The 60,948-nt window shown below is 43.9% G+C and overlaps 1 protein-coding gene and 1 long non-coding RNA gene across 3 annotated transcripts; one reads left to right on the top strand and one right to left on the bottom strand.

Moving 5' to 3' along the window:
- Positions 1-4,447: 4,447 nt before the first annotated feature.
- Positions 4,448-11,822, top strand: LOC132395784 (arsenite methyltransferase-like). 2 transcript variants are annotated; one of them, XM_059972822.1, is made up of 2 exons: positions 4,448-4,936; positions 6,678-11,822. In XM_059972822.1, exons 1-2 carry the CDS (start codon positions 4,501-4,503, stop codon positions 6,875-6,877), a joined length of 636 nt encoding a protein of 211 aa, XP_059828805.1. In that variant the 5' UTR covers positions 4,448-4,500; the 3' UTR covers positions 6,878-11,822. The 2 variants fall into 2 exon arrangements, with proteins under 2 accessions (XP_059828805.1, XP_059828804.1); XM_059972821.1 differs by having other exon boundaries at positions 6,606-11,822.
- Positions 11,823-43,624: 31,802 nt separating this feature from the next.
- LOC132395067 (uncharacterized) lies at positions 43,625-53,721 on the bottom strand. The gene is made up of 3 exons (XR_009512511.1): positions 53,502-53,721; positions 49,881-49,999; positions 43,625-45,190 (listed from the first exon to the last, which is right to left on the bottom strand). It is a non-coding gene; the product is annotated as an uncharacterized LOC132395067 (long non-coding RNA).
- Positions 53,722-60,948: the final 7,227 nt, after the last annotated feature.

Below are 60,948 nucleotides of genomic sequence, written 5' to 3'. Positions count from 1 at the left end.
TCAGGTATCCAGGAAGCTATCTGTCCTTTTAAGCTGTAGAATGTACCAAAGAAATGCAATTTTACCTGAGTGTTAAATGGGCTTTTAAGAACCTATCCTGATTGACAGTAACTCCTTTATTGACCACTATTCTGAGATCTCTTATAGCTGGTTCAAACAAATTCCAAAGACACAATACACACAAAATGCTGGAGGAACAGCTGGTCATGCAGCATCTATGGAAATGAATAAACAATCAACACTTTGGACCTAGACCCTTCTTCAAGACTTCAGTTTAGTAGGTTAATTGCTGGAAGAGCCTGCTACCATACTCTATTTCTAAATAAATAAATACACCATTTCAGATAGAGATATTGAAGATGACTAAATGATCTGATCAACAGTATCTGAAGCTGTGTGTGAAAGGTGATAACATTTGAAAGGTTTTGAGCTCTATTTTCTCAGGAAAATTCCCCATTTTCTTCTCCCTCTTTTAAGAAAGATGGCTACAAGTATTCTGCTCCATTCTGCTGGGACTGTTCCAGCATCCGGGCAGTTGGAGCCATGAATAAACGTTGGAATTCCTCACCTCACACTGGGTCAGCTTCAGGTGAAGGTGATCCGGTTTGTCTTCCAGGGAATGAACATTGGGGAGCATGTTAAAGGGAGGGCCAGCTTGCAGGGACTCCAGTGTGCTCTCTCACACAGCTTCCAGCACCTCCCAGGGAGGCTGTAACAACAACACAATGGAAGGGAGCCTGGATTTGTTGAGGTTTAGTTAATTATTTGCCCAGGGATTGTGTAGGCCCTTGACCCACAGTGTGTTGCTTAACAAATTAAATTAATAATCAATTTCCAACTATACATGTTCTTGATCTTTTCAATGACTTGAAATTCCCTGGCCCAACCATCTCATTTTCACTGGATGTCCAGTCCCTACATACTTCCACCCCTCATCAGGAGAGTCTTAAAGCCATTCACTTCTTTCTGGACAATAGACCCAAGTCATTCCCTTCCACCACACTCTCCTCCAGATCCTCACCCTGAACAATTTCCTCTTCATCTCCCCACCCCTTCTGTCAAACCAAAGTCGAAGCTATGGGCACTCACGTGGGTCCCAGCTACACCTGCCTTTTTGTCGACTATGTGGAACAATCCATGATCCAAGCCTACACTGGCATTGCTGCCCAAATCTTCTGATGCAACATCAACAACTGCATTCCTGCACCCACGCTGAGCTTGTTAACTTTGCCTTGAACTTCTACTCAAAATTTACCTGGTCCATTTCTGACACCTCTCTCATTTCTTGTTCTCTTTGATTCCATCCCTGGAGACAGTGCATCCACTGATTTTTTTTATAAACCCACTGACTCACAGCGATCTGGGCTAGTCCTCTTCCTACCCTAACATTTGTAAATATGCCGCCCCCTTCTCTCAGTTCCTCTGCTTCTACCACATCTGCTCTCAGGATGAGGTTTCCCTTCTTCCACCATCAATGCTGCCCTCACCCACATCTCTTCCATTTTGCCCATCTCTGCCCTCACACCACCCTCCCACCACCACACCAGGGATAGGGTTCCTCTTGTCCTCACCTATCACCACATCAGCCTTCACATCCTGCAGATAATTCTCTATAACTTTCACCACCTCCAACAGTATCCCACCACCAAGCACACCCTTCCCTCCCTCCCCACTTGCTGCTTTCTGCAGGAATTACTCCCAATGTGACTCCCTTGTCCATTCGTCCCTCCCCACTGATCTCCCTCCTAGTACTTAACCTTGCAAGTGAAACAAGTGCTGCACCTGCCCCTACACCACCTCCCTTGCTACCATTCAGGGCCCCAACCAGTCCTTCCAAGTGTAGTGACACATCACCTGTGAGTCTGTTGGGTTCACCTGCTACATCCAGTGCTTGCAGTGTGGCCTCCTGCATATCAGTGAGAAGATGGGGAGACAGCCTCGTCGAGCACCATTGTTCCATTTGCCACAAAAAGCAGGATCTCCCAGTGGCCTCCCATTTTAATTCCACTTCCCGATTCCCATTCTGATATGTCTATCCATGGCCTCCTCTACTGTCACGATGAGGCCACACTCAGGTTGGAGGAGCAACACCTCATATCCTGTCTGGGTAGCCTCCAACCTGATGGCATGAACATCGATTTCTCAAACTTCTGGTAATGCTGCCCCCACTTCAGCACCATTCCCCATTCTTGTTTCCCTCTCTCATCTTGTTTCCTTGCCTGCCCATCACCTTCCTCTGGTTCTCGTCCTCCTTCCCTTTCTTCCATGGTCTTCTGCCCTCTCCTATCATATTCCCCCTTCTCCAGTCCTTTATCTCTTTCACTAATCAACTACCCAGCTCTCTATTTCACCCCTAACCCCTCCCAGTTTCACCTCCCCCCCCGCCCCACACCTTCTTACTCTGACTTCTTCACTCCTGCACCCACCGGGCAGCGCAGCCCAGCACAGTCAACGTGGATTAGGACAACCCGAACCGCCACAACTGAGTGGCTGCAGAAGAGGCTGAGCCGGCTCGCACTTGGATTAAGAGATTATCAGATGGATAAAGAAATTGGATAAGGTTGATTTGTTTAACCTGGACCATCAAAGGCCAATGGGCAAACTGATAAAAGTATGTCCATTTCTGAGAGACGTAACCAAGACAGCCTTTATCCCAATGTGGAAATGTCAAACACTCGCTTTTTAAGGTGACGTGGGGTGGGGAAGTCCAAAGGAGAGTTTTGAGACAAGTTTTCTTTTGCACAGGAGCTGCCTGGAATTCCCCCGTCAGGAGAGGTGGCGCATGCTGATCAAGTAGTGATGGCTAAGAAGCTTTTAGACAGCTGTCTAACTGAGGGATATAGACCCGGTGTAGACAGATGGGATGTTTAAACTGGCAATATTGGTCAGCACAGACAAACTGGCCTATTCGTGTTCTGTGCCCCTTCTGTGTTTTATCCGGTCTCTTCCTGCTCCTAACGCCTGCCCCGCTCCAGCACTCACGGTTGTTACTGTTTCCTGGGGGATACCGTCCTGCTAGATCGTCTTTTACCATTGTTACGTACCCCGTAACTGGGTGTCTAACCAGCAGAGAAAGAAGTATCCGTTGGAGTCTGGTGGTACTATTTTCAACGGTGTTTATGAGTAAAATATACAAATCAGTATCAATAATGCAAATATATAGATAATACACGTTAGCAATAATAAACCTAAAAGTGGGGGTATAATAATAAGTAATAATAAACAAGCTCTATCGATGTCCAGGGGATAATGAATTGTCATATGTAAGTATAAAGTTCAGTTCAGTTCATACGTGCTGAGGTAGATGTTGGTTGTTGTGTTGTAATCGTTGGAGAGAGAGAGAGTGAGCAGTAACAGCTACAGCCAGTCAGACCTTCCTTTACGTTCTTGATCCATCGATGTGTTGTGGCCATTCAGGTATGACCCCTCTGTCCTTCAGCTAGACCGTTCTTCTGTGGTGTACTTGTCACCCAGGCAAGGGCGGACACACACACAAGCCCCCACCGGCCCTGCTATAACACTGTGAGTTAAACTGACCGATCCTTTGTTCGGTCCCCAATGCCCCACACCTTCCCGTGTGTTCCAACACTCAATCAGTGCTCAATAGTGTGTCTCCTGGTGTGTCTGAGGGGTGTCTCCCCAGACCTCACTTTTATCCCCACTCACGGGGTCTCAGTAGTCAATCAATTTTGAATGGCTGTGTCCATCAAACTAGCCCACTCTGGCTGTCCACTGAGGAATTTTAATGAACAGAATGGTACAAGATAAACAACCCTCTCAGAAGCCATAAGTCTTTCAGAAGTCATAATATGGTGAATCAACAAGTCTCTCTCCGCTGCTTCTCTCTCTCTTATCTGTAGCAGATGTTCCAATTCCAGCATGTTTTCTCTTACATCTCTCTCTCTCATTAGCAGCATAGCAACAGTAACGGTTTGTGATTCTCCTGCGGGGCGGGGGGGGGGGGGACGGACATGGGCAACTCTGCACCCTTCTGCCCATCAGAGCAGTTCATCCTTCATAACACCATCCTTTCCACAGCATCCAGCCGGAATGAACTCACTATCCGTAACACATTTAAAAAGAGTACCGAGGGGTGGCTGACAGGAAACCCCACGTCCCTGTGGAACTCCCATGTTCTGCCGTGAATAACTGATCACAAACATTGGCATCTGCTCCACGTTAATGCAACCATGCACTTGGTATTTATATTCATTTGATAGTTTGTTTTCTTTAATCCAAAAAAAGGAAAAGAAAATCTTCAGATGCTGGAATCACAAGATGTGCAGGAACTCAGCAGGCCAGGCAGCATATGGGGAAGAGTACAGCCAACGTTTTGGGGCTGAGATTTCAGTAACACGAAATGTTGCCAGCTGATTGGCGAATGTAATCTGCGTATGGACGCGCCCTCGCTTCTGTATGGCTGATCGAGCTGTCAATCACACAGCAAGTGTCGGCGCTGCGATCTGAGATTGCAACAGCGGTTATTGCGGTGAAGTAGAAATGCTCGCTGATCGGATTACACGGCATCTCGGGAACCCCCGCCACGGCCTGTGGGGCTGGATACTAAAAATGTTTTTTGAGCGGAATAACAGATTTCTGGAGGCGGGTGCTGTGAAGTTGTGTAACATCCAGCCTGGGAATGTGGTGCTGGAACTAGGCTTCGGACCGGGTCTAGGCCTGCAGGAAGCTGCCCGCCGCCTTACGCACCCTCCGGGCAAACTGTACGGCTTGGATATCTCGGAGTACATGCATGATGTGGCCAGCGAGAGGATGCGGGCAGAGATACAGACGGGCAAGGTGAAACTGTTCGTGGGTAGCGTAGAGCAGATCCCTCTGGAGGACGGAGTGGTAGACAGGGTTTACCACTGCAACTGTTACTACTTCTGGCCTGACCTGCGAGTTGGGAGTAGGGAGATCCGGAGAGTGATGAAGCCAGGTAAAACACCGGACGTTTGATTCCCAGATCTCCCGGGAAACGAGAGGTTTTACCAGAAGGGGAGTGGGAAAGATGGAGATCGGATTAGGAATAATTTCTCTAACACTGATACATCCAGGTCAATGCTGATAAAGTTTCCATGTATTCACTCAATCAGAAACAGCGGACTCATGGGGGTGGGGGGGGGGCGGTTACAGATGTTGTGCGCTTCCACAATTACTTCAGTTCATTGAAGTACAGTAAAACTCTCTTCAAAAACCCAGCCGTGAATTCCACCCCAGAGTCTCGGTTCGTTATTCCCTGGCCGGGAGCTGGTGACTGCTCCTGTCGATCCAGTGTCGCGTTCAATCAGTAATGTACCGGGATACAGAGAAAATTTTCAAAATATCAGGGCAGGACAAAGGGAACATCAATAATATAAAGCAGAATATAGTGATACAGTTACAGAGAAAGTGCAGAGCGGGAAGGCAGTGAGGTGCAAGGCCACGACGAGGTCAATTGTGAGGCTCAGCTGTCTTCAGGAGTCCGATAACAGTGTCATAGATGCGGTCCTTGAGCCTGGGAGTGTGTTCTTTCAGAATTTATATTCCGAATGGGAGCTAGGCGCTTCAGACTCTGCTCTGGTGAACAGGTTAATGACCGCAGTTGCCCAGGGTTGTTGACGACAGGTCAGGTACGTTTCTGAAAAGGGGGAGCCTGTTTCAGCCCCACTCCCTGCCCTGTGTGCGGTGTGGGGCTCCTATCGCTTACCACGGGCCTCAGTTATGGGTTCGGGATTCCGTATGTATCGTTCTCCAGCTTTCTACACCACAACGGCTGGAAGGACTGTCACAATCAATTATTCGCAATATCCATTTACGTGTATTAGGAATTTACCTCGGTGTGTTTGTCAGCGCGCGATATGAAACAAAAAAACAGCATTCAACATAAAGGAGGAAGAACGATATAAAAGTAAAGGTAGCTGCTAAAGTGCAGGTGTGGGTGTTACGATGTGCAGAAGTATATAAATACCAGCATATATATTTATAATGTAAACGGCATTATAAACAGTGGCATAACTTGTTTCACTACAGTACAGTGACGGGGCTAATCTATAGAGAAGGGTGGAGGGTGTTAAATGGAATGGTTGATTAGATTAATTGCCTGGGGGAGTATTTTCTTTAAACGGTGTAGTTTCTGTTTTAATAGCCCGATAGCACTTTACAGCTTTCAAGGAAAAGGCAGCTTTCAAGGTGGGTCGTGTCTGCAGGGAAGTTTTCTGTCCCCTTCATTGTCCTGGGCAGACTGCGGCCAATGACCTTTTCTTCTCACCTGGCAGCAGATCTTCTCGGCACGATACCAAAGTCCTGTATTTAAAGACCCCGGTGACTGGAGGTAGTGGGTTGGCAATTAAGACATTGTGTGAAGTAATGCGAAGTAATAGGTAGATTGAATTGGAGACTTGGCCTGTCATGCTTCAGACTCTACTCTTCAGAGTTGATGAGAGTCCTGAGGAAGGATCTCAGGCTAAAACATTGAGAGTTTATTCCCCTCCACAGATGCTGCCTGAACTGCTGAGTTCCTCCAGCATTTTGTGTGTGTTGCTCCAGATTTCCAGCATCTGCAGAATCTCTTGTATCTAAGCCTCTATGTCAGACTTCCCCCTCAAGCATTCTTCTTCCCTTATTAGATGTTCTTGACAATGAACTTGCTTCAAAGGCACCCAACAAGCCCGACTATTTCCTCCTTTTGCACTGGGCAGGGGCGCTGATGGTCACAGCCTTGCATCTGGAGCTCGTGCAGAAGATGGTTGCCGCTGGACTACTGAAGGGGACAAAGTGGCAACCTGAGCCATACATGGAGGCTCTCCTCGAGTGCGGATTTGTTGACGTGCGGATGGAGGATCACCAGATCAATGGAGAAATGTTTCAGGCCATCTTCGCTGCAGCCAAGGAGGCATGAATGAGCTGACCACTGAGCCATTCTATCACAGTAGCCCGATGCTCTTGGCTGACTTTTTTTACCAGAGTGAGGCATTTTAATAAATTAAAGTTGATTAATATTTTATAATATTATTAAAAATTTAATATGTGCGGCAGAATTTTACTGGTTGTGCTGTGAAGAAGTCTCCCATTCTTTACCCCGAGCAGCTGGCAGAAAATAAGTAGTTTGCTTCCTCTCTCTGAACCCACTGAGGAGATTGCATGGTTATGCTGCACCAGGCATTCTTGAGCAACATTGTCACAAAAAAAACTTGTGGACCAAAGAGAATTAAGGTGTCCTGTATTTGTTTTTCATGGTGTCCACTTTGATCCCAGCAAACTGGGAACTCAAAAACAGACAAAACGCTGGAGGAACTTGGCAGGTTAGGCAGCGTCTATGGTGGGAATTGGACAGTCAAGGCTTTGGGTCATCTGAACTGGTCTGGAAGGATGCTGCCCTACCTGCAGAGTCCCACCAGCGTGTTCTGTGTTGCTGCAGATTTGTGAATCTGCAGTCTCTTGTGCCTCCAAATGGGATGTCAGACACATTAAGTTATCAATGGCTTTCTGAAAGCCAGAAACATTTTCCTCATGACAGAGAGAGAAATCTTCTAAAGAATCAGCAGAGCTAACATTAACACAAAGAAGGGCAGTACATAAGAACATAAGAGATAGGAGCAAGAGTAGGCCAATCGGCCCCTCAAGCCTGCTCCGCCATTCAACAAGATCGTGGCTGATCCAATCTTAACTCTAGTTTTCACCGAATCCCACAAGGCAACAGTGCCAACCAACAGGGCACCATGCCACCCATTTTATTTTATTATTCATCCCGCCCAAACCCATGTGATCACCCGGGGGAAAAAAAGTGATTTGCCAATTGAGGAGAAAAAATCTGGAAAATTCCTCTCAGACCCATCCAGGCTATCGAAAACTGGCCCAGGAGATCACATGGCTGATCTAAACCTGGCCTCATGTCCACTTACCTGCTCGCTCACCGTATCCCCAATGCCATTTTTATCCAGGAAAATGTCTATCTCCGTTTTGAATTTATTGAGTGTAGTAGCTTCCACAGCTCTCTGGGGCAGTAAATTCCACAGCCCCACTACCCTCTGAGTGAAGAAATTGCTCCTCATCTCAGTCCTGGAACAGCATCCCCTTATTTTAAGATTATGCCCCCTAGTCCTAGTTTCACCCATCATTGGGAACATTCTCCCCGCATCCACCCGATCAAGCCCCTTCACAGTCTTATATGTTTCAATAAGATCGCCTCTCATTCTTCGGAACTCCAATGAGTAGAGTCCCAATCTACTCAACCTCTCATCAACCCATCCATCCCCGGAATTAACCTAATGAACCTTCTCTGCACTGCCTCGAGAGCCAGTATGTCCTTTCTTAAATATGGACACCAGAACTGCATGCAGTACTCCAGGTGTGGTCTCACCAATACCCGATACAACTGCAGTAAGACCTCCCTGTTCTTATACTCCATCCCCCTAGCAATAAAAGCCAGCATTCCATTGGCCTTCTTGACCACCTGCTGCACTTGCATACTAACTTTTTGTGTTTCCTGCACCAGGACCCCCAGATCCCTTTGCACAGAAGCACTTTCCAGTTTCTCTCCATTTAGATAGTAACTTGCTCTATTATTTTTCCTGCCAAAGTGCAAGACCTCACACTTGTCAATATTATATTTCATCTGCCAAATGTCTGCCCAATCACTCAGCCTATCTATGTCCCCCTGCAGGGTTTCAATGTCCTCCGCACTCATTACACTCCCTCCCATCTTTGTGTCATCAGCAAACTTCGATACGTTGCACTTAGTCCCTTTCTCCAAATCATTAATATAGATTGTAAAGAGTTGGGGTCCCAACACCGACCCCTGCGGAACACCACTAGTCACCAACTGCCAGTCTGAGAATAAACCATTTATCCCAACTCTTTGTTTTCTGTTAGAAAGCCAATCCTCCACCCATGCCAGAATATTATCACCAATCCCATGATTTTTTACTTTAAGTAATAATCTTTGGTGTGGCACCTTGTCAAGTGCCTTTTTGAAGTCCAAATACACCACATCCATTGGTTCCCCTTTATCTACCCTATATGTTATGTCCTCAAAGAACTCCAACAAATTTGTCAAACATGACTTCCCTTTTGTAAAGCCATGCTGACTTTGTCCTATTAAGCTATGTTAATCCAAATGCCCTGTTACTGTTTCCTAAATTATCGATTCCAACATTTTGCCAACCACAGATGTTAGGCTAACTGGCCTATAATTCCCAGCCTTCTGTCTATTGCCCTTTTTAAATAAAGGAGTTACATTAGCATTTTTCCAATCTGCCGGGACCATTGCCGAGTCCAGCGAGTTTTGAAAAATTATCACTAATGCATCCACAATCCCGACTGCCACTTCCCTTAAGACCCTAGGATGCAAGCCACCCGGTCCAGGGGATTTATCCACCTTCAGTCCCATTAATTTATCAAGTACCATTTCCTTGGTGATTTGAATCGTAGTTAGCTTCTCTCCCCCTAGAGCCCCCTGTTTATCCAGTGTTGGGATATTTTGAGTGTCCTCTACTGTAAAAACTGATACAAAATATTTGTTCAGCGTTTCCGCCATCTCCATGTCCCCTACCATTAATTCCCCAGTCTCATCTTCTAGGGGACCAACATTTACTTTAGCCACCTTTTTTCTTTTTATGTAACTATAAAAACTCTTACTATCTGCTTTAATGTTTTTCGCCAATTTACTTTCATAATCTATCTTCCCCTTCTTAATCAATCTTTTTGTTATTTGCTGCTGATCTTTAAAAGATTCTTGATCTTCAATCTTCCCACTAGATTTAGCTACCTTATATAACTTTCTTTTTAGTCGTATACTTTGCTTTATTTCTTTACTTAGCCACGGATAACTATTTTTTCTTTTACACCTTTTTTCTTCAGTGGAATATATTTTTCTTGATAGTTGTAAAATAACTCCTTAAATATACACCACAGATCAAGTACCGATCTACCCTTTAATCTATTTTCCCAATCCATCTTAAGCAATTCCGCTCTCATACCATCATAGTCTCCTTTATTTAAGCTCAGTATGCTTGTTTGAGATCCAACCCTCTCATCCTCTAATTGAATATGGAATTCGACCATGTTATGGTCACTCATTCCAAGGGGATCCTTTACTAGGACATTTTTTATTAGTCCTGTCTTATTACACAGGACCAGATCTAAGACTGCTTGCCCCCTTGTCGGCTCAGTAATGTATTGTTCAAGGAACCCATCCCGAATACACTCAATAAACTCTTCTTCAAGGCTGCCATGTCCGACTTGATTAGTCCAATCAATATGAAAGTTAAAACCCCCATAATTATAGCTGTTCCCTTATTACAAGCCCCAACTATTTCCTGATTTATGCTCCAACCAACTGAGTTACAGCTGTTTGGAGGCCTATAGACTACTCCCGCCACTGCTTTTTTCCCATTACTATTTCGTATTTATACCCAATTTGTTTCGTTACAGAGGGTATTTTCCAGTTTGCAATCACCAGTTCATCCTGGAACGTAACAGCCCACTGCTAACACATCCAGGCCAATGTAAAAACTCCTTAATAAAGTTACTAATAATTTCACCCAGTATAATTAAAATATTTTGTGAGGTCTCACTTACAATCAAAATGCATTAAACTGAATGGCAGGTGGCAGTAGGTCTCCACTAGCCCTTGGATAAGGTGTAGCACCTGCTTAGCCTCCCTCCCCACCCCACCCTGTTCAGGTTCACATGAACCCATAGGAGCAGGTGGTGGATGGTTGTATGGCAGCTGGTGCATGTCACATCCTTGTTATGCAACCACTGATGTCAGGTAGATAATCCCTGAAAAGCTCAGGCTACCCGACTTGTACAGACACTGCCTAGAAGAAGGCAACGGCACATCACTTCTGTAGAAACATTTGCCGAGAACAATCATGGTCAAGAGGCCATGAATGCCTGTGTCATACAGTGTAGCATATAATGGTGAGTTAAAGCGAAGCATGGAGTATGTTGCTTTAAAGTTCAACTGCCTAGACTGGTGTTAGCCCTGCCCGAGAATGATTCCCGCCACACACTCGAGTTGACTAACCAATGAACCCATGAAGCTCCCAGTCCACGGGCTTATCCTGGTGCCCAAGTATCTCTCCTACTCACTGGGTTTAATAAAATTGATCTTACTTCTCTTACAGAGAAAATTATGTATAGTAATTAGCAAATAATTTTTTTTCTTTCAAAAGAAACCACATTGTTATTGATGTTAACCTTAATGCTTGTGATCTTATGAAACCTTTCTGGGACTAGTTCTTTGACCTACCCTTGTAAGCAATCACTCTCATGGACTAGCAACAACAAAACGAAGGGCAGTTCAGAAGGTATTTTCTGTGCTTTTAACACCCACACCCAAACCTTATCTAAAGAATGCAATGAAATGTCAATATTGATGTTGAATAAATTAGGGCACAATGGATCCCCCTGCTTAAGTCCAACCCACTTAAGATAGGGACGGTTCAGTCTCAGTCAGTTTGCTGTTTTCAATAAAAGTAATCAGGTTAAGAAAGAGATCAAATAAAAGATGGATATCAACTTGTGCCTCCACTTCCCCTTCCCAGCCTTCCAAAAACTTTGAAAATAAGCTTGAGACCTGCAGAGTCAAAATACTTTGCTGAACCGATAAACTCAATGGCCAGTCTTTGTTATTTCTCTTATTGTTCTTGTTATTAAATTATTTTAAAATGCTTTGGAAATCAGCCTACAAGAAAATGTTTGCAAACCCCTCTTTACGTGTAATTTTTCATAAAGTCATTATTTTACTGTAAATGCCTGCAAAGCAATGTATCTCAGGGCAGTATACAGTAGCATAGATACTGTACGTACTTTGATAATAAATTTACTTTAAACTTTGAGCTTTCTGTTGGGTGTGGAGGATGATTATCTCTGACAATCATTTTGCCGTCACTATGTTGACTGCTCTCTAAAATATAGACTTGATGATAATAGATCACAAATTATCAATGTGTCATGCTTTATTTCAATCATCTGACATAAAAATTAGATCTGTTTGGTTGATTTTAAAATTAGATGGTATTGTTTTCACATTTAACCCAGGAGGTGATAGTTCTGATAAAAAAAGACTCAATGTCCATTTTACGAAGCTTGCTTGGACAATGTCATATTTTAAAAGCATTGACTGTCTTCAACACAGGTGTTACATAAAAATGTTTTAAAAGAAGTAAATTACTAGATGGGATAATCTGTGGCTAAGTTTGCTAATATATGCCTTAATATCTTAAACAGCAAATTGGGATTTGAAATGCAGCTCTAAGTTTTTTGAGAAGTTCTGCAGATGCTGCAAATCCAAAGCAATTCATTTCCATAGTTCCTGCTTGACCCATTGAGTTCCTCTAGCATTTTGTGTGTGTTGCTCTAAGCTTTCTGTGCTGATTAAACGACCCATCTTAACATGGCCTGCCTAGTTAATCAATTCAAATCTCTGCCCTGAGATGAGAAGACACTCAAGAGGCCTCACATAGCCTGTTTCCCTCACCTTCTACGGTCAGAGCGCCTTGTCACACAGTACAGGTGGAACATCCTGTTTACCTGGCAACTGAGGAATGAAATCAGGATTAAGGTATAAAGTATCATAAAAAGAAGTGGATTAAAAAGAAAGCATTTAATTGCCAGGTATCAAGTATCCTTATGTTCACCGTAAACCACAAAAGGAATTGGGAGAGTTTTGAATTTAAAACTTTGCAAGGAAAGGGGTAAAGGTTTGAGAGTTTACTCAGACAAAATTACCTTCAGGTGTTTGGAAAGCCACCTCTCCTCTTCTGCTGTAGTATGTCCTAATACCTAGTGAGACAAAGAGATTGTGGAATGAATGGTAAGGATGCTCAACAATGCTTCAGGCTCTTTGTCTACTATGCCCCCAGTTACTATCACAAACAGGGGTGGGGGGGGGAAGGAGATGCATCTTTTATTGTCCTCTGTAGGGGCTTGCGGTCCAATTCCCTGCAGCTTCTGTAGCATACAGTGATGCAGCCAGATAGGATATGCTTGATGGTGCTCTAGAAAGTCACTAGAATGGAGGCAGGAGCCTTGCACACCTCAGTCTCCTCAAAGTGTAGATGCTGTTGCTTGTCCTCCACTAGTGAGGAGCTGTTGTGGATCCAGGTTAGAACATCTGTTATGAGCACAGCAAGGAACATCGTGCTCCTCACTCTCTCCACAGCGAGTCATTGATGTGCAATGAAGAGTGGTAGACCTGTGCCTTCCTGAAATCCACAATCATCTCCTTTGTCTTGTCCACATTGAGACCCAGGTTGTTGTTCTCACACTATGCGGCAGACAGACAGACATACTTTATTGGTTCCGAGGGAAATTGGGTTTTGTTACAGCCGCACCAGCCAAGAATAGTGTAGAAATATAACAATATAAACCCATAAATAATTAAATAATAATAAGTTAATCATGCCAAGTGGAAGTAAGTCCAGGACCAGCCTATTGGCTCAGGGTGTCTGACCCTCCGAGGGAGGAGTTGTAAAGTTTGATGGCCACAGGTAGGAATGACACCCTATGATGCTCAGTGTTGCATCTCGGTGGAATGAGTCTCTGGCTGAATGTACTCCTGTGCCTAACCAGTACATTATGGAATGGATGAGAGTCTTTGTCCAAGATGGCATGCAACTTGGACAGCATCCTCTTTTCAGACACCACCGTCAGAGAGTCCAGTTCCACCTCCACAACATCACTGGCCTTACGAATGAGTTTGTTGATTCTGTTGGTGTCTGCTGCCCTCAGCCTACTGCCCCAGCACACAACAGCAAACATGATAGCACTGGCCACCACAGACCCGTAGAACATCCTTAGCATTGTCCGGCAGATGTTAAAGGACCTCAGTCTCCTCAGGAAATAGAGACGGCTCTGACCCTTCTTGTAGACATCCTCAGTGTTCTTTGACCAGTACAGTTTATTGTCCATTCATATCCCCAGGTATTTGTAATCCACCACCATGTCCACACTGACCCCTTGGATGGAAACGGGTCACCGGTGCCTTAGCCCTCCTCAGGTCCACCACCAGCTCAGTCTTTTTCACATTAAGCTGCAGATGATTCTGCTTGCACCATGTGACAAAATTTCCCACCATAGCCCTATACTCAGCCTCATCTCCCCTGCTGATGCATCCAACTATGGCAGAGTCATCAGAAAACTTCTGAAGATGGCAAGACTCTGTGTCGTAGTTGAAGTCCGAGGTGTAGATGGTGAAGAGAAAGGGAGACAGGTTTGTCCCCTGTGGAGCCTCAGTGCTGCTGACCACTCTGTCTGACACACAGTGTTGCAAGCGCACGTACTGTGGTCTGCCAGTCAGGTAATCAATAATCCATGACACCAGGGAAGCATCCGCCTGCATCACTGTCAGCTTCTCACCCAGCAGAGCAGGGCGGATGGTGTTGAATGCACTGGAGAAGTCAAAAAACATGACCCTCACAGTGCTCACTGGCTTGTCCAGGTGGGCTTAGACACGGTTCAGCAGGTAAACGATGGCATCCTCAACTCAGTTGGGGCTGATAGGTGAACTGGAGGGGGTCTAATTGTGGCCTAACCATAGGCCGGAGCTGCTCTAGAACAAGTCCCTCAAGGGTCTTCATGATGTGGGAGGCCAATGCCACTGGTCTGTAGTCATTGGAGCCACTGGGGCACGGCGTCTTCAGTACAGGAACAAAGCATGACGTCTTCCACAGCACAGGAACCCTCTGAAGACTCAGGCTCAGGTTGAAGACAAGGTGAAGTACTCCACATAGCTGGAGGGCACAGGGTTGAGCACCCTGGGGCTGACACTATCCGGGCCTGCAGCCTTGCTTGGGTGGAGACGTTTCAGCTGTCTTCTCACCTGTTCAGCTGTGAAGCCCACTGTGGTGGTTTCAGGTGAGGGAGGGGTGTAGTCACGAGAGCAGGGTGGGGGCTGTGAGGAGGGGAGAGTGGAGTATGTGTGGTTGGGTTGGTATGTGTTGACATGTCTCTATGTCGTCTCTGAATGCTTTATTTCTGCTGGATCACTAGGGTGAAGGTCTTAGTTCGACAGTAATTCTGTTGGCTGTAATGGTTAGTGACCAATATCTCCAGTTCACTTCCCACAGCCTTTTGGGAAATGCTGGCCTGACCCTCCATCCCAATGCCCATCTGGTGCACAGGTTTTCTGTGCATATATACTGAGGGGGGCATAGCTGTGGAAAGAAAATGCATCCAAGCTCTAGATATCTCCCGTGTTACAGCCTTATCTCTGACTAATATACACAAAGTCCTGGAGGAGCTCAGTAGGTCGGGGAGCATCTACGGAGGGGATTAGGCAGCCAATGTTTCAGGCTGAAGCCCTTCATCAGGGCTGTTCAATTCCTTTCATAGCTGCTGCCTGACCTGCTGAGTTCCTCCAGCATTTTGTGTGCATTGCTCAAGATTTCCAACTTCTGGAGAATCTCTTGTGTCTTTGATCTCTGAACGTGTATCTGCTCAGTGACCTTGGATCTGACATGGAGATGACATAGCTTGAGCATTTTCCTACTTGTCCTATAGAGCAGCTCCACCCCACCAAGAAGCCTGCAGTAAAACCATTGTGGAGACGATAAAGACCTTGCTTGAAATCAGATTAAAAATTAAGGATTTATTTGTGTCATATGCATCAAAACACCGTAACATATAGTGAAATCTGCCATTTGTGTTAACGACCAACACAGTCCAAGAATGCATTGTGGGCTGCCTCCAAGTGCAGCCCCTGTTCCAGCACTCGCGTAGCATGCCCACAACTTACTAACACTAACCACACGTCTTTGGAACACGGGAGGAAGCTGGAAAATCTGGAGGAAACTCTTGCAGTCATGGGGAGAATTTACAAACTCTGTATAAACAGCGGCAGGAACTAAACCCTGATCAAGCACCACAGATGCTGTAAAGTGAAGAACAGGTTCTTAGAGTTGACAGTTCTGCATTGCCATTATTACTCTGTTCAAGTTAATTCCTTATTATAAGATGTTGAGATTGAAATTGCTTTAAGTACCTCCCCAGAAAAACCCAGGGTCACCACCTTGCCCTTGCAGGCTTGGGAGAGGGTGGTTGCTCCTGGACTCTTGATGGATACAAACTAGCTGTACATGGAGGCTCTGCAGGACAGAGGATTTGTTGATGTGCATTTGGAAAAGCAGCAAATCAATGGGAAGTCCTTCCATGCTGCTATTGCCGCAGAAAACGAGGCCTGGACTTGCTGTTAATTCTGGCTTTGTACAACGAATAGCTTGATACCAGTATAGGAATGATCCCATGATACCCAGTCACTTACACTTATCCCAGGTGGGCTGAGAAAACAGTGAGGCTGAAGTACTTCAATATGGAGTTTTGCGCTGGTTTGGGAAGCTCCATATTAACATATGCACCATATTCTACTTCCTAGATAACTTCAGTCAGACCTGTTAGGGTCTGATCTCTGTTGGTGAAGAAATATGAGGTAATGCGCAAAGTATTATGTTGAGGATGTTGGTGAGGCCTGATTTGCAATATTGTGTGCAATTCTAGTCACCTATCTACAGGAAAACTGTCAATAAGACTGAAGGAGTACAGAGAGAGTTTACAAGAATTTTGTTGGGATTTGAGGACTTGAGTTATAGGGTTATAGGTTAGGATTTTTTTCCCTGAAGCATAAAAGAATTAATGGATATTTGATAGATGTATACAAAATTATGAGGGGTATAGATAGAGTAAATGCAAGCAGGGTATCTCCACTGAGGTTGGGTGAGACTAGAACTAGAGGTCATGGGTTAAGAGTGAAAGGTGAAATGTTTAAGGGAAGCATGAGGGGGAATCTCCTTCACTCAGAGGATTGTGAGAGTGTGGAACGAGCTGCCAGTGGAAGTGGTGGACACGGGTTTGATTTCAACATTTAAGAGAAGTTTAGATAGGTACATGGATGGGAGGTCCGAGTGTAGGTTGGTGCTACCAAACAGTTTGAAGGGCCTCTCTTTGTGCTGTCGTGATCTATTGCTGTGTGATCTATTGAACGATCAGACGCACTGGCCCACACTATTTTGGTGGACTTCCTGATCTGTTGACAGGAGGGCAGAGCCCACACACTCACTCACCAGGAGTTGATACACAGCATTGTAGACCACAGGAGGGAGGTCAGAAGCTTAGAAGTTGGTAAAGTTCAGCTGTGAACATTGCGTGCTTGGCACTTTGGTGGTGCCAGGTGAGCAGGTTTCTGGGTTTTGTGCTGCACAGTCATAATTTCCCCAGTGAACTGGGTAAGTTTCCGGGAGTGTAGGAAGGGAAGCTGGGTCAGAGAGCACTGGAATTGGGGCCCAGGTGAGAGGTGGTGTGGGAAGCGGGGCTCAGTGGGCAGATTCAGTAGGTGGAAAGGAACGTGGAAACCTTTTCTCCAGTGAGAGGAGATGCAGGACAGAAATTAGAACCCGAGTACAGGAACCCAGGACCCTGTGAATGGGAAGATCACATTTAGATTCAGATTGATTGACCACATGAACATCGAAATGCACAGTGAAATGCATCATTTGTGTTAGCAACCAACACAATCTTAACGATGCACTGGGACCAGCTTGCAAGTGCCACGACACATTCTGATGCCAGTATAACATACCCATGATGCAGAACAACACAGAACACAACAAGCACCAAAACAACAGCAGAACATGCACCTTTCCTCCCATAGGTCCTCCTCACACAGTCCTTTAACCCCAGGGTAGACCTACAGTCGCCAGTCTCCAGACTTTGGCCATCGGGCTTTGACTTCCTGCCTTCTGATCAATCTGTGGGTTTCTATCATTGGTACTAATCCACCTACTAGCCAAGGCCAGGACGAAAGCTCCAGGCTCACCAACACACCAGCCCTCATGTAGACATCCGATCATGGGATCTACAAGACTCTGGCCTGGCGGCTAACTCCACCACATCCCCATGCCTAAAACCTTATCTGACCTCTAACTCGCCTTTCTGTCCAAAACAATCCCTGCAAACTTAAAAAAACAACTAAATATGAGCCATGACTTCAACAGAGGCTGCAGCTCAGCGCTATCCTGACTGCAAGTGAGCCACATAATGATCTACTTTGTGCCAGTTATATACAGAACTGTGTAAAAGTCTCAGGCACATACATAGTTAGGAAAGGGAAGGGAGAGGGGAGGGAGCACAAGTAGCATCAGAGATGTTCTGTAATGATCAATACACCAATTATTTGGAATCAAATGATCCTGCCTGGTGTTTTGGGGCTGTTTGCACCCACACCACTCCCCCCACCCCCCACCATCCCTGGCAGTCCTCAGCCACCTGACCCAAACCCCACTCACCATTCCCAACAACTTTAGCTCCCATCAGGTTTGCAAACTTGCTCCCTACTCCTTGTTGACAAATACTGTACTGTGCAAAAGTCTTTGACACCCTGGCTATATTTGTCACAGCCACGGATTTGGTAGCGCAGTAGCGCAGTAGATATGGCAATTGCGCTTGTGAATTTGCATGTGTCTGCTAATTATTACTTCATCGTGATAGTATTTTACTCCATACTCATCGTCGTAGTGATGGTTGAGACTTGGACAGAGCACAATAATGCTTCGCTGCCGATTTGCATTCGGCCTTCCCTGAGAAATTGGACCTTCGAGTCAACTGACTCTAAAGACTAGCGGTATTCGCGTAATGTTTACATTTTCTTTTTGGCCGCAGTGTAGGCTCCATTTCCCATTTGAGAGTTTTAGTTAATGACCCTGTTTGGCTTTTATCTTCCCTTGAACACTGTTCGCATTATAGCTTTGTGAACTATCGGCCCACTTCAGTGTCTCTTGCCCTGCACTTGGGCCATATCCGAACCTGGTGACAGCAAGTCTGGACCACACAGAGGTGGACCCAGCAGAGAGAGAGCAGCTGACCTTGGTCGTGAGATTCATTGGTCAGGTGGGAGACAAGCTACAAGCAATGGAATCTGTTCCCAGTGAAGTTATGGAGGCAATGAGGCAGATAACCTCGTGCCAACAAGCTCAGTTTCACTTGGAGGAACAGGTATCGTCCCTCGCTGCAGATGTTCAACAGCTCACCGCAGACAATCAGACTCAGGTGTCTGCGATTTCTGCTCTCACAGCTGCTGTCCATGAACTCACTGTGGACAGCCAGCATCAGCTGACAGCCATTAACATTCTCGCAAGCTCAGTTCAGCAGTTTCAGACCCTCTCAGTCCCACTCCCAACATCTCGCAGGTCCTCTTTTCTGCTGTCCTGACAATCTCTGCTACTAATGTTCCTGCTCCCACATCCAGACCAGAGCCAACTCCCACGACCATACAGGAATCGAGTATTCCAACACCAGGCATATATTGTGGTGATCCCGATGGTTGCGGGAATTTTATTGCCCAATGTGAACGGACATTCCAAGCACAGCCTGGTCATTTTGGTGATGATGTGTGAAAATTGGTGTATATACTCTATCTTCTTGATGGACCTCCACTCAGCCTGTTTACGGGAGCAAGGATACCCCGCAGCTCAATCGTTCCAACTTTCCCGTCACTTGGCTCTGGCTGAAAGGAATTATAATGTTGGGAACTGGGAACTTCTGGCTGTCAAAGAGCGATGGAGGAATGGGGACACTGGCTGGAGGGAGCAGAACATCCATTCTTAGTCTGGACAGATCACAAGAACCTCTCCTACATTCAGGATGCTGAGAGACTCAACTCTCGTCAAGCCCGGTGGGCTCTCTTCTTCATACGGTTCAATTTCATCCTCACTCATCATCCCGGCAGCAAGAATACGAAGGCTGACACTCTCTCCTGGCAGTTCGACGGATCTGAGGACAATACCGATCCAGAGCCCATTCTTCCTCGCTCATGTATCGCTGCTCCAGTGATCTGGGGAATAGAGGCAGAGGTGAGGGCCGCCCAACAATCAGATCCAGGCCCGGATGAGGTTCGTCCCAACTGGCTGTTTGTCCCTGCTGGGGTGTGTTCCAAAGAGTTGGAATGGGGTCACTCTTCCCGTCTGGTTGGATATCTGGGAATTCAACAGACCCAGGAATTTATAAAGAGACAGTTTTGGTGGCCATCTATGTCCTAGGATGTCCACGACTTTGTATCTGCCTGTCCCACCTGCGGTCAGAACAAGACATCACGGCAGCGTCCTGTGGGTCTATGTGTCCACTTTTTGTGCCCCACCACCCCTGATCCCACCTCTCCGTAGATTTCATCACTAGTCTGCCTCCATCTAATGGAAACAGCACCATTTTGGTTGTTGTGGATCAATTTTCCAAGGCTGCCCACTTCATTGCCCTCCCCAAGCTCCCTTCGGCTCGTGAGACTGCCTCACTGTCTGATCGTGGACCCCAGCTCACTTCCCGCTTTTGGAAGACTTTCTGCTCTCTTGTAGGAGCCACACCAGCCTCTCGTCAGGTTTCCATCCCCAATCTAATGGGCAGAATGAGAGAGTGAACTAGGAGTTGGAGACAACCCTGTGCAGTCTTGCCACTTCCAACCCCACGTCCTGGAGCTCCCAATTAGTTTGGGCAGAGATTCCCCACGATAAACTCCAGTCGTCCTCCACTGGTATGTCTCCCTTTTAATGCCGGAAGGGATTCCAGCCCCCGCTCTTCCCTGATCAGGGGTTTGACGTAGGAGCTCCTGCTGCTGAACAGCTGATCCAGCTACAAGCTCACCTGGAGATGAGCCGGGGCTTCTCTGCTGCGTGCCCAGAAACAACATTCCCAGCAGGCTGATCGGCTCCATCGACAGGTAAGGCCATTCAAGCTAGGAGAGGAGGTCTGGTTGGCATTAAGGGATCTACCCCGAAAGTCGAGAACCAGAAATTGGCACCTCGCTACGTGGGACCAATTGTAGTGGAAAAGGCTGTCAACAAGGTGTCCTATAGATTGCGTTTGACAGCATCACTGAAGATCCACCCAGTATTACCACCTCCCCCTCCTCCCTCTGGTAGATGGTTCCCTTGTCTATACTGTGCGGCGCCTCCTGGCATCTCGCCAGATACGTGGTAAATTCCAGTACCTTGTGGACTGGGAAGGCTGTGCGCCAGAAGAACGTACTTGGATATTGGTGAAGAACACCTTGGACAAGTTGCTGACCCAGGACTTCCAGCAGACACAGGTTTGTGGTGCCTCAGGGGCTGCGTCTAAAGAGAGGGGCCCTGTCACAACCACTGATTCGACAGCACAGTAGTTATGGCATTTGTGCTTGTGAATATGCATGTGTCAGCTAATTATTATTTAATCGTGATAGTATTTAACTTCATACTCATTGTTGTAGTGCTTTTCGAGAGTACAGCAATGCTTCACTGCCTGTTTGCATTCGGCCTTCTCTGAGAAATTGGACTTTCAAAATCAACTGACTCTGAAGACTAGCAGTACTTGTTTAATATTTAGATATTCTTTTCAGCCGCAGTGTAGGCTTCATTTCCCATCTGAGAGTTTTAGCTAACGGCTCTTTTTGGCCTAGCATTTATTGTTTATTTTCCCTTTAACACGGTTCGCATTAAAGTTTGTGAACTCTCAACCAGCTTCAGTGTCTCTCACTCCACTCTTGGGCCATACCCAAACCTGGTAACGATATATGTGTGATTAATGGGTTTTTTGCACGGTAGTGTAGATTTAACTATTGTTTGGTGTTTCTATACATAATCCCATTATAAAGGCCTGATTGCCTTACACCTTTTCTTAAGTGACTTTCTTAACCTTTCTTACCTTCAGACTCATGAATATAAATCATCACTTCTTGCATTCCTTTAGAATTCTTCATGTCACCTCTGTTTATTTCGAAGAATAGAACTACATTTCTAAAGAGAATGCAAGAAGAGATTTATATTTCTTTACTTTCTCAGAAGTTTGCACAGATTTGGCTGTCATCAAAAACTTCGACAAACTTCTATAGATGAACGGTATTATGTCCTAGTGTGGAAATACTGATGCCCAGTGACTGTAGAAAATTGGAAAACATCTATCTACTAGTCTGATTTCCTTTGGTTGCATAATGTCCTGTTGTGGAAATACTAATGCTCAGGAATGGTAATGTCTACGAAACGTGGTTGAAACTGTCCAGTCCATCACAGGCAAAGCCCTCCCCACCACTGAGTACATTAACAAGAAGCACTGCCACAAGAAAGCAGCACCCACCATCAAGGATCCCATTACTCTTCTCACGACTACTATTGGCCAGGAGGTAGAGAAGACTTAGGACCCACACCTCTAGGTTTAGGAACAACTATCAGGCTCCTGAACCAGCATGGTTAAATTCACTCAGCTCAACACTGAAAAGATTCCATAACCTGCAGATGCGGTACCAATGACTCGGTACAATCATTCTCAGTATTACTTTTATTTGCAGTTTATCTTTTTTGCATATTAGTTCTCTGTTAATCTGTCAATTGTCGCATATTGTTTTATAAAATTCTATTGTCTTTAATTTTTTCCCTGTAAATGCTTGTAAGAAAATGAATCTCAATTCAATACATAGTAACATACTATCATACTAATGAATGCACATGCAACTTACTTTCAACTTGTCATTGTTAAACTTTAGCCAGCTAGGACTTTTTGAATTCTGTCAGTTCTGTCCAGTTACAAAGCTTACCAATATTCTGTCGGGGGAAATTTTGAAATTATTCCTTGTACAGCAAGATCCAAATCATTCATGTGTTAAGGATAACTAATCCCAATCCCTGGGAACCATTACAGGATTTCTTGTTCAACTTGGGATAGAAAAACATTCAGCACTGTTCCTTACTTCCTGCACCTGACCACTGGTGCACTACAATCAACAATGCCTACTGTTCCATCCCTCCGCCTCATTTTGGGAAATGTGATCATCTGCTACCTGTATATGGGCAAAGACTAAAGAGCACGGCACTGGAAGTAAGGACAACAAAGAGGTGGTCACAGAAAGCAGATATGGGATTGCTTTAAGCCAGTGGACCGGGCCATGGTAAAGTACACATCAGAGGACCTGATTACACCACAGTTGGTACAGACTTTATGAAGACACTTGTGGGTGAGTGTGTCCCTACAAAATCACTCAGAGTGTGCCTCATGCAGAAGTCCTGGATGAACCAAGAGATCCACAGTCTGCTGAGGGATAGATCAGTGGTGTTCAGGTGGCAAAGGAGATTACAAGATTTCCAGGCATGACATTTGGAAAGCCATGTTACACTACACCGTGCTCAGAATGAAGAGTTTTTAGTGTTACGAAGGATGATCAACTCTGATGGGCAGAAGGGTGCAGAGTCGCCCATACCCCCCCCCCCCCCCCTTTTGGAGAATCGTAAATCGCTACTATTTTGATGCTGTTATCAAGGAAGTAAGAGAGACAAAGGAAATCTGCCAGGGCAGTTGTTATTGATAACAGCTCATGAAAGTTAATGAGAGAGAGACACAGCTAAGAGTTACCCAGGGTGGATCGTCTCCTAGTGACAAAAGGGGAGATTATTGCTATTGTCTTTTGGAGAAGGATTGTTTACTTGGTACTGTTCTATTCATGGAAACCCCTCAGGGGACAACCAGAGTGGGCTGGTCTGATGGGTTACATCATCCCAACCTGATTGACATCTAAGACCCTGTGAGTGGGGATAAAAGTGAGGTCTGGGGTTTAACCCCTCAGATGCACCAGGAGAAACACTAGTGAGTATCAGAACCCCCACGAGACAGGGTGGGAGATCAGAGACTGAATGAAGGGTCGGTAAATTTTAACTCACAGTGTTTTGTAGCGAGACCGATGGGGGGCTTGTGTGTGTGTCCACCCTTGCCTGGGTGACGAGTCCACCACGGAAGAACGGTCTAGCTAAAGAACGGAGGGGTCATACGTGAATGGCCACAACAACAACACATCGATGGATCAAAATTGTAAAGGAAGGTTGGCAAGATAATAGCTGTTACTGTTCACACGTTTCTCTCTCTCTCTCCCTCTCTCTCTCTCTCTCTCCAACAATTGAAACACAGCGACCAACAACTACCGCAGCCTGCATGAACTGAACTGAACTTATATTTCCATCTGACAATTCATTATCCCCTAGACAACGATAGGACTTGTTTTTTATTGATTATTATTATACCCGCACTTTTAGGTTTAGTATTGCTAATGTATATTCTCTGTATATTCGCATTGATAGTATTTTGTATATTTTTGCTAATAAATTTTGTTGAAAATAGTATCACCAGACTCCAGCGGACACTTCTATCTTTGCTGGTAAGACACCCAGTTAAAGGGTACATAACATTAGATAGTGTCAGTTGCAGATGGTTCTGTTTAAAAAGTTTCAGAAGCAGTGATTTTTGTCACTGATAGTCGGTGAGAAATAAGCACCAGGACAATGCAGAACTGTTTTGCTCACTGCGGTTTCAAACATTCAGGCTTGGAGATGCCAGAAATGGCCTGGAGTGATAATGAAATGATTTCACTACTTCAAGTGAGGATTTATGAAGAATTTCAAGGTATTGACAATCACCTCGAATGTTACAATGAAAGTGAAGACTGGGAGGATGTAATCATCAAAAATTGTATTAAAGCAATCCATTATCTATATTAAGTGTCTGTGTTGTTTTTGTTCATTTCCGGTCAATCAAGTCTTTCATCAAAGCTCTCAGCTGTGATTCCAAAGAGCTGAATGCAGGTGACAGTGGGCACAACCTGGTACACTGCTTAAATGGGCGGGCTAAACCCAGGGATATGCCCATCCTAGCATGCCAAGTCAGCGCCGGTGGACTGGGCGGATGAGATCTGTAGTGAGATTCGGAACAAGAAAGCAGGGATTCGGAACAAGCGGGAGAGCACCTAAGGATTTCCAGCGGGACGACATTTTGAGTTCTCGGCGGAAGAGCGAGGCCAGACTGCGCAGGCGCGTGACGTCAGCCAGTTGAGCGTGAACAGTTTAAAAAGAAGGCAGCCATATCCAGCGGGCAGCAGAGTGAATGGGCTTTGGCTCAGAGGGCTTTGGTGGTAACGGGATGAGGTGAGGCAGTTGTTGATTGCAAAAGGAGGTAGTATGTGTGTGAAGCCAGTTTTCTGTGGTTGGTGTCAGATGTGAGAATTCCACATCTGAACCCAGTGCAAATCCTAAGGGACTGTGTTAGGGAACTGGAGCTGTAGCTCGATGACCTTTGTCTGGTCAGGGAGAGTGAGGAGGTGATTGAGATGAGTTACAGACAGGTGGTCACTACGGGGCCACAAGGGACAGAGAAATGGGTCACAATCAGGAGAGGGAAGGGGAAGGGTCAGGTACTAGAGAGTACCCCTGTGGCTGTACCCTTTGACAATAAGTACTCCTGCTGAGTACTGTTGGGGGGGACAGCCTACCTGGGGGAAGTGACAGTGGCCATGCCTCTGGCACAGAGTCTGGCCCTGTGGCTCAGAAGGGTAGGGAAAGGAAGAGGAAGCTAGTAGTGACAGGGGACTCTGAGTACAGAGAGCAAATTAAGAAACTGGTGGCATGGTGCAAAGACAATAACCTATCCCTCAACGTCAGCAAGATGAAGGAATTGGTTGTTGACTTCAGAAGGAGTAGCAGACCGCATGACCCCATCTACATCGGTGGTGCGCAGGTGGAACAGGTCAAAAGCTTTAAGTTCCTCAGGGTGAATATCACAAATGACCTGACTTGGTCTAACCAAGCAGAGTCCACTGCCAAGAAGGCCCACCAGCGCCTTACTTCCTGAGAAAGCTGAAGAAATTTGCCCTGTCCCCTAAAACCCTCACTAATTTTTATAGGTGCACCGTAGAAAGCATTCTTCTAGGGTGCATCACAACCTGGTATGAAAGTTGTCCTGTCCAAGACTGGAAGAAGCTGCAGAAGATCATGAACACAGCCCAGCACATCACACAAACCAATCTTCCATCCTTGGACTCACTTTACACCGCACGCTGTCGGAGCAGTGCTGCCAGGATAATCAAGGACACGACCCACCCAGCCAACACACTTTTTGTCCCACGTCCCCCTGGGAGAAGGTACAACAGCATGAAGATTCGTACGGCCAGATTTGGGAACAGCTTCTTTCCAATTGTGATAAGACTGCTGAACAGATCCTGACCTGGATCTGGGCCGTACCTTCCAAATATCTGGACCTGACTTGCAACACTTACTTTCCCTTTTCTATTTACTAATTATGATTTATAATTTAAAATTTTTAATTATATTTATTTCGATGTGTACTTCAGGGAGCGAGAAGCACAGAAACAAATATCACTGTGATGATTGTACGCTCTAGTATCAATTGTTTGGTGACAATAAAGTGAAGTAAAGTAAAGTCAGGGGTTCAGACAGGCGATTCTGTGGATGCAGGAAAGAAACTCGAATGGTAGTTTGCCTCCCAGGTGCCAGGGATGATTCTGATCGTGTCCAAGATATCCTGTGGTGGGAGGGAGAACAGCCAGAGGTCGTGGTACATACCAATGACATAGGGAGGAAAAGGGAAGAGGTCCTGAAAGAAGACTACAGGAAGTTAGGCAGGACCTCAAAGGTAGTAATCTCGGGATTACTGCCTGTGCCACACGACAGTGAGAATAGGAGTAGATGAGGTGGAGGATAAAAGCGTGGCTGAGGGAATGGAGCAGGGGGCAGGGATTCAGATTTCTGGATCATTGGGACCTCTGTTGGGGTGGGTGTGACCTGTACGAAAAGGACGGGTTGCACTTGAATCCCAGGGGGATCAATATCCTGGCGGGCAGGTTTGATAGAGCTGTCGGAGAGGGTTTAAACTTGTTTGTGGTGGGGGTGGGAATCAGGATGTGAGTGCAGGGATTAAGGTAGAAGGACAACGGCATGATGCTAATAAGAGTTCTGAGTTGATGAGGGCGGACAGGCAGGGGACAGAACATAATTGTAGCCAGTTAAAGGGGTTGAAATGTGTCTATTTCAATGCTAGGAGTATTAGGAACAAGGAGGATGAATTCAGAGCATGGATTAGTACGTGGAATTACGATGTTGTGGCCGTTACTGAAACATGGTTGGACGAAGGGCAGGATTGGATGATGCATATCCCGTGTTCAGGTGTTTTACAAAGAATAGGATGGGGGGGTAGAAAAGGGGGAGGAGTGGCATTGCTGGTCAGGGATAGTATCACGGCCATAGAAAGGGAGGACGCTGCAGAAGGAGTGTCCACAAAGTCAGTCTGGGTGGAAGTCAGAAATAGGAAGGGATCAATCACTGTGCTGGGAGTAGTCTATAGGCCCCCAAATAGCCCTCAGGACACCGAGGAGCAGATAAGTAGGCAGATTTTAGAATGGTGCAGGAAATACAGGGTAGTAGTTATGGGTGATTTCAACTTCCCTCATATTGACTGGCAGCTCCTGAGTGCAAGGGGAATAGATGGGGCTGAATTTGTCAGGTGTGTTCGAGAAGGATTCCTGACACAGTATGTGGACCAGCTGACGAGAGGAGAGGCTATACTGGATCTAGTTCAGGGTAATGAACCTGGTCAGGTGACAGACCTCTTGGTGGGGGAGCATTTTGGTGAGAATGACCACAACTCCCTTAGCTTCAGCATAGCTATGGAAAGAGATAAAATCAGACAAAATGGTAAAGTGCTTAACTGGGGAAGGGCTAACTTTGAAGGGATGAGGCAGGAACTAGCGAGAGTAAATTGGAAACAGATGTTCAAAGGGGAAAGCACAGAAGTAATGTGGGAGAGTTTAGGGACCACTTGAGCTGGGTTCAGGAGAAACTTCTCCCACTGAGGCAAGGAAAAAAATGATAGGAAAAGGGATCCGTGGCTGACGAAACACGTGAGGCAACTCATCAAGAGGAAAAAGGAAGCATATGTTAGATATAAGAAGCAGGAAGTAGGAAGGGCTTATGACAAATATAGGGTAGACAGGAAGGAGCTAAAGAAAGGACTTAGGAGAGCTCGAAGGGGGCATGAGAAGGCCTTGGCATGTAGGATCAAGGAGAACCCCAAGGCGTTCTATGCGTATGTGAAGAACAGGAGGATGACAAGAACAAAGGTGGGACCACTAAAGAGGGCAACATGTGCCTGGAGGTGGAGGAGGTTGGGGAGATCCTAAATGAATACTTTGCTTCAGTATTCACAAGTGAAAAGGGTCTTGATCTGGATGAGGTTAAAGTAGAGCGGGCCTGCGTGCAGGACAATGTGGAGATTAAGGAAGAAGAAGTGCTGGATCTCCTTAAAAACATTAAGATTGATAAATCCCCAGGGCTGGATATGATACACCCCAGGTTGTTGTGGAAATTGAGAGAAGAGATTGCAGGAGCATTAGCTGTGATCTTTGAATCCACTTTGGCTGCAGGGGAAGTGCCGGAGGACTGGAGAATGGCAAATGTAGTTCCCTTGCTTAAAAAAGGTAATAGGGAGAAACCTGGGAACTACAGGCCAGTGAGTCTTACATTGGTGGTATGCAAACTACTGGAAAGGATTCTTAAGGATAGAATCTACGAGCATTTGGAGAAGTACAGTCTACTCATGGATAGTCAACATGGCTTTGTGAAGGGAAGATTGGGCCTCATGAGTCTGATTGAGTTTTTTGAAGTGGTAACAAAAGAAATTGCTGAGGGTAGGGCAGTGGATGTGGTCTACATGGACTTTAGCAAAGCATTTGACAAGGTTCCTCATGAGAGACTCATCCAGAAAGGCATGAGGCATGGGATGAGTGGAACCTTGGCTGTTTGGATAAAAAATTGGCTTAAAGGAAGAAAGCAGAGGGTAGTTGTGGAAGGGAAGTATTCTGCCTGGAGGTCAGTGACTAGTGGAGTGCCACAGGGATCTGTCCTGGGACCCCTGCTATTTGTGATTTTTATAAATGACCTAGGTGTAGAGGCGGAAGGATGGGTGAGTAAGTTTGCGGATGACACGAAGATTGGAGGAGTTATGGATGGAGCTGTAGGTGGTCGAAGGTTTCAAGAGTATATAGACAGGCTGTAGAGCTGGGCAGAAAAATGGCAGATGGAGTTCAATCCGGACAAGTGTGAGGTGATACATTTGGGAAGGACAAATCAGAAGGCTGAGTACAGGGTTAATGGTCAGTTACTTAACAGTGTGGATGAACAAAGGGACCTTGGGGTTCAAATCCATATGTCCCTCAAGCTTGTTGCACAGGCTGATAGGGTAGTTAAGAAGGCCTTCATTAACAGGGGGATTGAGTTCAAGAGTACAGAAGTCATGTTGCAACTCTACAAATCTCTGGTGAGACTGCACTTAGAGTATTGTGTTCAATTCTGGTCACCTCATTATAGGAAGGATGTGGAAGCTATGGAGAGGGTGCAGAGGAGATTTACCAGGATGTTGCATGGATTGGAGAACAAGTCATATGAAGCAAGGTTAGCAGAGCTGGGACTTTTCTCTTTGGAGTGTAGAAGAAAGAGAGGGGCCTTGATAGAGGTCTACAAGATTATGAAAGGTATAGATAGGGTGGATAGTCAGTACCTGTTTCCCAGGACACCAATAGCAAACACCAGAGGGCATTGGTACAAAATTAAGGGAGGGAAGTTTAGGGGAGACATCAGGGGTAAGTTTTTTTACACAGAGTGAGTGCCGGGAATGACTTGCCAGGGATGGTTGTGGAGGCTAAAACATTAGGGGTATTTAAGAGCCTCTTTGGATAGGCACGGATGAAAGAAAAATAGAGGGTTATGGGGTTGTGTGGGTTTAGTACATTATTTAAGGATTATATGGGTCGGTACAACATGGAGGGCTAAAGGGCCTGTACTGTGCCGTAGTGTTCTATGGTTCTATGGTTTTATGTCCAGGAGGGAGGTTCTACAGCCTTCTGTGGAGAATGAAGGGAATGTCTCAGCACAGGAGTCATCATGGTCATCCACTGCAACCAAGGACAACCCCAGTTGTGACATCTACTCGTACCACTGGACCTAAACTTCTGAGGGCGAGAGAGTGGAATTGCCCCAGTGCAATGGCATTAACACCTCAAAAACTCTCCTGTACAGGTTTCCTGTCATCATTGGATATAATGGACAACCCAACAAACCAACTATTAGGAACCAATGCACAGTCTTATTGTACTGATAGTGGTCTAATTTGTTCTATATTTCATTTAAATACTTAATTTGTTACTCAATTAAACAGTAATTTGTCTTTTTTATACCTATATATATTTGGAGACGGGTGTGTCCTGGCCTGGAACGCCAATGCCCCGAGATGTAAGAGCATCGCACTAACCACTGTGCTGCTGTGCTGCCCCATTTAATGCATTGACTTGCTGCCATGAGATTGGCTGACTAGATATTTGCACTAACCAGCAGGTGTATAGGTGTGCCCTCCAAGAGGACCACAACCTTGTTGTAGGGTTTGGAGTCTTGCGTGCCTCAATGAGCTATGTTAGCTGGTGCCATGGCCTTGTGCTTAGTCTCTGGATAGGGTCACACATGCCAAACAGGTCAAAGGGTAGAGGCCAGACTAAGAGTGGTCAATCAGTACTGTAGGTTCAGGGGTTCAGCTCAGGGCTAACAAGCCTGATTCGTCAATAAAATTGTTATGGAAACAACTTTCAAGAACCCTTCTATATTTTGACAGAAATGAAGGTCGTTCTTTACTGCCTTAAATGGCAGTGACATAAAAGGCACGTCGACCTACTGTAATGAAATACCACAGAGTGTATGTATATCCATGAAAGAAATCCATTGCTTTACATAATGTTCACCAGCACATGATCAAAAGTCACAAATAAATTAAAAATGATGTCTTGTTAACATGTCCATTCATAATTTAATTTATTATCCCACATTTCAATTGGTAATTAATGCATTCCGTGAATTTTGTTCCTCCCATTGAGGTTGAACTGATGGTCTGTGGTTTTCTAGAAACTTTTCTTTATAGAGAGATTATGAGAATGTAACAAATTTTCTTGACTATTGTTAATTTTCTCATGTTATTTCTGGTGAGACCCCAGTTTGCCTCATTAGGATGCTGGGCACGCTATCCTTTTCCTCTGTTATAAATACTCGGCAGAGTAATTACTTCATACACCTACCACTTCCCTATTTCCTTTTGCAATGTCATTATTTTCAGGATCATGTTGCATTTTTACATCACGTTTTTACATATAATTGTAAAAATAGGTAGAGCAGTAGATGTAGTGTATATGGATTTCAGCAAGGCATTTGATAAGGTACCCCATGCAAGGCTCATTGAGAAAGTAAGGAGGCATGGGATCCAAGGGGACCTTGCTTTGTGGATCCAGACCTGGCTTGCCCACAGAAGGCAAAGAGTGATTGTAGACGAATCATATTCTGCATGGAGTTTGGTGACCAGTGGTGTGTCTCAGGGATCTCTTCTGGGACCCCTGCCCTTTGTGATTTTTATTAATGGCCTGGATGTGGAAGTGGAGGGATGGGTTAGTAAATTTGCTGATGACACTAATGTTGAGGATGTTGTGTATAGCGTGGCGGGCTGTCAGAGGTTACAGCGGGGTATCGGTAGGATGCAAAACTCTGCTGAGAAGTGGCAGATGGAGTTCAATCCAGTTAAGTGTGAAGTGGTTTATTTTGGTAGGTCAAATATGATGGCAGAATATAGCATTAATGGTAAGACTCTTGGCAATGTGGAGGATCAGAGGGATCTTGGGGTCCGTCCACAGGACACTCAAATCTACTGCGCAGGTTGACTCTGTGGTTAAAAAGGAATGCAGTGCATTACCCTTCATCAATTGTGGCATTGAGTTTACGAGCCAAGAGGTAATGTTACAGGACCCTGGTCAGACCCCACTTGGAGTACTGTGCTCATTTCTGGTTGCCTCACTACAGGAAGAATGTGGAGACCATAGAAAGGGTGCAGAGGAGATTTACAAGGATGTTGCCTGGATTGGAGAGCATGCCTTATGAGAAAAGGTTGAGGGAACTTGGCCTTTTCTCCTTGGAGCAACAGAGGATGAGAGGGGACCTGATAGAGATGTACAAGATGATGTGTGGCATGTATCGTGTGGATAGTCAGAGGCTTTTTCCCTGGGCTAAAATGGCTAGCATGAGAGGGCACAGTTTTAAGGTGCTTGGAAGTAGGTACAGAGGAGATGTCAGGGGTAAGTTTTTTACGCAGAGAGTAGTGAGAGCATGGAATGGGCCTTGACAGTGGTGGAGGCAGATAGGGTCTTTCAAGAGACTCCTGGACAGATAAATGGGAAAAAACACAAGAGAAATCCAGATAACACTCACAAAATGCTGAGTCCTGATGTAGGATCTTGACTCGAAACATTGACTGTTTATTCATTTCCATCGATGCTGCCCCTGCTGAATTCCTACAGCATACTATATCTCATTAAATTAATTTCCACTAATCTACTTTAACTTTTAACAGAATAACAACTTACCTTGCCACATTGGATAGGTGTTAATCTTACCTCAATGTAAGAGTTATTTTTGCATTTCCCTTCCGATCACTACACTGAGTTTGACCAAATTAAACCCTTGGTGCTGCATTCATATAACGTAGATCTATTAAGTAAATCTGACACATTGGCTGATACTGAATCTAACGTCTGCTGGTACTGCTCACATTATCATGAAGAAAACTGAACATGAAATTAAACACTTTTCACTCCTGAGCTGGTCTGGTTATAGTTATCCCAATCCAGTGAAAGTTAAAGTCCCTCATTGAAACTTCAATGACTTTGCTACATCTGTGTCTAACGTAATATCTAAATCCTGATATTGCATCAGGGGGCTGACACAACATTCTGACTGCCGTCTTAAATCCTTTTACTTACTGATTACACCCTAACTAATGCTTTGAAGAAAGTTATTGCCACTGAATACAACCTTCAAAAGTTCCTTTGATTTGAGGTGGTACGTTTAGTTTAGATATCTGCTCAGCCTCTCTTCTATTTAAGGATACTTAGAGAAATCAAGTCAAAATTGAGTTTATTGTCATATGCACAAGTACGCATATGCACAGGACAATGATAAACACACAACAGCGCACCCTAACACCTTCAACATCATTTTGGGAGATTTTAACAAAGCCAGTCTGAAAAAATCACTAAGCAATTACCATCAGCAGATCACTTGCAATACCAGAGGAAACAACACATTAGACCATTGCTATACCACCATCAAGACTGCCTACCGTGCTATTCCACGCTCTCACTTCTGTAAGTCTGATTGTACTTCTGGTTGTACTTCTACTCCCTGAGTATGAGGACAGGGACTGAGACTGCAGCACCGATAGTGTGGACCAAGAAGGTTTGGACAAGGGAAGCACAGGAGTGCCTACAGAGTTGTTTTGAATCGGTGAACTGGACTGTACTCAGGGATTCATCTTCAAACCTGGATGAGTATGGTGCAGTTGTTTCCCACTTGCCTCAAAAAGGCAAGAAATATACCAGTGCCTAAGAAGAATAATGTGGGCTGCCTTAATGACTATCGCTTGGTGGCACACACGTTGACAATGATGAAATGCTTTGAGAGGTTGGACCCATTGTAATTTGCCTATCGCTGCAATAAATCAATGGCAGATGCAATCTCCATGGCTCTTCACACGGCTTTAGATCACCTGGACAACACAAACAGCTACATCAGGATGCTGTTCATCGACCACAGCTCAGCATTTAATACCATCATTACCACAATTCCGATTGATAAGTTGCAGAACCTGGGCTTCTGTATCTCCCTCTGCAATTGGATCTTCAATTTCTTAACTGGAGGACCACAGTCTGTGTGGATTGGTGATAACATATCTCCTCGCTCACGATCAATACTGGTGCACCTCAGGGGTGTGTGCTTAGCCCACTGCTCTACTCTTTATATACACATGACTGTGTGGCTAGGCATAGCTCAAATACCATCTATAAATTTGCTGATGATACAACCATTGCTGGTAGAATCTCAGGTGGTGACAAGAGGGCATATAGGAGTGAGATATGCCAACTAATGGAATGGTGTCGCAGCAACAAACTGGCACTCAACATCAGTAAGATGAAAGAGCTGATTGGGGACTTCAGGAAGGGAAAGAGAAAGGAACACATACCAATCCTCATAGAGGGATCAGAAGTGGAGAGAGTGAGCAGCTTCAAGTTCCTGAGTGTCAAGATCTCTGAGGATCTAACCTGTTCCCGACATAATGACGTAGTTATAAAAGAAGGCAAAAGAGCAGTAAACTACATTAGGAGTTTGAAGAGATTTGGCATGTCAACAAATACATTTAAAAACTTCTATAGATGTACCATGAAGAGCATTCTGACAGGCTGCATCACTGTCTGGTATGGAGGGGCTACTGCACAGGACCGAAAGAAGCTGCAGAAGTTTGTAAATCTAGTCAGCTCCATCCTGGCCACTGGCCGACAAAGTACGCAGGATAGCTTCAGGGATTGGTCTCTCAGAAAGGCAGCATCCATTATTAAGGACCTCCAGCACCCAGGACATGCCCTTTTCTCACTGTTACCATCAGGTAGGAGGTACAGAAGCCTGAAGGCACACACACAGCGATTCAATAACAGCTTCTTCCCCTCTGTCATGTGATTCCAAAATGGAAATTGAAGCTTTGGACACTACCTCCCTTTTCTTTAATATACAGTTGTCGTGGAAACACTAATTAAGAACACCAGAGTGACTTCAAGTTTCATTTTAAGAGTTTATTAACATGATAGCATGGAGAGTCTGCAGGAGTCCCCACTACCACCAAAACTCCGATTTTTAGGTTATGCATATTTATGCAATAAGAGAAACAATTTTGCAAAGTTTTGTGTGGCATCCCACAGTCAGTACAAGAATCAATTGTTTAAAAGACATGTCAATTATCTCTCAGTGTGAGTCTAACGGTCCTCTTTGTTTCCTGTAATCAAGGCTCATAATTTACCCCCAGATGCATCCTCCCTCCTGGTTCCAGGGGCCTAGTATCTTATTAATTGGAGTTCCTGGTACTGTGCTTATCCTCCAAGGTTACTCTCCACATGCACATCAGCAGTCTTAAGCCCAGCTGTTCCAGAATGGCCAATTATCCCAACATACACAAGTTTAAACCATTTTTACCACAACAATAGAATATTTCTGTTTTTTCAAGTTTTTTAAAAATCCATTCAACAAACATATTTGAATTACTTGTTTATTTATTATTATTATTATTATATTTTATTTTATTGTTTTTCTCTCTCTGCTATATTATGTATTGCATTGAACTGCTGCTGCAAAGTTAACAAATTTCGCATCACATGTCCGTGATAATAAACCTGACTGATTCTGACATCAGATAAGCAGCATCTCACAAGAAAAAAAACATAAATTAAACATAAAGAGAAATCTTCCAAGGAAACACAATTAGTGCCAAGTGGTCATTCTGTTGCTAAACTGTAGTGATTAAGGTTTTTCCAGTTGGTTTAAGAACTGAACAGTTGAAGGGAAGTAGCTGTTCCTGAACCTGGGTGGTGTGAGGGCTTCTGTACCTACTACCTGATGGTGGGTGTGAGAAGATGTCGTAGCCAGGAGGATGGGAATCTTTGATGATGGTTGCTGCCTTGTTGAGGCAACACCTTCTGTTGATACTACTGATAGTGGGGAGGGATGCACCTGCGATGTACTGGGCTGCGTCTACAACTCTCTGCGCTTCTTACTTTCCAATGCGTTTAAAATTCTGTACCAGAGCATGATGTGTCCAGTCAGGATACTTCAACAGTACATTTGTAGGTTTTAGAGTGTTTCCTATCAAAAGGAGCCTTCTTAATCTCCTAACAGAGTAAAGATGCTTGGCATACTCTTCGTACCATTGCTTCTACGTGCTGGACTCAGGATCGGTCATCAATACACCCAGGAATTTAAAGTTGCTGACTGTCTCCACCGCCGATCCCCAATGTAGACTGGCCCGTGTTTGCACTCTTTCCTCTTCCTGAAATCATCAGTCAGCTCTGCTCTCGCTGGTGTTGAGTGTGAGTTTGTTGTGGCGGCACCACTCAGCCAGGTGACCTATCTCACTCCGGTAAGCTGCTTGACCCCACCTGCGATTCAACCAACACAGCAGTGTCGTCAGTGGATTTGAAGGTATCATTAGAACTGTGTCTGGCCATTCAGTTTTATGGAGAGTAGAACGGGGCATTAGGCAAGCTGACTTGAGGGGCAGCTATGTTGACGACCACTGACATGTGGCTGCCAGTCCTCACTGATTGAGGTCTATCAGTGAGGAAGTCTGGTGTCCATTTGCAGGTCTCGAGGCCCAGCTCTTAAAGCCTGATAACGAGTTTGGATAGGATGATGGTGTTAAGCTCTGAGCTGTAGTCAATGTACAGCAGACTGATATAGTGGTTCATGTTTTAAATCAAAGCAAGAGGCGGAGAGTGAAGAAGTAAAGGCATCTCAGAGAGAAGCCATTTTTTTTGACTGATCGGGGAAAAGAGGCTAAACTACACAGATGTGTGACATAGTGCGCCAAAGGTTTGAAAAAAAGACCACTATATACAGCGGCCATCGTCATAACAGCCATTATCAGAGTGGACTGAGTCAGAGTGGGACGGCTTTGGCACAACTGGCTTCGGTGTGAACAGGCAGAGGTGAGGATCGTTTCCGGTAAGTTTTGTTTTGTTTCTTTAGAGTAGAGAGAACGCCAGGCAGGATGGTGGAGTGCTCCTCTTACAGGATGTGGGAAGTCAGGGAGACCTCCGGTCTCCCTGACGACGATACCTGCAGGAAGTGCATTCAGCTGTAGCTCCTAACAAACCACGTTAGGGAACTGGAGCAGGAGCTGGATGACCTCCGGATCATTTGGGAGACTGAGGAGTTTATAGATAGTAGCTACAGGGAAGCAGTTACGCCAAAGGAGCAGCGCACAGGTGAGAGAGTGGAGAGTGAAGAAGTAAAGGTATCTCGGAGAGTTACTGTCAGGTGAGGGAAGGGGAAAGGGCAGGCAGAGCAGGGCTCCCCTGTGGCCATTCCCCTCAACAAGTATACCAATTTGGATACTGTTGGGGGGGATGACCTACCTGGGACAAGCTGCGGAAGCTGGATCTCTGGCACTGAGTCTGGTTCTGCAGTGCAGAAGGGAGGGGGGAAGAAGAGGAGAGCGGTAGTGATAGGGGACTCGATAGTTAGAGATACAGACAGGAGGTTCTGTGGTCACAATAGAGACTCCTGGATGGTTTGTTACCTCCCGGGTGCCAGGGTCAGGAATGTCTCTGATCGCATGCACAGCATTCTGAAATGGGAGGGTGAGCAGCCAGATCTCATAGTACACATCGGTACCAATGACGTAGGGAGGAGGTCCTGAAGAGTGCGTATAGAGAGCTTGGTAGGAAGTTAAAAGCAGGACCTGGAGGGTGGTAATCTCAGGATTGCTACCTGTGCAACGTGCCCGTGGGGGTAAGAGTAGGATGCTCTGGAGGATGAACACGTGGCTGAGGAACTGGTGTAGGGGGCAGAGTTTCAGACTTGAGGATCATTGGGACCTTTTCTGGGGCAGGTGGGACCTGTACAAGAGAGACGGGTTACACCTGAACTACAGGGGGACCAATATCCTTGCAGGGAGGTTTGTTAGTGCTATTGGGGGAGGTTTAAACTAGATTTGCAGGGGGCTGGGAACCAGAGTGCCAGAGTAGATAGTGGAGCAGGGGTGAAAATAAATGATGTTAAAGTTTCATGCAAAGTCACAAATAGAAGGGTTGTGTGTGGTGTTAATAATCTTCTGAGGGAGGTCTATTTCAATTTGAGCAGTATTGTGGGGAAGGCTGATGAGCCGAGGTCGTGAATTGACATGTGGAATTATGACGTTGTAGCCATTAGTGAAACTTGGCTACAGGAGGGGCAGGACTGGCAGTTCCAGGGTTCTGATGTTTCAGACGTGATAGAGGCAGAGGGATGAAGGGTTGGGGGGGGGGGTGGCATTACTAGTCAGGGAAAATGTTACAGCAGTGCTCAGGCAGGACAGATTAGAGGGCTTGTCTACCGAGACCATATGGGTGGAGCTGAGAAACAGGAAAGGTATGACCACATTAATGGGGTTGTATTATAGACCACCCAATAGTCAGTGAGAATTGGAAGAGCAAATCTGCAGAGAGATAGCAGACAACTGCAGGAAACGTAAAGTTGTGATAGTAGGGGTTTTTAATGTTCCACGTATTTATTGGGACTCCCATACTGTTAAAGGTCCAGAAGGGTTAGATTTTGTAAAATGTGTCCAGGAAAGTTTTATAAATCAATATATAGAGTTATCAACTAGAAAGGATGCAATATTAGATCTCCTATTAGGAAACAATTTAGGACAGGTGATGGAAGTATGTGTAGGGGAACACTTTGGTTCCAGTGATCATAATGTCATTAGTTTCAACTTGATCATGGATAAAGATAGATCTGGACCTCGGGTTGAGGTTCTAAAATGGAAAAAGGCCAAATCTGAAGAAATGAGAAAGGATCTAAAAAACGTAGATTGGGACAGGTTGTTCTCTGGTAAGGACGTGATTGATAAGTGGGAGGCCTTCAAAGCATAAATTTTGAGATTGCAGAGTTTGTATGTTCCTGTCAGGATTAAAGGCAAAGTGAATAAAAATAAGGAACCTTGGTTCTCTGGAGATATTAGAAATCTGATAAAGAAGAAGAGAGAGATGTATGACATGTATAGTAAACAGGGAACAGATAAGGTACTTGAGGAGTACAAAAAGTGCAAAAAATACTTAAGAAAGAAATCAGGAGGGCTAAAAGAAGACATGAGGTTGCTTTGGCAGTCAAGGTGAAAGATAATCCAAAGAGCTTCTACAGGTATATTAAGAGCAAAAGGATAGTAAGGGATAAAATTGGTCCTCTTGAAGATCAGAGTGGTCGGCTGTGTATAGAACCAAAAGAAATGGGGGAGATCTTAAATGGGCTTTTTTGTGTCTGTATTTACTAAGGAAACTGGCATGGAAATGGAAATAAGGCAAACAAGTAGTGAGGTCATGGAACCTATACAGATTGAAGAAGAGGAGGTGCTTGTTATCTTGAGGCAAATCAGAGTAGATAAATCCCCAGGACCTGACAGGGTATTCCCTCAGACCTTAAAGGAGACTAGTGTTGAAATTGCAGGGGCCCTGGCAGATATATTTAAAATGATGGTATCTCCAGGTGAGATGCCGGAGGATTGGAGGATAGCTCATGTTGTTCTGTTGTTTAAAAAAGGATCTAAAAGTAATCCGGGAAATTATAAGCTGGTAAGTTTGACATTGGTGGTAGGTAAATTACTGGAAGCAATACTAAGAGGTAGGATCTACAAGTATTTAGATAGACAGGGACGTATTAGGGAGCGTCAACACGGCTTTGTGCATGGTAGGTTATGTTTAACAAATCTATTAGAGTTTTTTGAGGAGGTTACAAGGAAAGTGGATGAAGGGAAGGCAATGGATGTTGTCTACATGGACTTCAGTAAGGCCTTTGACAAGGTCCTGCATGGGAGGTTAGTTAGGAAGATTCAGTTGCTAGGTGTACATGGTGAGGTAGTAAATTGGATTAGACATTGGATCAATGGGAGAAGTCAGAGAATGGTAATGGAGGATTGCTTCTCTGAGTGGAGGCCTGTGACTAGTGGTGTGCCACAGGGATCAGTGTTGGGTCCATTGTAATTTGTCATCTATATCAATGATCTGGATGATAATGTGGTAAATTGGATCAGCAAATTTGCTGATGATACAAGGATTGGAGGTGTAGTGGACAGTGAGGAAGGTTTTCAAAGATTGCAGAGGGATCTGGACCAGCTGGAAAAATGGGCTGAAAAATGGCAGATGGAGCTTAATACAGACAAATGTGAGGTATTGCACTTTGGAAGGAAAAACCAAGGTAGAACATACAAGGTAAATGGTAGGGCACTGAGGAGTGCAGTAGAACAGAGGGATCCAGGAATGCAGATACATAATTCCCTAAAACCTGTACTCTTCCAGGTTGAAGAAGAGGGTGGGAACATCATAAAGTACTCCTTCCATCCTGCGCATGGACTGTTTGAACTGCTTCCGTCTGGTAGGCACTTCAGATCCCTCCAGACTAAGACTTATAGGCACTGGAGAAGTGTTTTCCCTACTGCGGGCACTTTGCTGAACAGTTAACTGCCGGTTAACTGTCAGCTAACTATTACTTGGATTGCACTACTTGTATGTATAATCTATATTTTCATTTATATTTATCATTATTATTGTTATGAGCAGAGAGACAACATCTGCCGGAAGTAAATTCCTTGTATGTGCACAGGTACTTGGCGATTAAAGTCTGATTCTGATTCTGATTCTGATTTTGATTCTGAAAAGTGCTGTCACAGGTAGATAGGGTAGTAAAGAGAGCATTTGGTACATTGGCCTTTATAAATAAAGGTTTTGAGTATAAGAGTTGGTATGTTATGGTGAGGTTGTATAAGGCATTGGTGAGTCCGAATTTGGAGTATTGTGTGCAGTTTTGGTCACCGAATTGCAGGAATGATATTAATAATGTTGAAAGAGTGCAGAGAAGGTTTACAAGGATGTTGCCGGGACTTGAGAAACTGAGTTACAGAGAAAGGTTGAATAGGTTAGGACTTTAATCCCTGGAGCATAGGAGAATGAGGAGAGACTTGATAGAGGTATATAAAATTATGATGGGTACAGATAGAGTGAATGCAAGCAGGCTTTTTCCACTGAGGCTAGGGGAGGGTAAAAAACAGAGGACATGGGTTAAGGGTGAAGGGGTAAACGTTTAAAGGGAACATTATGGGGGGCTTCTTCACACAGAGAGTGGTGGGAGTGTGGAATGAGCTGCCAGATGAAGTGGTAAATGCGGGCTCACTTTTACCATTTAAGAAAAGCTTGGACGGGTACATGGATAAGGGGTACGTGGATAAGAGGTTTATGGAGGGATATGGGCCAGGTGCAGGTCAGTGGGACCTGGCAGAGAAATGGTTCAGCACAGCCAAGAAGGGGAAAAAGCCCTGTTTCTGTGCTGTAATGTTCTATGGTTCTATGGTTTCCAGACGGCCCAAGCAGAGTGAAGAGTCATAAAAGTCACATCTGCTGTTGACCTGTTGTGGCAGAAGGCAAATTGGAGGGGATTCTGGTCATCTTTGAGAGAGGAGTTGATTCATACCATAACCAACCTCTTGAAACAGTTCATTACAGTTGATGTAAGTGGCAGTCACTGAAGCAGGTCACTGCACTCTTCTTAGGCATTGGTTCTATAGATTGTTTTTTAAAGCAGGGGGAATCCTCAAGTCACAGAAGCAAAGGTCCATTCAAAACTCCAGACATTTGTTCCACAAGTTGGGGAGGGGGTGGCTGTATGGTAGCATAGTGAGTAGTGTTATGCTCTTACAGCAACTGTGATTGGGGCTGATTCTAGTCTCTGTCTGTAAGCAGTTTGTACTTTATCCCCGTGACTATGTGGTTTCCTCCATGTACTGGGAAATTACAATCTGTCCTTGGTCTGCAGCAGTAAAAAAAAGATAAAGAAGTGGAAGTCAATTTTCCCCTGCTAATGAATTATTATCCCATCAAAGTCAGTCATGCAAAACTCACCTTCAGATCTCTTGACTACACTTCAAGCCAGCTTCCTGCAAGGAAATGCTCTCCTAGTTTCTCCACTTTTATCACACCTGATACAATGATGCATTACTGCATATCAGTGCTTTCAATCTGTCTTCCTTTTCCCTCAAATCTGACTTCCACTCTACCACAATTGACAAGACTCTTTATTATATCTGTTCTTTTTCACACTCTGCTGATCTCAGCCTTTCTCTGTCTACCCAGAACAAGGTTGGGATTCCCCTTGTCCTGGCATTCCACACACCAGTCTCCTAACACAATGGCACATCCTCTGCAGTTTCAGACACCACCAAAATGCTGCTGCCAACAGACACATCTGCCTCCTCTTTCAGCCTCCCATTGGGATCATGCCTTCCAGCATATTTCTGTTTACCGCACTGTGTCTAATATTCCCACTCAGTTTCTGAGGATGAAGTCATGGCATTGTACAAGAGAAGCATGTTCTTCAGCACACCCTGCTCATGCCAATCAATTCTATACCCATCCCAATTACTAGCACTTGATCCACAGCTTTCCACACTATCATAATTCCAGCCCATTTACAGGTACTTGCTGGAGGTTCTGATTGTAGGGAAGTGTAGGGGGGATGTCAGAGGTAAGCATTTCTAATACTGAAATTGGTGGGAGTGTGAACACACTGTCAGGAGTGGTGGTAGAAGCACATACATTAGGGGTGTTTAAGAAACTGTTAGACACATGGATGATAGAAAAATTGAGGGCTATGTCGGAGGGGAGGGTTAGATTGAGCTTAGCGTAGGTCTCAGCATTGTGATAGATAATTTTGAAAAGGCGGTGCAAAACATAATCTCGGCCATCATCAATAGAACTGATTGTTTTATTGCCTAATAACTGGACACTGGCAACAGTCCAAGAAATACTAGATCAAAGTCAGTAATGCAGGTCAAAACAGTCCTGTGAAGTATGATTCAGATGCATTTATTGATCACACGTACATCTAAACATATCGTGAAGTGTGCCGTTTGCATTAACAACCAACTAAGATGAGCTGGGTGCAGTCCACACATTCTGGCACCAACTTTACTTGCCCTCAATGCTCAGTGGATTAACACATTACACAATGGGCAACAAAACAGCAACAGTAAAAGCGACACACACACACACAAACAAAACACACCCCCTCCCTCCCTCCCTTCCAATCTCCAGTTTCAGACTTGGGCATCGGGCTTTGAGTTCCAGATCTCTGAATGCTATTTGGGCTCTGATCTTCCATATCGACTTCCAGACTAGCCAATGATGGGAGCATGAACTCCAGGCTCACTGGTTCACTGGGCCCTGTGCCCCCCGCTCACAGGGACATCTGATCTTGGGAGGCTGCAGCCTGACATCAATGAATGTTGTCACCCATCCACATTGCTGGTTTTCGAATGAGTTGAGGTCTAGACTCAGGCCCGACTTCTTAACTCCTCCACATTCCTGTTCCTAAAACCCAACCTGATCTCTAACTCCCCTCTGTCACCAAAGTCATCCCTATGAACTTAAAAACAACTAGGTCTAAACCATGAGCTCGAAGGAGCTCGGCACCATCTTGTCAAGTAAGTGAGATTTTTACTTGCTACTCATTTTCACATTGAATGTAATATCGTGTTTAAGCAATGATTAAGTTCCATTTTCAGTTCCTAGGTTGTTTAATTTCTCTACCCATGGGAAGTTAACACTCTATGAAGTGGTCTCTTTGTTAACGTTCCTCAGCTCTGTCCGTATGTTCTTCATCAGTGTGGCTTATCGCTTGCCACAATATTACAAATCGCTACTGGGACTCACTAGGCCAAGGCATAAATCTGGCCATAAATCACAGTTCAAAGTAAATTTATTATCACCATAGACAACACTTAGATTAATTTTCTTGCAGGCATTCACCCTAAATAGAATGGAATCAATGATGAACAGCACACACAGGACAGAGCCAAACAACCTATGTGTAAGAGACACCAAACTGTGCAAATACAAAAAGAAAGAGAAAATAGTGATAACAATAATAAATAAATATCAAGAACTTAAGTTGTAGAGCCCTTGAAGGCGAGTCCATATGATGTGGAATCAGTTCAGCGTTGGGATGATTGAAGTTACCCCTCTGGTTCAGGAGCCTGATGGTTGAGGGGTAATAATTGTTCCCGACCCTGGTGGTGTGGGACGAGACTCCTGCACCTCCTTCCTGATGGCAGTAGCAAGAAGAAATGGTGCGGGTCCTTGTTGGTAAAACCATTACCCACCAACTCATCTGCCACCTATCTGCTGAGGAAAATAAGATATCTCCTGATATTATTCTTTGATATGACTTTTTCATTTACTATAATCTTGTACTTCATTTTCTAAGGCTTGCAGTCAAGGTTTCACAACATTCCCAACTGGAAGAACACTTTCTTAACTGGGGACTGATATTGGTGTCTTTTTGTTAACCTGGGTACTAAGGTAGTGTGAACTGCATGTTCTTTGCTCATCTCATAATCATAAATATTCATTACTGTTTTGATATAATCTTAATTACTATTGACAATAAATGTCAACTTCAGTTCCTTCTCTGTGCTGTGTGCCAAGAAATAATGAGCCAGAACCTGCTCCAGTTTCAGGATTTCAGTGTTTTAATTTAACACTTTGAACATATTTGACTCAATATAAGAGAAAACTACAGTGTAACAAAATGAGTATTCTTTCATATTTTCAAGATAGCCCAGCTTCTAGAATCTAATTCAAGAATAGTAAACAGAGTAAACTGCTTATGCTTCATGTTAATGGCAATTTCAAATGGAAGCAAAACAGACAGCAAACTGAACTCCCATGTCCGAACTATCTTAGAATGAGGTAAGCTTCCCTTTTCCAGGGATCACTAGTGTGAGGTGAAACTAAAATATATTTGATATCCTCTAATCCTCAAAATACTGTCTGATCAAAATGTTCATTGAAATTATCTTCTGAAATATATTTGTTCCCTTTGGTTATTGTCCCATTCTCATGTAGTCTGGGGAACTCAGCAAACTATGTGTTCATTTACAGTGAGCAAACAATGCCCAGAAATTTAATGCAAACCCTTTGGAAATTAATGCAACGAGACATGTGGCAGAACATTTACAAACAACAATTTTTAAACAACTGGTCAACTGAAGTGTAAGGGCGCTCTGCAACTTTGGGGCTGTGAGTGAGGCAGATCGCTGTACAATAGAGCGTATAAAGTCACATTAATAACTGTGGATTGAGAAACAGACTCAGATGGCACTCTGCCACTGTTGTTTTTAGTTAAGACTGTGCTTGCAGCATCTTTACCACTGCAACAGCAGGGAAATAATCGAGAAAACTGACCATCCAGCCTGCTCCTGTGGCTCAACTGAAAGGTACACAGTGAAAACTCCTGTAACTCCACATCAACAAGGCCAACCCACTGTCACTTACTGCAGCATCTCAGATCACTGCAATAATAAGATCAATGCAGGCACACTCAACTTCAACAAAAAGTGCGGAAACTGCAACAACTATACAATCACTGCTAAGTGCACTGCCCTAAAACATCATGTGATTTCTCCAGGATTTTCATTGCATGAGTAACCAACTACATGTTAATTACAAATCAATGGTTAAATTGGAACGCTGTACTCCAAAAGTATTCACTTCATTTTGTAGGCGCAATCTTGCAGAATTTAGTGATGCCAGGGAGTTGTAACTGTCCTACATATAAAGCAGCTCTTCCAGAATCACAATTACCACTCTGATCATCATCCTCCAAACAGATACGGATCTCTGTGTTTGTATTCCAGCTGGCATTCTGGTCACAGCAAGCATAGTCCTTATCACGTTGCCAATAAATACGGCACTTTCTGATTGAATCTGTCACAATACAAGGATATGTGGAGAGTTAGTACAGGCAGTCCCCGGATTACGAACAAGTTCCTTTCCTGAGTCCGTCTTTAAGTCAGATTTGTACGTAAGTTGGAACAAGTACATCCGTTATTATTTAGTGTCAGTTAGTCAAACGTTCATCTTAGTATATAGTATATATTTTACCTTTCTATGCATATAAAACACTTAAGACACATATGTATTCCAATAATTAAACCATTGCATTGCTTAGTAATAATTGTAGCTTTCATTGGGAGGAGGGCCTTTCACATGCTCCATTATTCTCACTTTATCCTTTATCCTTTAAAATTGTTCCGATCGTTGACTGACTGTAGCCTAACGCTTTTCCAATAATTATGATGTTTTACCTCTTTCCAAACACTATTATATCCACTTTATTTTCAATCACTTCCTGTCAACAGAACAGAAACACTGCAGGCCGTGGGTCCCGAGCTCTGCCGGGTCCTAAGGACCATCGCACTGAGACAGGTTAAGTGGGACAAGTGGGGGCTGTGCTAGGTTTGTGTATTTGATTCTCCACAATATTCCATGTGGGAATTTAAACTGGAGGTAGCAGTGTTTTTTTTATGAAGTCGAGTTGCCAGCTCGACATCAACCCGCAGAGATGGAGAGCCTGCTCAGAAGCGGTCTGTCACTGGATCGAACTCGGAAACCTCTATTCTTGAGCCTGGTGCTCATCTCACTGAGCCACCAGCCGACCAGAAAAGGAGGGGGGGTGGGTTCAGGGTGAACCTTGCTAAGAAAAATTTAAGCCAAATACAAAGTTACACACTCAACACAGTGTCAGCGGCAACAACTTAAAATGGCGGACAGCGTTGCGATCCAACTTAAAATGGCGGTCGGCGTTCTCCTTCCTCGGTTGCTAAGTATGAATTGTTCGTAAGTCGGACGTTCGTAACTCAGGAACTACCTGTATGTAAAATTGATTTCAATTCCACCAAATATATTCCAGCTTATTAAATAAATAAGCTTCAATGTCCTTTAATTCTGCAAAAACATTGTCACATATACAAATGCCCAGTATCAACGTGTGCCAGGGTTTCTCACTGTTATTGAAGTATGGAAAGAACTAGACACTAGAATGGAGAAAGTGCAGGCTGATTCAGCTGAAAGGAGAACTCAGGGCCAATGAAGAATCTCTTTATTTGTCCCCACTCTGTTTAAGGAGTGCATGTTTTAGGCACAGATGTTTTAAGTTTGAGCTGATGGTTTTGAGAATTGTGATTAGATACACAACTTAGTGTTTCCCCTAGGTGTACAGTTTTTTAACAGATCTGAGATCCTTCATCAAAACTGTTTATCAGTACGTGAAGTAATTTTTTGGCATAGATTGAGGACTGGTTAGCAGAGCGTAAAAATTAACTGGTCAGTTTCAGCTTGGGATGCAAAGACCAGTGGGGCTGTTTGGGATCGGTTGTCTAAGAAGGTATATTAAAGATTCACCAGATTGATTCCTGGATTGGTGGGTTTATTGTATGCGGAGTGTTTAAACAGCTATCATTTTTCTAAAGTCACATGAGTTTGTAAGAATAAGGAATAATCTCTTTAAAACATACAGACCTCGGGCGGGGGCTTAATAGTTGATGCTCTCCTTGGTTCACTGTCTAGAACTAGGGATTAAAGTCTCATAATGCCTTTCAGAATTGAGATAGGAAGGAATTTATTCACTTAGTGAATTGTGACTCTTTGGAATTTGCTACCCCAGAGGGCTGAGGGAGCTCAGTTGCTAAGCTCAGGACCAAAGTTATAGGGAAAGGTTCAGAAGGGTAAGAAGTTATTCCCTGCAGCATAGGAGAATGAGGGGAGATTTGATAAAGGTATACAGAATTATGAGGGATATAGATAGGGTAAATGCAAGCATACTTTGTCCATTAAAATTGGGAGAGACTACAACTGGAGGTCATGCATTAAGGGTGAAAGTTGAAAAGTTAAAAGGGAACTTAACATTCACCATTTTCAGGTGCTTGGAAGTAGGTACAGAGGGGATGTCAGGGGTACATTTCTTACACAGAGAGTGATGAGTGCATGGAATGGGCTGCCGGCAACAGTGGTGGAGGCAGAAATGATAGGGTCTTTTAAGAGACTCCTGGATAGGTACATGGAGCTTAGAAAAATAGAGGGCTATGGGTAACCCTAGGTAATTTTGAAGGTAGGTATATGTTCAGCACAGCATTGTGGGCCGAAGAGCCTGTATGGTGCTGTAGCTTTTCTGTGTTTCTATGAACTTATTGAATGATGCAGCAAACATGACAGTTTGAATAAGCTACTCCTGCTCCTGTTTCCTAATGGCTGGATTTACAGTACTGTAAGTCAGGATGTAACAGGTGTCAAATGTCAATCTATCCATCAATCCACAAGGAGTCTGACCATTCTGGGACTGACCAGCACTAATAAAGAAAATCACCTCTTATTCTTTTCGTGATTTCAATGGGAATTGTTGGCTTATGGAACAGGGAAGATAAAAGTATTTTTAAATGATCTTTTACTTAGAAACGCCCAGCTGTTCCACACCAATTTTCCATATCCTACCATTTATTATGTATTTCTGCATCCGTTTCCATCTCCAAACAAATATATATATATATATCTTCCCTTCTGGATCAAATTCCAAAAGTATCCATTAATCTCTTGTAATTAAGCGTATCCCCTTTGCAATTTGACCAATCATCCACTTTTGTCTGAATCATGCCTTAATCATGCATTTGTCTAGAAATGGTTGTACACCAGAAAAGAATGGAAGATGGAACTGAACACATGGAACCAATCTGAAGGCAGTCTCAATGAAATATACTATAGTCAAAGCTGGAAATCAGACTCAGTGGCAGAAATTGCCTCTATCAGGTGACAGAAATGTTGCCTTTTTCTGTTTAATTCCAACAATTTAGCATATCATGAGAAAAACAGTTGTGGTACCAGTGGGAGAGAAAGAAAAATCATTTGCATTTATTAAAAGTAAGTGCTGGTGGTGACAGCAGCACATTTTATATGAATTATGCAAGACATAAGAATACCTATGACAATAAATAATTTTGCATTGTTTATTTTCCACTATTATTCCCTTTGGTTCATTTTCCTCCATTGCAAAACAAATTGAACAGTCCTACGAGATATTGTAAGATTCTCTCAATTAAATTCAGTCATCAAACTCTCTGAAAAAGTTCAACAATCTACCTGTTTTCTCTATCACATCAGTTTCTCTAACATAGTAATTTCTTCCCCTCCCCCTACCCTCTTCTACCATTCCCTACTCTGTCTCTCTGCTATCCTTTCTCTTCAGCTGCCTATCACTTCCCCCGGTGAGTCTCCTCCTTTCTTTTCTCTCGTGGTTCACTCTCCTCTCCTATCAGATTCCTCTATTATGAAGGATGAACAGATCTGATGGACAATGGGGTGCAGAGTTGCCCACATTCCCCCCCCCTTTGAGAATTACAAACCATTACTGTTGCTATGCCTCTCATGAGAGAGAGAGATGAGGAGGAAACATGCAAGAACATCTGCTACTGATAAGAGAGGGTAGAGAGACTTGTTGATTTACTGTTATGACTTCTGCGAGGATTATTTATCCTATACCATTCTGTTCATTAACATTCCTCAGTGGACAGCTGGAGTGGGCTGGTTTGATGTACACAGTCATTCAAAATTGATGGATAGCTGAGACCCAGTGAGTAGGGATAAAAGTCAGGTCTGGAGAGACACCCTTCAGACACACCAGGAGACACACCATTGGACACTGATTGAGTGTTGGAACCCACGGGAAGGTGTGGGGCATTGGGGACCGAACAAGGAGATCGGTCAGTAAAACTCACAGTGTTATAGCAGGGCCGGTGGGGACTTGTGTGTGTGTCCACTCATGCCAGTGTGACAAATCCACCACAGAAGAACAGTCTAGCTGAAGGACAGAGGGGTCATAACTGAATGGCCACAACGACACGACGGACCAAGAGCGCAAAGGAAGGTTTAACTGCTGTAGCTGTTACTTCTCGCTCGCTCTCTCTCTCTCTCCAACGATTACAACACAACAACAATATCTACCTCCACGCATGAACTGAACTGAACTTTATACTTTTCTTTGACAATTCATTTACCCCTAGACATCGATAGAGCTTGTTTATTATTGCTTGTTATTGTTCCTACACTTTTAGGTTTATTATTGCTAATGTGTGTTATCTATATATTTGCATTATTGGTATTGATTTGCTTATTTTACTAATAAACACTTTTGAATATAGCACCACCAGACTCCAACTGATACTTCTGTTTTTGCTGGTCAGACACCCAGTTACGGGGTACGTAACACCTCCTTCTTTAGCACTTTACCCATTTCACCTGTTACCTCCCTGCTTCTTGTTTCATCTCCCCTCCCCCCATCCACCAGGCTTCTCCTATCACCTTCTATCTTGTATTACTTCCCCTCCCTCCTTTCCTGTCCTGATGAAGGGTCTTACCCCACACGTCAACTGTCCATTCGTTTCCACTGAGGTTGCCTGACCTGCTGAGTTCCTCTTGCACATTGTGAGTGTGAATCTACCTGCTCTATATCTCTGTGATGTGATGTTCTTACACTGATTTATCACCAGATTGATTGGACTAAAGTCTGGCAAATGCAACAAAATAATTTGTAGAGGCACCAACACAGCTTTAAACATTTCAAACTTACAAATTCACTGATGGCAAGAAGAGCGTGTGGGATGAAATGCACATTATGGCCATAGTTGTTGTTTAGCTGATCACCGATCAGTTGGAGTCTACTGGCTACGATTCTGATGTTATCATCACCTGAAGAAATAGGAATCTGTTAGACCACAAAAAAATGAAGGGCAGTTACCTACATATCTGATCAGGAAGGAATTCATCTGATAAAAATACAGAAATGAGTGAATAGAGGTGTAAACAAGTTTTCAGGGTTTCCTCTTCATTACATAATAAATTTATTTAGAGAACTTTTATACACAGGCAATGCAGTGCAAAGTGGTTGACAATGGGATAAATTGCAAACATGAAAATTAAATAAAAATAAAATTGAAAATAAAAGACAAAAAGATGTTAGTAAAAAGCAAGTTTAAGTAAATAGGTTTTGAGCTGGAGTTTAAAAGTGTCACCACCACCTGCATCATTTATAGGTTAAAGTATTGAATTCAAAGAAGCTGATCTGCCATTTTTCTTTTGAGGGAAATTGTTTAAATACAAGAGATCGATGGAAGGAAACCTGAGAGATTGAGCAGGATAATAAAACAAAAACGATTCTGCGATGTATTCCAGTGCCAGACTGATAGGATCTTTAAAAAGTAGGAGAACTTTAAAGTTAATTCTAAAAGATACAGGAAGCCAGTGCAGCTGGGACTGAAGTGATGTGCTCCCTCACTCTGGTTTTGGTTAAAATTCTAGCAGTGGTGTACTGAATGAGTTGAAGTTATCATAAAATTCTTGCAAAATCACAAATCCGTAAGTGCTGAACAATAGAAGAAGTAAGTTAAGCCATTTATTCCTTCATGATTAGACCAAGGTCTTAAGATCATGAGGTATCTTTTATTCCAGCACCACCTTTCTGCAGTAATCTCACATACCTTATTTCCCTTCATAAGCAAAAATCTATGAATTTCAGTTTTGAAAATATTCCACTATTAAAACTTTACTGCCTTCTTTGGCAAAGAATTCTTTGGGTCCATCTTGAATAGCCAACCACATATGACACCATGTCTTCTAGTTCTGGTTAACCCAGCCAGACAGAGCAGACAGTGGAATGGCTGTGAGAAAAGATGTTGGCAAGTCAACATACAAAGTCAGGAATTGTACAGTTGAGCGTGGTGGGACTAATGTTTTGAGTCATGTATATTTTAATGCAATGAGTAGAATAGGAAAGGCAGATGAGCTTAGGCTATGGGTCAGCATGTGGAGTTATCACATTATAGCCATTAGTGAGACTCGGTTTCAGGACTGGCAGGATTGGCAGCTTAATGTTCCAGGGTTCCACTGTTTCAGACATGACAGAGTAGAAAGGATTAAAGGGGGATGGGAACCATTACCAGTAAAGCAAATTGTCACGGCAATGTTCAGACAGGGCTGATGGGAGACCTTGTCTTCTGAGCTTTATGGGTAGAATTGAGGAATAAGAAATGGATGATGATGTTAATGTGATTAAATTATGCATACCCAACAGTCCACAGGATTTAGAAGAGCAAATTTGCAGAGATCACAGACTGTTGCAAGAAACAAAGTTATAATAGTAGGTGATTTTTAACTTGCCACATATTGACTGGGACTCCCATACTGTTAATGGACTGATGGGAATGCATTCAGTGAAGTTTCCTTAATCAATACATAGGGGTCCTAGAGGGAGTGCAACAATAGGTCTCCTGTTGGGGAATGGGACAGGACAGGTGACACCTTGCAGATCTAGTGATCATAATGCCATCAGTTGCAAGATAATTTTGGAGAAGGATTTGACTGGTCCTCGGGTAGAGATTCTAAATTGGAAAAAGGACAATTTTGATAGATACTTTATTTGCAATTACAGTGTCTCAGTAGCATTACAAGTGCACAGGTATAAATATTGGAAGAGAAGTAGAAAGTTACCACAGTCTAACAGGAGGGGATCATCCCTTCTCTGGCTATTGGTTGACTCATTATATAGCTTAATGGCCGAGGGTAAGAATGACCTCATATAGTGCTCTTTAGAGCAGCGCAGCTTTTAGTCTATTACTGAAAAATGCTCCTCTGTTCAGCCAAGGTGGCATGCTGAGGGTGAGAAACATTGTCCAGAATTGCCAGGATTTTCCACAGGGCCTTTTGTTCTACTGCAATCTCCAGTGTGTCTATTTTGACTCCTATAACAGAACCAGCTTTTCTAACAGTTTATTGATCCTGTTGGCATCACCGTGTTGATGCCATTGCCCCAGCACACCACTGCATAGAAGATTACTCTGGCAACAAGAGAGTGGTAGAACATGTGAAGGAGAGGATCAGGAAGGGTCTGGATTGGGACAGACTGTTCTCTGGCAAAGGTGCGTTTGGTAAGTGGGAGGCCCTCAAAAATGAAATTTTGAGAGTATACAGTTTGTATGTTCCTGTCAGAATAAGGATAACAGGTATAGGGGAGCCTTTGTTTTTGAGAGGTATTGAGGCCCTGGTTAAGAAGAGGTGCACAGCAGGAAAGGGCAAGCAGGAAGCAGCAAATGAGGTATAATAAATGCAAGGGGACACTTAAGAAAGAAATTAGGAGGGTTGAAAGGGGGCATGATGGTGCTCTAGCAGAGAAAAAGGAGAATCCCAAGAGCTTCTGAAGATATACGAAGAGCAAGGGACAAAATTGATCAAACTGGTCATCTATGCATGGAGCTAAAAGAGAATGGGAGGCAATCTTCAGTGCTTTTTTTGCATCTGTATTTACTCAGCAGACAGTCAGAGCCTATAGAAGTGAGGCAAAACAGCAGTGGGGTCACAGACCCTACACCGATTACAGAGGGGAGGCGTTTGCAGTCTTGAGGCACATTAAATCCCCAAGGCCTGACAAAATGTTCCCTCAGACTCTGTGGGAGGAAAGTGTAAAAACTGTAGGCGCCCCAGCAGAGACATTTAAAACTTCCTCAGCTACACGTGAGGTGCCGGAGGACTGGAGGACAGCTTGAAGAATAAGACAGTAAATTATAGGCCAGTGAGCCTGATAGGAGTCGTGCTTCCTTGGAAGTTATTCTAAGGGACCGGATATATACAAGTCTTTGGATTGACAAGGTCCAATGAGGGATAGTCAATGTGGATTTGTGCATGGTAGCTCATATCCAAATAATCTTAACGAGTTTTTCAAAGAAATGTTGGCCACTGGATTTCAGCAATGCCTTTGCCAAGTCACAGTATTAGCTGCAATGTCATAATTTCATGCTCTAAGCTCATCTGCATTATCTACTTCTTGCATTAAAAAAAAGAAGGAACTCGGGACAGGTATAATTTCTGTGGAGGTCCTGACCTATAGGGTCAACCCAAAACATTCATCATCCCCTGGTTGCCACAGAAGCTGCTCCAGGGAGTTCCTTCAGCATTTATTTTGTTGCTGCAGATTCCAGCATCTGCAATCTCTTCGGGATTTAATTTGTGTTGTGAACTGGAGAAAGTTGGAAGGAAGGATAGTTGATAGTTCAGAAACATTTAACTGAAGGTGCAAATTTGAAACACTGTCACAAGTTTGCATCAAAACATTCCTTCACTCAAAATTTAACTTTGAAAAAGATACAAATGAAAAATCTAGGCAACGATATAAAGAACTGGAGCAAACAAGCAGACTCACAAACAAGGAGAGTGCATAAAAAATAAAATCCAAAATCAAATCGAGTTGGAGGAATGGACACTGAGGAATTTCTTCTTTTCTAAATCCGATGCAAGAAGGTAGAAGATTTTGCGTGTTTAAAAGCGAATTCAGGTAAAAACAAAATCAGCACATTTACTGGGGGGAAAAACCCGACCCCGGAAGGCCCGTGAGCACGGGCACGCGCGCCCCCTTTTTGAAAGACCCGGGCGCATGCGTGTTTTGTTCTGGGGCCGCGCTGTACACGGGCACGCGCGCCCCCTTTTGAAAGACCCGGGCGCATGCGTGTTTTGTTCTGGGGCCGCGCTGTACACGGGCACGCGCGCCCCCTTTTGAAAGACCCGGGCGCATGCGTGTTTTGTTCTGGGGCCGCGCTGTACACGGGCACGCGCGCGCCGCCCCGGTCGGCGCCATGTGGAAGCGAATGGTTGGGTCTGTCTGTGTGCAGACGGCAGCCGGGTGAAGCAACATAGCAGCCCTCAGGGAAAATTTAGAGCGGTACGGCGGAATTAGCCAGTCTGAGCGGGAAGACAGAGTGTCTTGTGATACGGAAAAGTGAAAGGAAAATGCAGGTGCGGGAAACGTTCAGCAAGTAATGCAACAACTGAGGAAAACGAAACGGTTGTTTCTCAGCTTCACCCTCTCAATCTTCACGGATTCCTCATGACTTGCTCGGTGGTTGTGGGACTAGCCACAGTAGAATAGTTTTTCATTGAAATTATAGAACATAGAATAGTACAGCATAGTACAGGCCCTTCGGCCCACAATATTGTACCAACACTCCAACCCTGCCTCCCATATAACCCCCCACCTTAAATTCCTCCATATACCTGTCCAGTAGTCTCTTAAACTTCACTAGTGTATCTGCCTCCACCACTGACTCGGGCAGTGCATTCCACGCACCAACCACTCCCTGAGTGAAAAACCTTCCTCTAATATCCCCCTTGAACTTCCCTCCCCTTACCTTAAAGCCATGTCCTCTTGTACTGAGCAGTGGTGCCCTGGGGAAGAGGTGCTGGCTGTCTATTCTGTCTATTCCTCATAATATCTTGGACACCTCTATCATGTCTCCTCTCATCCTCCTCCTCTCCAGAGAGTACAGCCCTAGCTCCCTTAATGCATACTCTCTAAACCAGGCAGCATCCTGGTACATCTCTGCACCCTTTCCAATGCTTCCACATCCTTTAGTAAGGCGACCAGAACTGGACACAGTACTCCACAAGTGTGGCCTAACCAGAGTTTTATAGAGCTGCATCATTACTTGGTGACTCAAACTCTATCCCTCGACTTATGAAAGCTAACACCCCATGAGCTTTCTTGACTACCCTATCTACCCGTGAGGCAACTTTCAGGGATCTGTGCACATGTACCCTCAGATCCCTCTGCTCCTCCACACTACTAACTATCTTGCCATTTACTTTGTACTCTGCCTTGGAGTTTGTCCTTCCAAAGTGTACCACCTCACATTTATCTGGGTTGAACTCCATCTGCCACTTCTGCATCCTATCAATGTCTCTGCAATCTTTGACAATCGTCTACAATATCCACAATCCCACCAACCTTTGTGTTGTCTGCAAACTTGCCAACCCACCCTTCTTTCCCCACAACCCTTCAATCCGAATGTACTCCCCCCCCCCCCCCCACCACAACAACCCTCTGCCTTCTGCAGGCAAGCCAATTCTGAATCCACCTGGCCAAACTTCCCTGGATCCCATGCCTTCTGACTTTCTGAATAAGCCTACTATGTGATACCTTGTCAAATGCCTTACTGAAATCCATGTAGATCACATCCACTGCACTACCCTCATCAATATGCATTATAGATGATGCCTAATAAGTACTCCATTGTACTTCAGTTATTACAGAATTTAGGCACACAAATGGTGCATGACAAGAAGCCTCAGCACTCTCCACCGTTCAACAGGTACAGTAATGCCTGATCAGCCATCCTTTAGACATTGTTTCTGTGCTTTCCTCCACATAACACGATTATGTTTCTAATGTGAAATATTCCATTCTTAAATCTTAAGTTAGATTTAGATTAAATCTAATGTGCATGGTCCTTCAGCTTCTCTCACTTTCTCCAAACTCCAAATTATGAGAGCCATGGGCACTCAAATATGCCTTATCTCTGCCCTAAACATCTCTGAAATCACTAGAGTTTAGAAGAAAGAGAGAAATCATATTGAAACCCATTGAATATTGAAAGGCCTAGAGTGTATATGCAGAGGATGTTTCTGTTAGTGGGGCGGGTCTAGGACCAGAGGGCACAGATTCGGAATAGAAGGACACCCCTTTAAAACAGAGATGAATAGGAATTTCTTTACCCAGAGGATGGTGAAATTGGAATTCATTAGCAGACATGGCTGTGGAGGCGAAGTATTGGGTATATTTAATGCAGAGGTTGATTGATTGTTGATTAGTAAGGGTGCCTAAGGTTACGGGGAGAAGGCAGAAAATGGTGTTGACAGAGACAGTAAATTAGCCCTTGTAGACTTGATGGGCTGAATGTCCTAATTCTACTCCCATGTCTTAGTGTCTTAGACGTTCTTCTATTCTGAGGCTGTGCCCTCTGGTCATCGACTCCCCCACTATAGGAAAAATCCTCTCCATATCCATATTTTGGATATTCGATAGGTTTCAATGGGATTCCCCCCCCCACCCTTCTAAATTCCAGCGAGTACAGGTCCAGAGCCAGAGCCTCATAGTCTTTGCAGACTATATAACACATGTATGAGGTTCTACTTAGAATGTTGAGGGGGGACTTGATAGAGGTATTTAAAATTATGAGAGGGATAGATAGAGTTGATGTGGATAGGCTTTTTCCATTGAGAGTAGGGGAGATTCAAACAAGAGGACATTAGTTGAGAGTTAGGGGTCAAAAGTTTAGGGGTAACACAAGGGAGAATTTCTTTACTCAGAGAGTGGTAGCTGTGTGGAATGAGCTTCCAGTAGAAGTGGCAGAGGCAGGTTTGATATTGTCATTTAAAATAAAATTGGATAGGTATGTGAACAGGAAAGGAATGGAGGGTTATGGGCTGAGTGCAGGTCGGAGGGACTAGGTGAAAGCAAGCGTTTGGCATGGACTAGAAGGGCCGAGATGGCCTGTTTCCATGCTGTAATTGTTATATGGTTATATGAAATGGTTTTGGGGTAAACCTCAACAACAGAACATACGAATTTCACCTGAGTAAGCTCCAAACAATCATTTTTCCTGGTTAGCCTAAGTTAGTGAGAATCAAGAATCAATGACAGGGATCACCTTAAATATAAGTGTTGAATTGTCAGAGGACAATATCCGTTCTGTGCCTTGCCACGTAGGGTGTTCTCTCCTATCTTTACAGTGATATATAAGGTTTTCACATCCATCGGAATTATAGAACAATTGCTAAACCATTAAGTAGAAAGCAGCAAATCTTCAAGCATACCTGATCCAGGCAAAAACCAATAACCTTGCCTCTGCAGAGTGCTACCCAACAGAAAGGAGGCTGAAACTCCCACGTGATACTCTCAATTCATACAGCTCTGAGATCACCAGGTAACTCGTTATACCAACAGATGATTATAAATAGCTCAGAGGGCTGAAGCACGCTGGAAAATTTCCCTAATAGTTGTTAGTTGACAAGCACAATTCATGAAGACATTAGAGAATTACCAAAAATGACAAGCACATCTTTCAGAATCTGTGGCATTGATATATATTAAGACCTTGACAAAATTATTTTCTTGTGTTGATATAGCAAAAGTTGTTTGTCAATCTTAAGAGCTGTATTAATTCCAAATTATGGCCTGAATTTCTGCTTTATTGAACAGTTTAGAGCTGAACACTTATTCCAGAGTGGTAGATAAAAACAGAGGAAGGTCCTCTTGAATAGTAATTACAGTTGATCAGTTATCATTTACAAACATTTCTTCAGTGCTAGTGACAATATCGTGTAATTGTTTTTGTCGGTGGATAATTGTCATCATTACCAATATGATTTTTCTCCATTATCAAGTTATTTGTAGTGATTTTCAATACATAATTAGATTTTCCATTCTTATGTGTGATGAAATAACTATAGTTTTGGATGAATAGATAACATACTTTGTTGCTCACCTGTGGCCATGGTCTTGTTTGCTTATTCAGGGCTCAGGTAGTTGGCAATTCGGTTTTAATCAGGCTCCCAAGACAGGAATCTCCCACAGTGTTAGATACACTTTTTTTTATCTTGAGTACCTATCCTGTAACTTTCTTTTGGTTTTGGTTCTAATGGCTTCAAAAAACTCACATTTAAAGCATGGGTTTGACAAGTTTGAACATGCCCGGAGAAGCAGTCAACAGGGATGGTGTATTACTAATTAATTGCAATCTAATGGATACAAAACTCATTACAATCACAGTGAGTGCTGGCCACAGTGAGCTCTGTCATGGCTGTTGGTCCAGTTTAAGGATTGAGAAATGATAGGTTTTCAGTATCAGGTTATGAAAGTGCTTCACTTTTTTTGGAATTTAAAACCAACACCCGACAAGTTGCAACTGCCAGGTGGGAAAGTCAATGGGGTTGTAAATCAAAACATCAACTGAAAGGTTTTTACTCTTCTCTAAGCAGTGTATTTTCAGTTATGACTGATTTTTTTTGTGCTTTATTTTGTGCCACAGTTGTTCTCTGCCATTCCCTGTGCAGAAGTACATAGAGGTGTCACCTCCTAACTTTGTTGACAAGACACTGAGACCCATTGACACACTTTCTCTTAATTTTTCAGTTGTGTAACTTATTTCGATTGCAGGACATTCACTTCTCTCTCTTCAGTTGTAGTCAATCACTGGTGAAGCCTCACAGTATTGTGAGCAGTTTTGAATTGAATTGACTTTATTTCTTACACCTTTCACATACACGAGGAGTAAAAATCTTTATGTTACTTCTCCATCCAAATGTGCCGTGTGCAATCATAGTAATTTATAATAACTTATAATAAATAGAACAGTCATTGTAATATGGAGTACACTCAAACCAGTGTGAGTTATCAGTCTGATGGCCTGGTGGAAGAAGCTGTCCCGGAGCCTGTTGGTCCTGGCTCTTATGCTGTGGTACTGCTTGCTGGTTGGTAGCAGTTGGAATAGATTGTGTTGGGATGACTTTGGTCCCCAGTGATCCTTTTTACACACCTGTCCTTGTAAATATCCTGAATCATGGGAAGTTCACAACTACCAATGCGCTGGGCTGTCTGCACCACTCCCTGCAATCACTCGCTGTGGCCCCTTATCTTAGAAAGGATGTGCTGAAACTGGAGAGGCTTCAAAGGACGTTCACAAACATGATTCCAGGATTAAATGGCTTGACATATGAAGAGCACTGGGAGTGTATTCACTGTAAATTAGAAATGAGGGGTGACCTAATTGAAACCTATTGAATGGTGAGAGGACTTGATAGAGTGGAAGAGGAGAGGATGTTTTCTATAGAGGACACAGCCTCAGAATAGCGGGGTGTCCTTTTAGAATGGAGATGAGATTAAATATCCTTAGCCAGAGGGTGGTAAATCTGTGAAATTCTTTGTCACAGGTAGTTGTGGAGGCCAAGTTTTTATGTATATTTAAGGTAAAAGTTGATGGATTCTTGATTGATCATGCATGAAAGGATATGTAGGGAAGGCAGGAGATTGTGGCTGAGAGGAAAAATGGATCAGCCATGATGAAATGGGGGAGCAGACACGATGGGACAAATTCTGTTCCTATATCTTATAGTCTTAAAATTAAACATAAAAGCATTGTGATCAAGTTAGTGGACTGACAGCAGCATAGATTTGGATGCCTTCATAGCTAATAACTAATAAAATCCACGGTTAAAAACATCATATTTCAATTATTCTGACTCTGAAGCTGCCAGATTGCCTCCAAGCTCTTAAGACCATCAGATATAGGAGCAGAATTAGCCTGTTCAGACCTTTCAGTTTCCCAAGAACGTTCTCTCTAGTTAGTAACTTCACACACTTCAAGCTCCTGACACCTGGAAATTCCACCATATTCTTAGTGTCTTCCACAGTGAAGACTGATGGAAAATACTTATTAAGTTTGTCTGCTATTTTGTTATCTCTCATTACTACTCCTAAAGCATCTTTTTTCAGCAATCCAATATCCATTCTCTCCTCTCGTTTACTCTTGATGTATCTGAAGAAACTTTTGGTAACATCTTTAATATTATTGGCTAACTTATTTTTGTGGCCGGCTGGTGGAGTACTGGCATCAGCGCTGGACTTCAGAGTGAAGGTTCCTGAGTTTGAATCCAGCTGGCTCCCTTGAATGCTTTCCATCTGTGCTGGGTTGGGTGTCGAGCTAGCAACTCGGCCTTGTAAAAATAAGAAAGCCTGCTAAAAAAACACTGTCATGACGGCTTCCTGATGACTCCACTCGGAGTTAAGGGCTTTCTTCCTCTCTTCTTCTTCTTACTTTTGTATTCCAGCTTTACCTTCTTAATGACAAATTAAAATCTCATATTTTTCACTGGAACATATAGAATGGTCCATTTGGCCCACAATGTTCTTCTGAACTTTTAATGTACTGACCTTTTTAATGTACTTTAATGTAATCTAATCCTTCCCTCTTACATGGCCCTACATTTTTCTTTCATCCATGTGCCTATCTAAGAATCACTTAAATGTCCTGAATGTGCCTGCCTCCACTACAGGCAGCGCATTCCACGGACTCACCGTTCTCTGTGTTTCTGATACCCGCCCCCCATACATTCCTCCATTCAACCTAAAATTATGCCCTCCAGTGATTAGCCTTTTCTGTCTTGGGAATTGGTCTCTGACTGTCCACTCTTATCTATTTCTGTAATCAACTTCTATAACTCTGTCAGGTCGCTTCTCATCTTTGCTCCAAAGAGAAAACCCCTATCTCGCTAAATCTTTTCTCATAAGACATGCTCACTAATCCAAGCAGCATCTTGCACCTTCTCTGAAGCTTCCAAATCTTTTTGATAATTAGATGACCAGAACTGAACACAATACTCCAAGTGTGGATCGACCAGTATTTTGTTTATTCATTTATTTGCAATGTAGAGCAGGCTTTTTGGCCGTTTGAACCAAGCCACCCAGTAATCCCCCAATTTAATCCTTGGCTAATAACGGGACAATTTACAATGACCAATTAACCTACCAACCAGTACCTCTCTGGAATGTGAGAGTGAATCAGCACCCGGAGGAAACCCATGCAGTCATGGGGAGAATGTACAAACTCCTTACTAGCATTGGTGGGAATGAAGCTGAAACAATACCTCGTGTCTGTTGACTAATGAAGGCCAACATGCTCTGCACCTTCTTAATCACCCTATCAACTTGTGTGGCAACTTTGAAGCATCTATGACAAATGAACCCCAAGGTCCCTCTGTACTTCTAAACTGCTATGAATCCTGCCATTAATCCTGTTTTCTGCACTCAAATTCAGCCT

This window comes from Hypanus sabinus, chromosome 6 (assembly GCF_030144855.1).
Source record: "Hypanus sabinus isolate sHypSab1 chromosome 6, sHypSab1.hap1, whole genome shotgun sequence".
In the NCBI taxonomy this organism is placed as follows: Eukaryota; Metazoa; Chordata; class Chondrichthyes; order Myliobatiformes; family Dasyatidae; genus Hypanus; species Hypanus sabinus.
Note: the sequence above shows the minus strand (reverse complement) of the source record. Positions and strands in the feature narration are given on the sequence as shown.

Bases quoted from the DNA above. Each gene is read 5' to 3' on its own strand.
- LOC132395784 (XM_059972821.1), top strand. From the start codon at position 4,501: ATGCTCGCTGATCGGATTACACGGCATCTCGGGAACCCCCGCCACGGC. The intron at 4,937-6,605 runs GTAAAACACCGG...TTCCCTTATTAG, and splicing joins CCGGAGAGTGATGAAGCCAG to ATGTTCTTGACAATGAACTT.